The 59,709-nt window shown below is 37.9% G+C and overlaps 2 protein-coding genes across 12 annotated transcripts; one reads left to right on the forward strand and one right to left on the reverse strand.

The window, feature by feature from the left end:
* Positions 1–2,412: 2,412 nt before the first annotated feature.
* ARFIP1 (ADP ribosylation factor interacting protein 1) lies at positions 2,413–48,117 on the reverse strand. 11 transcript variants are annotated; one of them, XM_054824306.1, is made up of 10 exons: positions 47,888–48,018; positions 43,100–43,179; positions 38,478–38,579; positions 28,844–28,958; positions 26,075–26,170; positions 24,501–24,610; positions 19,451–19,672; positions 15,935–16,092; positions 12,779–12,953; positions 2,419–4,039 (listed from the first exon to the last, which is right to left on the reverse strand). In XM_054824306.1, the coding sequence occupies exons 2-10, from the start codon at positions 43,175–43,177 to the stop codon at positions 3,884–3,886; spliced, it is 1,212 nt and encodes a 403-aa protein (XP_054680281.1). In that variant the 5' UTR covers positions 43,178–43,179; positions 47,888–48,018; the 3' UTR covers positions 2,419–3,883. The 11 variants fall into 11 exon arrangements, with proteins under 11 accessions (XP_054680273.1, XP_054680281.1, XP_054680283.1 ...); XM_054824308.1 differs by lacking the exon at positions 47,888–48,018 and adding an exon at positions 47,580–47,699 and having other exon boundaries at positions 28,850–28,958; XM_054824307.1 differs by lacking the exon at positions 47,888–48,018 and adding an exon at positions 47,580–47,624.
* A 21-nt stretch (positions 48,118–48,138) lies between these two features.
* On the forward strand, positions 48,139–51,298 carry TIGD4 (tigger transposable element derived 4). Its single transcript, XM_054824297.1, has one exon. It carries the CDS (start codon positions 48,665–48,667, stop codon positions 50,201–50,203), a length of 1,539 nt encoding a protein of 512 aa, XP_054680272.1. The 5' UTR covers positions 48,139–48,664; the 3' UTR covers positions 50,204–51,298.
* The last annotated feature ends 8,411 nt before the right edge of the window (positions 51,299–59,709 follow it).

Here is a 59,709-nt window from a genome sequence, read left to right on the forward strand (position 1 = left end):
TATTGCTCTGCAAGGTTTGTGTGCTGCTTCTCTGCATTTCAGCATAGGGACTCTTGATGAAACAGCAAGATATCACTTTTCCTTTCCACTGCTTCTCTATCAATTTATGCCTCTCTCCAAGGCAGGCACAAGCCATCCTACTTGCTACTCTTACACTACAGGGTAAGGTACTTCCTTAATTCACTTCAAACTATTGCCATGATGACAAAATGTGTAAACACACCCCATCTACCCGGCCACTTGGTTCCCATATAAGACTGACAGAAATGAAGAGACCTCAGTGAAAATAGGTGCAGCGAGGTGAACAAGACGACTGTCACAGATACAGAACTGCGCTTTCTATGTATCACTAGCTTTAACACCACGACACCCAGAAGAACACAAAGATATCTAAGAGCTACTAACAACAACAAGTAACAAGGAGAACAAAGAAATATAAACTAAGGAACAGTCAACTCCTCTGTGGATCTTCTCATCAAAAAAAAAAAAAAAACTTTCGATTTGACACAACTTGGCTGCCAGCAGTTCGATAAGCTTGGGGTGGGGGCAATTGCAAAATATGAAAAGATTAATGACTAATTAAAAAAATCTGTGACTAGTGCAACCTCCACATCAAGCATGCAGCATGGAAAAGACAACCAGACTAAAAAAAACCCCAAACCTAAAGATAATTGCAGATGAGGAATGCTAAATAATTATAATACCTTATTATTCTTGTAACACCACAGTAAGGAACAAGAGCAGATAAGCAGAGAATACAAACTGAACATGCCCCCAGTTCAGTTCAAAACAGAGCTGAGGGGAAGGTTTAGCTTTCCTTTTAGATTACTTTGATCATTTTTTGAAGCAGAGACAGAACAGAGATAAAGTTGCTGGGAAAACCAGTTGACAGAAGATTGAAATCAAGCTGTTACTTTAATGATACTGGTGTTACTGTACTCTACTTGCATAGACCTCTCTTGAAATAGAACTACAGATACATTTTATAAGCAGAAAGGTTCTTTGTAAGGGCTTGACAAAGCATGAAGTATGCCAAAGAGCATTTTTAGAGCAGAAGAGCTGTTTGTAGAATTCATACAAACAAAATAACAGGCACTACAAGTTTCAAGCAAGCCAGGAGTGCAGATAACTTTCATTTCTCAGTGGCCATACTGTAACAGCTCCCTGGGTCTCTGTTTGGTAGAGCAGCCACCACTGCATATCTGAAACGCTATTAACTACTTTAAATTCTTCTTCCTGAGAAACCTCACACAACACTAGACACACTAATATGATAACTTGTAACTGAGATTAAATCTTTCACAGACAAGACTCTACTAGATGGGTATGGCCCCCTCTTCAAACAAAAAAATCCATCTTGACAACTGTCTACCAGATAAATGCCAGCATTACAACCTTAAAATATTTATACAGCTGCTTTGTCAGTCTCAGAAAACCTGACAACCTAATTACTTCCCATTAGAAACTTCAGAAGTGTCTTCCTCATATGATCTCCATAAGCAAAAGTTTTAAATTTGGTTAGATCTAAAGAGCAAACTTTGAATATAAGACTTGAGCTTGAATTATTTCATCAGCACATATATTTGAATGGGGGCAAATAAAGTTAAAGTGCTACAAAAGGCAATCAGTTTAATATCTTGTCGATCAGCTGACCACAGGACCCCCCCTCACTGAGGCTATCAATCAGAACAATTGCTTCAGTGAGCAAAATGAAAGTCCTTCTTCCTCCCCTGGTATTAAATACACAGATTTTAGTGAGTAATCTCTTTTGTCCAACCTTTTCTTCCAGGTGAAGAGACTCTAGCAGTTTTAAGCCATTGCAAAGTTTGAGCCGTTCCTGCATCACGCAATTTCAGATTCAAGTTCTCTCTTACCGTTTCTGACGGCTCAGTTCCTTCTGGGCAGGGACTATCCTCAGGAGATGTGGGAATCTTGAGATAGAAACCAACAGTGCATGTTCCATATGTATCCTTTTCCTATAGTGTTCCGAAGGCTGATATGTCAATTGTAGTCAGTAGGTTTGCATTCTTCATCCCTGCTGTAATGCTGCTATCTGCATTTCCTAGCTCAACTGTACAGTTACACAGTTCATTTTTCTTGCATCATCATACCATACGCATGCCAAGATTCAGAGACAGTGGAAGTCAACAGCTTCATAAGTGTTGTAAATGTAATGAAATTTGCTTTAAAAGCTTAAGACTTACATATACTGAAAGATTTGTTTCACTATGAGTTTACATTCAAGTTGAACTTGCATGCTATTAAATGATCCTGAAATAAAAAAGCATCAGTGTTCCCACCTAGTACTGCTTTACCAGAAATTCTTGGGCAGGGGTGGCAACTCAGAAAAACAGGACCAAGCTTTCACTGTAGAAGCCGGGTTCTACTCTCAACCATCACAAGTCAAAGAAGTTTGACTGCAAACACCTTTAATATGAATACAAAATTCACATAGGATATACATTCTGGGGAACGTAAATGAACTATTACAAGAGATTCTTGACAGAACAAAAACATAAAGAAGGCTCTGTCAGGCCAAGAATTTAATGAGGAATGATTAAAAAGTTCGATTTACAGTTACATTACAATTGTGTTAAGCACTGAAAACTTTAAGTATGTCAGCTGAAAGGCATTTGAACATACAGTACATAAATCATACAATCCACACCGTTGTAAATAACATTTGAAGTATTTCATTTTACTTAATAGAACACAAAGCAACGTAACGTGTGCAAATGAGGACTCCAAGATATTGAATTTAAAATGTCTATGATAAAATTGACACAGAATTTTACATTTAAGGACTACAAGATCAATGGAGAAATTAAAAAGTACCCTCCATGTTACTCCCATTACCACAGTATGCTTTTCAGTTAAATACAAAAACCATACTGGCCCGATTTCCTCTCTCAAAATCATACCTGTCCATGAAGGTTAACTAAAGCTTTAACTTGCTCTAAGTGTACAATGAAACAGCATTTACACAGTCTCCTTCCCCTTGTTGGGAATTGACAAACCATTATGTGAAAGGGTTCTTGGATTATGTACACTGGTGGAAAATATTATTTTATAAAAAGGCACATACCTGTGATTTAAGGCTAGTACGGTATTTCATAGAGAAAGTAAAATTTTAAATGAAATTAGTACATTGCGTGGTTGGCCTCACTCAGCAAACCACTTGGTGCAAAGCAAAAATGTGTGCTTAGAAGCCTCAGACTGACAGTGATTCTTGCTTTAGTGTTTTTCTTTTTTGTTTTTTAAACCTATGATGGAAAGGTACATCTTTATATCTTTTAAAAAGGCATTTGCTGCAACTCCACTAGTTAATGAGCCATCTGCTACTATTGCCTTATATGCAGATATCACATATAAACCTTATATTATTAATCTGCAAAATATTCTTTTAATTCTCCTTTTTAAAAGTCATATGAAAATTACTAAAGATGTTTTCTATATTCATCTATAAAATACCAGATGTTGGTACAAATCATGTAAATCTCCATTTGGAAATATTTTGACCAGTCACCAAAATGACCAGAAATCACAAACATCATTTGTCAGTGCAAATCTATAATAGTTTTCTTTCCTCTCCTGCCCTCCCTCCCTTCCTCCCTCCCTCCCCCATCCCAGTTACAGAAATAACGAACCAACCTTCACATACAAAAGGAGTGCTCTATATTTGAAATGACAGAAATTATGTTTGGTTACCTTAAAGTCACCCACTTTACCAGCAAATTCAGTTTTACAGTATTAGAAAAGGGGGAAAAAAAAAATTAAAGCTGTCTGTGCAAGAATCACTACAACAGTCCTTCAACCCCAACCCTTAATTATTATCAGATTTAAAGATTTTTAGGTTAACATTGGGTCCTCTTCTCTGATCCAGTTACTGTTCTTCAAGCCAGGATGGGGCATCTGCTCCAGGAGTTTTCAATTTGATGTGGAACTGTTTAAGTGTCTGTTCAAGCTGCTTTTGATTCCCAGCAAAGTATGCCGCAATGGCATTGTGGAACAGAACAAGTTGATTGTGCAATACCTTAACCTGCAGGCAAGGGTAGAGAGAGGTTAAGAGGAGGAGGCCGATGCTAACAACATCACAGGTCAGTTATAAAATGACACATAGGTGTATTTGAGAAGCTCAGACTTCATACAGGTTTATTTAGAAAAGTTTAAAAATAGAAATACAAAATGCAAATACAAAATTCTTTAACATTAAAGCAATTTAGAGTTTTCATAAAGTATGCTTAACAGTCAATACCAACTGCATGGATCAAAAACAGTTCACTGAACAGCATAATGTTATCAAATATCAAACACTTGATTACAAGTACTCAATTCCTTGGAATTAGATGCCAAACCTCAGTTTAAGATACCTACCTGCAGGCCTAATGGACTTCCCTGAGACAGTACATGACAAATACAGCATCTAAATATACAGTTCATTTACTTGCCCCGCCTTGCACAGAGCTGTTGTTTTCCAGCTCACGTATACCTAAGTCAAATAAATCAGATGTTCTTTTCCCAGCAATATTTCTTGCCCATCTCCCATAAGAGAGGACTAAAGCATTTGCGCAAAGTAGTCATGAAACACACAGGTCATAGCAATAATCAAAACCTGGGGAGAAGAGCACAAGAGCAGCTAGAGGGTTATCACTGTTTTTCTCTTCCAGTCTAGTCTACGATGACAACCTATAAGCACTGATGAAGTCAAAGTTAAAGAAGTGTTACGTTTTCATCCTAGCGCACCAGTAAAACTGAACTTGTGAATGATGAATGCTGGAAAAGGCATCTGTCTAGCTTCTCCTGCAGCCAAAACATGTCCTTTTTGTTCCTGAAGGTACTCTCAGCCCAGTACAACTTTTGTGTCAGAGGCTGAATCCTTAAGGTGGCCCTGTGCTTGTTTTCAGCCTGCAAGACCTTAAGCCCAATGGCATTTAGCCAACATAGAAGAGAACAGCAAAACAGGGTGGCTGACTGAGCCCAAAGGGAGGATGTGGTAGGCAGCAGGTTGAGCTTTCTCTACTCAATTTTTGGATCACTGCCCCATCTGTCAGCACTATCCACAAGGGAAAGTCTACTGAGATGCTAGGAAGCAAAACTGTCCTTGGGCCAGGTTTGGCCTATGCCTGCCAGTTGTCCATGCCTGTTTTAACAGGTTATTTGGCTAACATGCTTTTCTGAAATGCGTGTGACTCCATACAGAGATACTTTATTGCCTTAATTCAAGAAAGGATCTCAAATTTAAAAAACAACATGTATTAGACATGGTATTAAACTAGAAGTGTGTAACATTTACACTATTACACAGAAATGTTATAATATATTTTAAAAATAAAATACTTTGAGAAAATAGGGCTGACCACGTGCATGCATGCACATACGTGCATATAAAAGTTTCAGCACTAAAAGCTGAAATTTCTTTCATGAGTATACAACAATTTATTTTTTTACTGAATAGTCTCATTTCACAAATTAAGTTTTGGCCATAAACTGATGACTGTACAGACCTTAGTGTCCTAATTAATAATAATCTCTCTTTGGCAACTCAAATTTTGGTTTAAGTTGCTCTGACAATTTGAAAACTGGTATTCCTGTGTTTTCTCCCCTAATATTTCAGGCTAATTTAAACTTAATACATGTGGAATAATAGGCTTTTTGCCTCATTAACAGTGCAAAATGGTAGGTTCTTCCTTCAAAAGGCTCTCCAAAAAGAAGCACTGAAGAGGCACGTATGGTTAGAAAGCAATCTGCAGTGCACATCATATCTTGGGACAATTTTTTTTCACTTACAATCGAAGACTTCAAATACATGAGGTACAGACATTTTAATATTTAGGAGATGTAGAATATAGCTAACTATACTTGTTCAACAAACTTACAGTTCAGCCTTTCAAAGTCACGAAAGATGGCCTCTTTCAGTTTGTGTGGGACTAGAAGTATATAAATACACATATTTTTTTGTATCTATAAAAATCTGCATTTTCATAAAAAAAATATTAAGTCATACAAGTGGAAAATGTCACAACAACATCAAGAGTTTGCTTTTAAAGAGAGCAAAGAATTCAACAAGTACAGTTGTTTTTTTCCTCAAGCAGATTCTTTAATCATTGACATGCAAGGTTTCACACAGTCCAAGCTACTTCTAGCACAATATTAAGATGCTACAACAGTTTTATTCATACTGTTTATAGGAACTCAAATAAAACAATGGTAATTAATCCATTTTCCCAGCCCAAGTTCATCAATTTGTGGCCAAACTTGGTACTTTGTTAGGGTAGCTTTTAACCCAAAGCTTTTGTGAACTGCCCGGAAGTCTTCTGTCAATTTTATAAATTCAGTCAGACCTAGGCTCAGTACCCACACACACACACAGAGACAGGAATCAACAATGTGGAAGCAAAAAAAAGTTTTGGTTTGGTGGGGATTTTTGAACTACCAGAGCTACCTCACTGTACGAGGTTCCATTCCCAAGCCAGAGCTACCTCATTGTGGTGTAAATTTTGTGATCATTATCAAACTGGTTGCAGAGGTTCAAGATATTACAACTTCTGGTCTCCTTCACAAGGAGATTGCTAAGTGAATCCCCACAGTGATAGTGAGATCATCTTATCCATAGCTTCATTCAGATAACTAAGATTAAATTTCTAGGAAAAGACCACTTACTGTCTGACACTGTACAAAGAAGCTCTACTATGAGCTCTACTATGAAGCAGGAGCCAGCTAAGAGAAAAGAGTAAAAGCTGTAACATCTCAAATCACCTGATGTCCACTGCAAAAACACCTGCAATCACAGCTAAGAACTGGATGAGAAGTATTCACTTAAAGCCAGGTTCAACCCTAACCAGTCTTCCCAGGAAAGAATGTCAGCCTTGCCCATTCCCGTATCCAGCCACTGATTCCTACTTCCACAGTACGTTTCACCTTAGCCCTCCGTTGGCAAAACATTCATGCAGTTATGCAGTCAGTTGGATCAGGGAACAGATCTAGATTAAAACTAACCAGACAACAACATATTTGCTTTAACCTGGATCAGCTCCTCAATCTGATTCTCTACACAGCTGCAAAAACACTTCTGCAAACACAACGGAGAGGGCAATGTGGGGGAAGGGGGATAGAGGATGAAGGGACCACTTTTTCTTTTTTTTTTGCAAAGCCTTGAAGTGACTATCAGACTACAGCACTAAAGGCCAACTCTTGAGCACTAAGCTGTAGCACCTATTCCATGAATGAGCATTTGAAGATTTGCCTTTCCATAAAAGAACGCTAATGGTATGCTGCTAAAAATACAGATGCCAGCATATGACTAGCATGCCTGTCAAAAAGCCATCATGTTTTGCAGTTGAACATAATTTAAAATCATTGTTCCTAGTTAATTAGCTACATACACCTGTTTGATCCTAATTACAAGCAGAGTAAGCACTCCATAAGAGACTTGGCAAATTTAAGTCTCAAAACAAAACTGAACTTTGTGGATAAGCATAAAGTGAGCATGCCCTAAACAGAAGACTTAAGTTTCATGTACAGAAGATACTATAAGTTGGATTTGAGTTTTCACATTTCCTCTGGATGCCTGAAACATTTAATTTCTTTTTAAATACGGTCATTTTCCCCCCACCTCCCTCTGAACACCATATTTTCCGTAGCACAGTAAGTACAGATTTCTTTACATCTTCCTCATTCAGACTGTTTCAGCCACCTCAAGAAGCAAAAAGCCTACTCCCATTCTAATCTTTCTGTCAGTTTGTACCTCCTCCTAACTATCATAATCCTTTCCCCAGCTATCTCTATTTGAAGTTATTTGGTCTAAATAGTTATGTCATCTGGGTTTCCATTAGATTGTACATTGCTTTCATTCGTAGAAGCAAGCATTTAAACATCAAACTCCTGAAGTACAACTCACAGAAGTGCATTCAATTCCTTTCTTTACACAGAAAGATTTGACATTTCTCAAGTGCATACATGAATAACAATTTTTCCTTTCTCAAACAGACAATGCCTTTTCAAAGATTTTTTCAGTGGCAGAAATATTTAAGCTAAGAACAGGCCACCATCCTTATTAAAAAAAAAAAAAGAGTAACTACTTGTAAGCTACAGATTTTATTGCAGCAATTCTTATATTCATCACCCAATGCCACAAACTTCTAGAGAACTCTGCCAGCTGGGGATAGCACCAATAAAACTGTGCAGCAATATAAAAAAACCAAAAAACAAAAACCACCACAAAACAAAAACCCCACAAACAGTTTAACTTCAGATCAAATGCTATAATGATAGTGAATCTTGTGTAACTTGGTTTTACTGACAGAAACTTGTAATCCCAGCTTTACCATAATTCAGTTCTCTGAACCTCTGGGGGCCTTTAATTGAAATATTAACACATGAATTGAGGAGAACAGGCACAAAGAGATGCCTTCCCCTAAACGTAGGGCCAGCTAAATTATGGCTGTTCAGTGCCATTTGCAGCACTGCAGACCAACCGGAGCCCACCAGCCAGTTAAACTGTCTTTACAGCTTGAATCACCTCCTCATTTTCCCTGCTCTCCTCATGTGTCATGCTTAACCGAATATGGGACAAAACTTTTGAGTGGGAACATAACTGAGTGCATCTAGTGGAGGTACATTTACAAAAGAACATCTAGGATTCTGTTTTGATATTAATTTGTCAGGCAAAAAGTACCATTTTTTTAAAATGTTTAATATTAGTCAGACTGTAAAAACATATTTATTGGGAGATAATAATGAACTGATTTATCTAATCTAAAAATTAACCCCTAAATTGCTTAATTGTTTTGCTATGGCAAGGTTTCATTACACAACTCTGTTTTCAACACAGAAGTGATAACAACTAAGCTTGAGACTACACTGTACTACATCCTTTATCAAGATATAGAAGACTTGAAGCCCAAAGGTTTACAATCAACAATAGAAAAATTACATGGCTACCATACCACTTTCTTACCTAAAAAGGCTTCTCTAATTAGACAAAGAACAAATATTAATTCACATCTGGATTGAGTACCATGACAATATGTATTAGTAAAGTTGATGATTAGAGATTTGCATGTTCTAGTATATCGTAACGAGTCTGGCAAGGCCATGCCTTGATATAGCTGCTCAAATACTAACCCTCATTTGCCTTATATGCAATAAGTCTGCAACAACACAGGCTTTGTAAAACAGGCGACAAAAGGGCCCTTTGGGAGAGACTGAGTAAAATTGGTGTTTTGTCTGTCTGATCTTCCTTTATTCTGATCTCCCATTCTATTAAATGGGCACCAACTTGGTCCTGGGGATAGACACAGGGAATTGCAAGTTCCTATTACTAGGTATGTAGTATCAATATAACCAGTATAATCCCCTCCCTGGGACTACTGTAACAGCTTAACAATATCAAAATCGCCCTTCCACTTGGGAATTCAACATCATACATGGTCTTCAATTTAAGCCATCTCCTAAACAGTGCACTACTACTGAAGCAGCTGTGTTACATACACTTATACAGCTGTACCTATTGTGCTCTTCCTCCTTCCTTTCTTCTCCTTCATGTTAGGCACAGCTGTATTTATAGATGTTTAAGGTGTGATGGATCATAGCAATTGTCATCACATACCTTTGCAAAAAGTAGAACATCTGAGATTATTAAATCTAACTGAAATCAAAATCTAGTTCCTATACTTACTGATCCTATCCTTATTGAGTTAATAATCCTTTAAAATATAAAAAGTAATTGAGGTAAGAGCAGTTGCACACACTTTGTCTGCGGCTAAATTAAAAGCCATGTTTATAATGGTTATATAGTTGTCCGGCAAATCAATTGTGCATTCCAATTTCTTAATACTAGCTGCAGGACAAGTATGAGGTCTAACAGGAGCTCCCCTAACATTAACCAAAAAATGGTTGGCAGGAAAAAAGGGAATAAAGATGTCAGATTGATAAGAACATAATCTCTCAGATAATCACTGCCTCCCGCTCCACCCCAGGAAGCATTCGGGTCAACAGAAGAACAAAAACTATCAGACAGATGCAAGTTGGAAAAGAGTGCTCCTGAAATGAAAGTTTAGGATTAAGATTACATATAGTTTACTATGGAGAATCCTATGCAATAAATAAAAAACATCAAAGTAAAGCTTACCTGAGTAAAGCTCTCAGTAGATAATTATATTGAAGCCAATATTTGACTGTAAAGGAAGTCCTTTCTATGGCTTATTTGGGAACAAAATTACATACACCCTTTAATAAATATTTTGACATCTCTACTGTCAAAACTGAGAAATGTCAACCAGTGATAAAAAAAGCTTAAGCATGTGAAAGTCCCCTTGTATTAATCTAAAAGAAAAGGCAGGAAGGAAAAACCAATTTCTTTCAGAAACAAAATTTGTAGGCTGTGACTGGTAACAGGATACTTGATCTAATTCAAGACTGTTACTAGGAAGACAATTTCATTAGTGTTCCCTAAATTATCTAATTTAGTTTTTTTAAAAAATATGGAAACTTTTTTGTACAAGATGGAAATAAAATGCTTTCACTCTGAAGCTTTCCTATCTGCATAAACATAAATTGATCAGTTTGCTATATAGTTAGCGCAAGTCAAGAAGAAGTAGGCTAAGTGCTATTTTCAACCAATTTGAATTTAAGCATCAGAATTCCTGTACAGATATGTGCTGGAAGGATCAAACTATTTCAACAGAAGTACATCATATGAGTAACAAACAACTTACTAGAAGATGGAAATAAATAAGAAAGACACCTTCAGTATACCCATTTTCAACCTAGCATAGTTTTAAAGCAACTCAGTTCTTATGAGCATTTTCTAATTTAAATGTAAGTATCAGCATTCGGATTAGACTTCAGCTTGTTCAGGAAAATTAATTTCAATATGGATTTTTTTTCATTTGAAAGTTAATGGGCTACAAGTTCAGCAAGAACAACAAATGAAAGTCAGGGCAACACCAGTTTTTAATCATCAGATGATCTGCTTCATCAACTCTTAGCATGCTAAATGACTAAGTGATTCCAGAACCCTGTTCCTAATGCAAATGCCTGTATGAAGTAACAGTGCTCAGGAGCTACATTTTTAGCATATATTGTTTTGGAAACCAAAAGGTTTGTTGATTTTCTCCACTTTTTTCCTTCTCATCTGTTGATGGTTCATGTTTCTTGGCTGTCTTCCATCTCTATTCTAAGTAGCTGATGCAATTGTGTATATGGTAATATATTCAAGAATTCAGAATAATAATCAGTTTTAATTGGTTTAGCTTGTCCCCAGGATCTTCCCTTAAAGTTTCCTCCTGTTTTGCTGTTGTCATTTGGGGCCACTCCTGTGTTCTCTGACAGGCAGTTATTACCTACATTCAGATCTTTCAAATATATGAATTAAGCCATAATGAAAATGTTGGTCCACTGCTAGACAGGGACAAACTGATGAACTACTATCTTTTACATAAGTTTTGATCATATTTTCCTCCCTCTGAAGACATAGGAAATATAGTCACAGATTATTATAACTATTTACTGTGAGTATGAACAAAAATCAGATCTTGGAAGACCATTATTTTTCCATCCAATTAGAAACAATTTAGAAGGACTTGTTTTTCAAAGAACACACAGTTTTATAAGTGTGTTCTGTAGGGCAATTCTGGTTTTGCCTGGTAGACAGAATAAGACGGGTTAAGAATCCCATCATTAAGAGGGTATAGATTAAATGGTATGGTTGGAATCAACACATATGGGAAAAAACCTTCAAACCAACAGTTCAAGAGCCCTGTTTAGAATTAAGAAACTATAAGGGCATTAATTATAGGACGGTTTATTTCGCAGTTCAAGTTACTAATTTAAAGAAAGCTTAATTTTGAAGAAGCGTCTTCACAGTTCTCTCACTTTCTTTGTGCGTATCCTCCATGACAGTGTTGTCAAACAGAAATATTACTTTGAATCTTAAATAAGTATTTATATGACTCATTTAACCATTAAATGTGATAAACTGGTGTCCTGGTTTTGGCTGGGATAGAGTCAATCTTCTTCCTAGGAGCTGGTATATTGCCGTGTTTTAGACTTAAGATGAGAATAACGTTGATAACACACTGATGATTTTAGTTGTTGCCAAGCAGTCAAGGACTTTTCAACTTCTCACACTGGCCTGCCAACGAGAAGGTGGGGGGTGCCCAAGAAGCTGGGAGGGGACGCAGCTAGGATTAGCCTTGACCACAAGTGGCCAAAGGGATATTCCATACCATATGATGTCATGCTCAGTATAACTGGAGGGGTAGCCAGGAGGCAGTGTGGCTCAGGAACTAGCTGAGCATTGGCTTTGAGTGGTGAGCAATTGTGCTGTACATCACTTGTTTTATATATTTTTATCATTATCATTATTCTCCTCATTTTCTGCCCTATTAAACTGTCTTTATCTTAACCCATGAGGTTTACCTTTTTCAAGTGAGTGAATGGCTGTGTGGTTGTTTTAGCTGCCTACCGGGTTAAACCATGACAACTGGAAAAGTAATGCTTTTCCAAACTTGAACCCTCCCACATCAACAAGAAATTTCCTGCCATAATGTTTGTCATTTGTAGCTGCAGCAGCTTGATTAGGGAATTTTAGGTTGCCTGGTCTAAAAATCTATCCTCCAGTGATACAGCAAGGACTCGGAAAATTCAGCTTATTTTCTTTGCTCGCTCTACTTTTAAATTAAGATACATTTTAAGAGCTAACAACTGAAGTATTTCTAGCAAAGCAGAAACTTACAGGACAAAACTCCTAAACATAAGATCAGAAGTTATAGCTTACCTTATTTTCTTCCAAAAATTTCAATTTGATAGATACATCATTACGCATTTTGTCATATTTCTCTTTATGCACTTGAAACAGTTGTTGTGACTGCTCAATCTTTGGCAGAGTATTTGCATCACGAGGGCCAAGATTCAGCTCTTCTAGGTCTGTTCGATAGGCATCATATTCAATCCTGAGAAGAAAGAGGAGGAGGAAAAAAAAAAAATCTAAAGGCAAAGTGTCTTAAAACAGACATCACATATGGGCCAAGTACAATAGAAGATAACAAAACAGTCAAGTATGGAAAAAATAAAAAACCTGGGCAAGTTTTTTTTTACCCCCTCCTCCTATTCATCGAGAGAAAACACCCTTAAGTTCACTGTATAAAGCTGCCGCCTCAACAAGTACCCTCCCTCTTCTGTTCCTGTCTCAGCCACATACTCCCAACCTTCTGTCTTGTGCTGGCTTCAGTGGTCAGAAACTTTCCTGGGACATCTCAGCTTATTAACCTAAATAAAGCTAGTCTTTTCTTTTCCCCCCCCTCCCCAGATAATTTTTTCTGCTGTTGAATCAGTTGAGCGAAGAGTTTGCATTGAGAACAGCAGAAGCACCAAGAGCAGGACATCCCCTTTAAGCAGAAGTTTGAGCAACAGCTTACTTCTACCAAACTCTGTCCCCAGGCTTTTTCAGCATGCTCTAGGCTTCTCTGTATGCATTAATTGGAACAGTTTTATAGCTCTTCCACAAATAGCTTTGCAAGAACTTGTCTGCCTTATGGATAAGCAGGCTGCAAAAAGATGATGCATTATTTATACTATACTGAGGGCCTATCTTATTTTCCTAGGGAAGTCAGACTCTCTGAATCAATACCACCACTGAAGAAGATAAGGGCAGAGAAACACAGAAGGTTAAGACTCACAGCCAGGTAAGTATTTAAGCTAACTATGCACCAAAGGTATATAGTCCACTTCTAGATAAATCAGATGAAAAGTATTTTCTAATTTACTCTTGTTCTCTCCAAATTAGCTATCCTGGATACTGCTAGCAAAACCAGAATTGATGTTATGGTACAAGCTCTTGGCTGCAGATACCTGATGACATTTTAATTGAACCAACTAGTCTTCATATACCACTATTTATTAAAAAACGTTATAAGACTCCTTGATATCCTTCCATATTAGACTGTATCATTTTATTATATGAATAGAGATTGAACCAGTCAGACCTTCTTTCCCATTTTAATGGGAAAAAAAAATCAAGATGTCTTAAAAGCATTTTTTAAAACAGAAGTTTAAATATTCAGTTTTGTCTTCAAAAACATTAAGTATTTTTTTTTCCAAGAAAGTTTAAGTTAAGCTTTCTATTCATCAGCATATAACATTAATAAGTGGCAAAAGCACCTATGGAATGTTAGTAGTTTAAAGATTGTACCACTAAATTAATCTTCTGCTTTCCAGTGTTACATACAAGCCTACCAAAGAACTGAATGCTTGCCAGATAAACTATTTTTATATTTTAAAACATTATTGTAAATGGATGAGACAAGTGTACTAACAGCCTCTAACTTTTTTCTTCCTCCTCTTATGTAACATTTGCTCCTTTGTTCACATCCATCTAGCATTTGATGAGGTAAAGCAACAGACAATAGCCAGAAATCACTCCAGGCTCATGGGCAGCCCAGTCCAAAGCCTCACTCTTCCCTCCATGTTTCTTTGTAGCTTTCAAATAATGGAACCTAGCATATCAGCATGCAATAGATGCCAATTTTAATGGAACAAACCAACCTATTTCTGGCTTTTCAAATATGCTTTCTCACAGACATTCCTAAAACTAGAAACAAATCAGGATTAAGAACTGGTTATACAAAATAACTTTTCATTTGGTATAACTGCTCCAAAATAAAATACAGCATTTTCAGAGGTAAAAGGAGGAATATTCACAGGGCTTTTCCCGATTCTCATTGCCACTATGATTCAGGCTTTATTTAAAGAGTTTATGATTTAATTCCAACCAAGGAAACAAACCAATAGAGAGTTGTTAGAAGAGGGAAACAGACGAATGCTAAAGTGCAAGGGGGACAGGGAAGAAGAGGCACAGAAATGTGACCTATTTTCACATTGCAAAATGATGGACAGGCTATGGAAGTGAAGAACCTTTGTAATTTGCTTTATTGAAATGGCAACATACTTGATTTCCTTAATGAACAGAAAGGTAAAGTAATGAAAGTATTTCAGGAGGAAAGAACTATATATTGAAAATGACTGGCAAGAACAATTGTAGCAGATGTATTTTTAATAAATTTTGAAGGGAACATTGGAAAATGTGTGAACTGATTTTTTTTTTAAATAATGTCAAAAATAAAGCAATATATTATATTCATATTAATTCTGTTTTTCATGCCTTTCGAAAGTTTACCCAAATATCAAAACAATAACTTACTATTTTGCTTAAAAGTAACAGAACAATTAAAAAAGGGAGGGGAAGAACTTCAAAACTCAAGCAGTTTGCAATTTTTGGCCTAAAAAAATACAGTCACAAAAAATTATATGCCTAAACTACATCCTTTGGCAAATTAAAAGAAATGCACTTTATCCTATTAAATGAAAGAAAATCAGAATGGAACCAAGCATCAGAAAGGACCACAAGTCTAAACCCTGGCAGAAGAAGAGAACCTGGCTTTAGAGTACTATGCCACATGCAAAAGTAACCTCCAGGGCAGGAAACCCATTATCTACTGCTAGATATTATTCACTCACTAAAATTTCTTCTCTATTTCCCCCTTTCCGACCAAGCCTGCAACTTCTGCATAAAAACCGAAGTGCAAATTGCATCAACAGAAGCACAAGATCAAATTTTTTCAGTCAAAGAGACTATTTTACCTATTACAATGTAGCTGGATAAAAGAGTTAATCTTGCACTGCACACTGCTTAGAAAGTCACCTTAATCTAGCACGCAGGAAAAAATAGCTATAATTACTCCTACAGCTAACAAGTAAAATTAAGACTACAACAGAACATTTACAAAACTTTTGAAGTAATCCTAACAATATGAGAGTTGTGTTATAAAGTTTTTACTTGACAGGTTAGTCACTCCAATACAAGGACTAAGCTGATATAAAGTCTGGTTCCTAAAGATTAGTTTATAATGAAAGCATCTAGACATAGAATAGCTACCTGGCACTTTCATACTGTTTCACAGTCAATAATGTATCCTCAATTGTTTTATTCACCAATGTATTCACACTGGCAATAAAAAAGTTAATAGCCCCAAGAAGAGTTTCTCCATTTTTAGCTAGAAGTTTCTGCGTATCTGCATTGTAGCCAAACTCCTCCTATAAATAAAAAGCAGAGAAAACAAAACTGTAGATCATTTAAAATCATAACATTCATCAGCAACTATATAAAAAATACAAACATACAGATGTGGAAGTTCTGTCACTTCTGTTTGGGTATGGTTATAATTAAACAGACATCATTTCAATACAACATTCAGTTCACAGTTTTTATGAAGTCTCTCTAACATCAGTAAACCATGATTTACAATCCTGTTACCACGTGTGACATTAAATCCTATTTTATAATGTGATTTTTCTGCACTCAGAAGTCTTGAATGTTACTTAAAAGTAAGTGCTAATGTAATCTTTACATTGTCATTCAGCAGGGTTTTAATCCAGCATCTCTCGTGTGGTTGTCTGGGTAATGCTTTAATACCAACAGAGACACCACTACATTAAATACAGTAATATAACTAAATTCACAAGGGCACAAAGCATTAATTAGCTATTAAGTTTTATTCTTACATTCTGCAAAAGAGCACTGCAAAAAACTCAACATCTATCACAGTTTAATAGGCTGTAAATAATTGAAGAGCAGAGCATTATAATGGATAGCAAATAAAAATGGTAATGTAGCTAAGCCATAAATTTTAAAGGAACAAGGGTGAAAATATTTCCAAGGCATTTCAGTCACATTTGGGTATATGTTTGTTCATGTCTTTGTTAACAGCAGTGTAAGCCCTGACCAAGGCTGCAAAGATTTTCCTAATGCATGGATGCCAAACGAGTCCAATTATTATGTTTATGTCATCCATATGGCATCTTCATATTCTGCAGATGGGAGTTCTCACAAGAGTGTACAATCTCTGTAAGGGCTGTAAAACACACTAGGTTCATATTTGGAACTTTGTCTTGTTAGGCTTGCACACTGCCAACAACTGACTCAGAAGTGCTGTATTCTCCCAGTTTCCTTTCAACTGTCTAGAACATGAACACCAAAGCCAAATGATATTTCATGTTAACATTAATGACTTCATGAGTGTAAGGGAGGAATCCTCTAGAAAAGGAGGTGCAGAGGAACTGAGCAATTTGAAGGAGAAGAAAAAAAGGAAGAGAACTTGAGGAAAGTTTTCATGAGCTAAGCTCTCTGAACACGCTAAAGGTCCATCGCCTTTGCTTTGCGCAGCTGCTTGTGTGGCAAAAGCAGTCAGCCAAATCACTACAGATCTTGCTGAAATCAAAAAATAAAGTCTTTCAGCTGGTTTTGCTCTAACATCGCCAGCTACATGGCAACACAAGCACTAGCACTGGGAAGCAACAGGAGCACGCAGGCAGAGACAACAGCAGTGTTCAGTCCCATCTCTTTTCCCTCCTACAGGCAAGACTGCACTTAGTCTTCCAGCTGGTCCTCTGATCCAGATCACTGCAGATCCAAAGGAGGAACACTACCAACTCAAAGGAGGGAGGTAAGAAGGATGGGACCACAGTGGCCTGCAGTACTGAGAAACATGCTAGCCACCAAAACTGTCCTTGTACTGGTTCATACAGTTTCATTTAAAAGCTTTGAGTTTCATCCATGACCTCTGAGCACACCTCTCATGAAAGAGACAGGAAATCCTTTCTGTATCAAGAGTTCACAGTTCATACTCTATGCATAGGTCAATTAAAATTGGAATTCATCTATCTATATAATTAGAGGCACATGAGCCTGGAACCAGGAGTTATCTTCGTATCCAAAAGAGAAACAGCAAAACAGTCACATTAAGTAGTATCTCTGCAGATACCACATTAAGATCTAATTTTGTTAGCATGTTTAAAATATAACCTTAAGAAGTGGTATTGGTTTGGGTTTGTTTTTTTTTTTTAAACTTATATACTGTTATCATTTTCAACATTAAAGATTAACTGTTCAGAAATGTTACTTTTAGCCTTGCACAAGTTTTAGAGGCAACAATGCTATCCAAACATCCAAGAACAGGCCAGGCTACAGATAGTAATACAGTATAAATTAAACAAAGGGGAAACACAAAGAGGAAAGAGACAAACATCAGGCAAGTCTCCAAGAGGCAAAGGTTAGATAACTTTTATTACAGCAGCAGAAACCTTTATTTGATTTTCATCAACAGCCCCATTCAATAATCTACACAAGAGATGAATGACTGAAGCAAATTCCAAGACCAGTACAAGATGCTGAAAGAACCTGGAGGAACAGTATTCCCATTGGAAGTTACAAGCTATTCATGGAAAAAAACCCACACCATTCATTAAACAAGAGCACGATGCCAGATTTAATCCAAGTTTCAGAAGAAATACCCACTAAGTTCCGCCACAAACTAGATGCCCATATTTATGTAAAGAGTAAACTGATTATGGAAAACTTCTTTTAGCAGATTATTTAATTTCTTAGCTGCTAGAAGTGCTCTACTTTCACAGATTTTCATCTGTCAGACTAATGTACTCTAGTGCGGGAGTCTCAAATTTTTTCAGCTAGCCATCAGTTAAGGTTCCTCTGTGCAAGCATGAACTCCACCTCCTCCCCTAAGACTTGATGGGAATAGACAATCACGAAAAAGGAAGACTAAAAAGACAGTTTAAGTTTAATTATCACAAAGGTAACTGGGGCTGTTTCAGCAGCTATGTTTTAGAGAATCATGAAGTTCCTTAGTGCTAGTTTTCCAAAGGATCAGTAGCAGTATCAAATTGCTTTAACTTTGGAAATACAGAACAATCAATGTAGAAGCAAGCCAGCTACTATGTTTTGTACACAACATCTACCCACTCTCTCTTTACAGCAGACAGTTTTACTTTTAGTAACAAAAAGTGCCAGTGTTACAGAAACTTCTAAACCAAGGAAACTTAACAGCCCAAATGCAGTTATCTAAAGATTGCCTCTCTTGCTCAGAAACTCCGAACAATGTAAGAATACAGATTAGTCCTATTAGGAAAACTCTGATAAAAAAGGACTTTGAGATGAAAGCTCAATGCTTGAATATACCACAAAAAATAATTTACTCAAATTCAACGTGCACAAGAGTAGTCACATGCCCTATTCCACTTACTCCCAGGCATATTCCCCAAAGACATCCTGTAATTGACATGAGGTAACACTCTAGAGTAGTTTGATGACATTTCATTAGAAGCAAAAGGAATAGTAAAATGCATTTTCTATATAAAGGAAAGTTGTCAGTTCCTGGGTCGAATCATCAACTAAAGGTAAACATTTAAGAAACAATAAAGAACCATAAGAAATTATCAAAATTACTGTAGTTTTAAGTGAGTTACACAAAGAGCATGTAATATATTGTTAACTACAATGTTTAGAAAAATATCTGCTAACTATTATATACCCTGCATGAGTCAATTAGGCTTATCTTCATCTCTGCCATTTTATTTTTTAACACTATAAAAGTCTTACATGAAGTTCCAATGATTTCAAACTCAGGTCAGCAAATGCATCTCCAAGTTGCCTTTGGGTATGTACCATCTGGAAGAGTTGTGTGGACAGCGTCTGTGCCAGTTTCAAGATATTTTCATATTTTTTTTTGTTATCTCTCAATATATCTATTTGAGCTTCTAGTTCCAGATCTACTGTTCTTGAGCCACGACCCAATTTTTCAGAGATGATCTGACGTGTACACTGGGGAAAAAAAAATTTAAATTATAAAGAATCAAGTATATTCAAGACATCACAGCATACACCCATTTTCAGCTTCAAGGGACATATAATTACACACAATTCTTTCACAATCACCCCTCCCAATATAAGTTTGCACAACAAACTGAAAAAACAACACACTCTTTAGAAGTTTATCAGGACTCAGCAAGAACAGTTGGACAAGTCTCAACTCCTACTAAGATGAATATTCAAGTTAGCAAATCAAGAGCATAACTAATTGTTTCTCAAGTAAAAGAACACTTATCTCTTTTTAGGTTTGGTGAATCTCATTAAAATAAGCAATTTAGCCCACTGCATTAAAGTCAGTTAATGGGAGTATTACTAGTTCTGCATAAAAATATCTAGTTAGTGATCTTTTGGACTTTGTCTACCAACCATCCAATGTTATGTTTTCAAAAAGTGTTATTTTGGGTTGCTTTGAGATTTTTGTTTGTTTGTTTGTTGGTTGTGGGGGGTTTTTTTTGAGGGGGGAGGTAAGGAGGTGGTAGTTTTCGGCATGTTTTTTAAAGTCGACTGGGAACTCCTACTGAGAAATATATAAAACTATTAAAGTGGATTTCTCATTATTTACACATCTATAAAATGGAGCTGACTGTCTCAGAAAGACATACCATTTCTTTTCTGTCACAAGTCAAATTCGTAACAGATTTGCAGTTCATTAACACAGTGAGCAGAAAACGTGCTCTCACAAGGCTGTAGACACTTTCACCCAGCCAACGGCTGTGACAGCTGAAGCTGCTACCACATTCTGCTTATCTGTGACACCTCCTCTGCCAGAGATTCAAGCCCAACTTGGCAGTGAGCCTCTCAAGATGCACATTTGGGTTTCCCTTGACTGAGACACAGAAGAAGCCATTTGCAAAGCAGATGTGTAGCAAAGCCATACAATTTCTCTGTGGAAAGCAGGAATTATTTACTGTTACAGTAAGTTCCTTGAAGTTAATCTGTGGCCCCAAGAGGTGAAGAGATAACCAAGTTATATGTAAGAAGAATTACTGTGAGAAACAGAATTACAAGGAAACGAAGTTAGTAGTCAAGGCCACAACTACTCTGAAGGGACTTCACTCAAGTGCAAAGCTGCTATTTTGTTAGGTGAAATAATGCCCAAGCCTATCTCATATCACATTACATCACTGGATTACCCAGACTTTCGAGATTCAAGGACTTCAGTTTAATCCAGTCTTTAATTATGTCCAAAGGAGATACACATTTAACCTGCTAGAACTTTTACGTCCTTTCTAAATTTAATAGACAAACACAGGAAAGACTCAAGAATGATCAAGCAGAACAAGTTGGTCATAACTCATAAGCTTTATATCGGAAGGTACAGCCTATTTCGGCTACTTCATTAGATTCAACCAATTAACAAGAAAGAGCACAGCTAATCTAGGAGACATCTGTCAGCTAAGAATCAGAAATTTGAGAGAGCATAACAAATCATATCAACATAGAATACAACTTTACTACCGAAGTCTGCAACAGAAATTGCAAAATACAGCTTAGCAATAAGTGTGGTCAGAGCAAAAAATAAGCATTTCACTAGGAACTATGGAATCGATGGACAAATTTTGGTTATTTTCCAAAAAACCTGAGACACAAACACATACCTATGGAAATGCAAGAAAACAGTCTGAATCAAGGAAGGCAAATTTTTTGGAAGCAAGAATAAATTACAAAGGAAGAAATTATTTTCAGCCAAGGAGTATTTGCTTCAGAAGTTACAGCAAAACACCTACAAAACCCAACAGTGACAAGTGAAAAAAAACCTAGCAATTTGAAAGACTTACACCGCATACTTTGCTAAACTGAGATGTAGCTAAAGATAAAATTGAACACAGATGGAACAAGAATTGAGAAAGATACACCTATCTATTTTGATTCACTGTCGTTCTAAGCAGACTAGTACAGATATACAAGTTGCTGTATATTCTTATTAGCAAACAGAGAAAATTCCACACATTAATTCCACTTTGTTTTGCTCTAAAATAGTATCTATGAAGAACACTGTCCTGAATAAGACCACGCTCCTCAAAGTCATCACACAAGGCAAAGTTTAAGAAAAATAACTCTCAGAGAAAAAACCCACCAAAAATACATTTGAGAGAAATATATTTTAAATTGCATATGTTAAAAGATGAACAGAGACCTTACTGGACACGTCTTGGAAATAAAAGTTCCATTAGCAGCACAGTATTAAAGAGAGGCTTGTAAACCACGTATATTGAGCTTTTTCCTCAAAGATTAAAAAGTTGTATGAAAACCAGAAAGATAAGCTTTTTATCAGAATTGCTGAAAGTCAAGAAGAGTCACAACTTTCTTGTGCCTATGCCTTCTCGCTAAACTGAAAACACCTTTCTCATCCTAAAGGGGAAGCAGGGGAAGGGGAAAGTACAGAAAAAGCTCTTGCCACTACATTATGGAAAGGGCAATTTCTTTTGATGCTAACTCATGGTACTAGGGAGCATAAGATTGGAGAGAGTGAAGAGGAACGGTAGTTACAAAGGCAACAAAATCTCATGAAGTTAAGTTATGGGAAAAAGTTAAATATAGTCTATGAAAATTCATGGTTAGGCTAGACAACTTTAACCTCCTGTGATTTTCAATTGGAAACGGTTTCTTAAAACAGAAAAAAGTGGAAGATGACAAAAAGCAATTGTCTCTCATCCACAGAAATGCATAAAGGACAAAGAGCAAGGTACTCGGAATATATGAAAGTATAATCATCTCTTCACAGATGGGTATGACTTCTGAACCTATCCAATAATTTGGATTTCACAGCTCCCGAAACAGACACAGTGACAGAGGAACTACTCATGTCAGATCCCTAAAGAACTTCCTAACAGCAAGTTCTATCACTAACTCCACTTCCAGATTAATGTCTGGTACACTGAATAGCACGGCTTTCAGCTCAGAGGGGTTCAACTGCTGATTTCCCTCCACTAACCATTCACTCCTGCCCTTTATTTCTGCATCTTAAAACCTATGATCAGTTAGCTATTAAGAGATAAGAAACAGGCTTCTTCCCACGACTTTCCTAAAGGGAACCAAAGCAAGCCAGTATGTCCGCAAGCTGAAATACTGTCCTTAATCAAATTAAATAGGCTTTTTTTAATGTAGCCTACATATAAATTGTTCTCAAATGTATGGCATCTCCAGGGACATTTGCATAATGCTCCCTCAACTCAGAATTAATTCTAAGCTCTCTGAATGATCCTATTCCTCTTACAAAAGCCCTACAAGAATTCAGTATGGGACTCTAGAAAGATCATAACTGACCTATCTCCTTAGGCATACTTGGGAAACAACTTCAAGCTTACAGATTTCAAGAAAACAGATTTAATTCATTTTCTGAAAGTGCTAGTCCTTGTTTGCTATGCCATAAACTGATGAGATTCTGGGTTTCATGGAGGGGGAGGTTTCAGCCAAGAAAGAAATCTAAAAATGCAGACTTTGCAAAGACTACTGCCAAAGAAATAATGTTCTAAACAAGAATCTGAGACCACTTTTCCATGCATTTTTCACTAGTCCTCTGGCTCATGTAAGTGGGTTTGCAATCGTTCTCCGATTGAGACGTGGGGATTTTTTTGGTTTTATTTTCTAAATCAAGGCACCAAATACAGAATAAGGTCAAGTCCTCTCCTATTTAGTTGTAGTAAAGCAGATTCAATCTGAAGAGTCAATGTTTCTTAGGCAGAGAATTTTAAAGAATAGCTTCAGTTGAATAGCATGTATTCTGATCAGACCACAGCACCCTCCAAGAGTAGCTGACAGACTTCTGCAGCTGCTGCAAAATTTAGATTACAAGAAAAATAGAAATTCTAAAAGCCATTTAATTAGACAAAGATGCAAACTTATGATTTTAACACAAAGAACAGCATAAGCATTTACTAGTGGGTAGAATGTCTCCACCCCTGCTTCCCACTCTCACTGGGGTCGAAGTCCCTATGTGGACTTAAGAACACCAGAGGGATTCAGACCTGTGTTTTACAAGGGAAGGTTTTTCCACAGATTTTTCATTTCTTCATGGTTTGATGTAGATCCCACTGATGCACAGCCCACCTGTCCAAACCTCTGTCGCTTAAGTTGCGGGCATAACAAAAAGCTATTTTTCAAAACTGGTCTATGTTTAAAACTCCTGATAGTAATGTACTCCCTGACAACTGTTCCTTACCTTATAGCTTTTCATGAGAGTCACTTCTGGCAAACTGGTGTGCTTTAAGCACCTTTTCTTTATTCTTTTGTTATTATTTTAATTTCATCAAATCCCAACTGATCACAAAGCAGCACCATACAAGAGTAAAATATACATGAATAGAAGAAACAATTCCAACACTAAGAAAAAGCAATTACCCAAGACAGAACAAAGCCATCAGAATAGCGATTAACAAGTCCAGAACTTGTAGATGGGCCTGACTTTTCCCCCCCGTCAGCTAAATTTGATTGTATCAACAATCGAAAGATAGCAAGAAGATTTAATCACAGGCATTAGTGCTGAAATCTGTACATTCTATATGTTGAAGGGGACACTAGAAACAGAACATTCTTTGCCTTGTTAAATCAATAATACCTATGAAAGATTTCCCACTTAAAACCAGGGATTTAGAAAGGCTTGCAAAGAATGCTACACCTGGAACAAAACTAAGCCCTCCCTATGCATTCTTGCTTACGCTCACCACAAAAACAGATTACTTTCATACAGTAGTACAATACTTTGCAAACTTTAGTCCGATCTAGTAGCAAACTAATTTCTAGAATACATAGACATACACAAATATCTATGTCTGTATACCTTGTAAGTGTTTAGGCTCCACTTTCTCACCAATTCCAATTTCTCCATTGCTGGATTCTTTACTTCATCTGCTAATAGAACAGGTCCACTCTTCTGCTGAGCTCTGCCCCCTGTGTCAGACACAAAGCAAATCTTTAAGGCCTTGAGTTTTGGTTTGGGTTTTTCTTGTTTTGTTTTAAGGGATTAACAGCAGGCATGGAAGATTTGTGCAATTGCACACGCAAAAGCAGAGCAAGGTGACAGTAAGAACTTAAGACGAATATGGCAGATTTTCAAAATCAATTCCAGAAATAATTATTTTTACACTGTTATAAAGCTCATATGTATCTCAGTATTTCATGTAGCAATGGGCTGAATAAAGCTTACCTGAATGCACAGTTTTACTAACCAACCTTAAAACAGCTTTTGAGACATGTTTATTACTTAATTTATATTTTAAAATTCCAACAGTTAAACATCCTCTTGGAATTAGCCAATCTAAAAGCCTGTTTACAACCTGCAGACCATTAAATGAAAATTATCGGCATATAAAAACTGTTGTCACAAACTAATAAATTTCAAAAGAGATTTTTTTATCTTTTCCAATGAACGTCACCCTTTCCAGAAAAATGTGTTTGGCCAATATTTAACTTATTTATTTCAGCTTTATCAGCTCATTGTATTAAGAATTATTAATTCTACAAACCATCAGTATAAAAACAGCAAAGAAAAGATTTAAAGCAACAGATTAAAATATCTAGGGCCAATCACCACACATTAATTGCCAATACTTGGCATTTTCAAGCTAGTATAGGATATCACGTGGATTCTAAGTTTTAATTTTGCAAAAACATTTCCTAGTGTCATAAATAGTAAGAATTACAAAGCACTACCACTTTTTAAGCAACATTTTTATTTTTTCCATGTACACTTTTAACTACTCCTGCCTCTAATCCCTACTACTACATTCAGTCACCTTAGCCTTGCCAGGTTATTTATGTAAATAAGAGTTTGGAAAAAAGTCTATACAGATGCCTCAAGATACTCCTTTAGCATCAAACTCTACTATGTTCTTTACGTCTTCAAAATGCTGTGCAAACATTAAGTAATTAATCCTCTCAACACCCTTATGAGGTAACTGAATAGGTTTTCTCCTTCTATATAGGAGGAAACAGACAAAGATGTTAAGTAATTTGCCCATAGGCACAAAATGAGTCAAGTGGCAAAGCCTAGTTTGGGTGTTGTGAATTCCTGATGGCCACCTCATACTCTATTCTACTGGAATATGTGATCATTTGGGCAAAAAATGCCAAAAGTTTCAGCTTTAACCTAAATAAAAGATTTAGGTTACTCCCATTTTAGCTACTGTTTGTTATTATTTAGTAATGATTTTTTTAGATTTTATAGAGCAAAGAACAGCATACAGAAAGGAAAGCAGAGGTTACTTTGTGAGCTGTTAAATGCCAGAAATGAGAGCCATAAAAAACCCCAGAAGTTGTATTTCCAACTAACAGTAAATCAAATTATTATAGACACGGAGAAGTTAGTACAGTGTCAGCAGAGACAAGGGCGTTATCCATTCAGTGCTATGATACCTGTGGGAATAATTAAATCACAACCTTGTCCAGCCAGTCTGCTAGCTGCTGCACTGCTAGGAGATATAACAGATGATTTGGGTGATGCTGAGGAACCTGAAAAGGGGACATATTTAACCATGAAAATCCATCATCTCCCCTTAGAAGGCAATGTGCACTTTTACACAGATAGCTGGTTTTCGGGGTTTTTTTTCAAAACAAAGAAACATTTGCTTCAGCAGCACACTAAATAGAAGCATTCACAGAAAAGTTGCTGGAATTTCTGATGGAAATGCTTTTTAAGAAGCGCAGCTGTTCATGTGAACAACTCCAAGTTTTCATGATTTAATCTTTTCCTCTAGGTCATGATGCCAAACTTTTTTGCGATTTTTTTGTAAGAGTAATCAAAATACAACTGATAGCTTCATTGGTCAAGTATATACTACCAACAGAAAATTCCACGAAAGATTATTATATACAGCTTCCATAGCTGAAATTTCCTTTTCAATGTCTAGGTAGTTTGCACTGTCACTGAATGGTATTCATGGCATCAAGGGGTGAAGTAAGCTCTGAAATCTGTGCCAATTTCAGATATACTTGATTAACATTGCTCTTAAGTCTGTGTAAATGCACAGCAATAAACTATCCTGAAGATCATACAAGCCATTAGCTGTTAAGGTATGTAATCTCCTTCCCAGAAGAAGGATTTTACAGCACTTGCTTGTTCTTTTTTAAAAAAAAAAAGAAACCCGACTTTAAATGACCTGCACTCTGTGTGTTCTCTAAGCTGTTTCAGGATTATACTTTTCAGAGTTTTGCAACTTTTCTCTGTAGTGATGAGTAATCATCACTCTGGGGGGAGCTTTTACTACTTTCACTGAGAAATTCTGAGATACTTCAGGGCTGACAGTGTGCTGGAGGAAAAGGAAATCAAACCTAAACTTCAGCAGTTTCAACAAAATTTAGTTATCGGTAACATCAAAAATATCACTCAAAGCAACCAAATCAACAGTTGGCTTTTGCCTTTTAAACGTACCATTAGAGCACTACTGACATGGGGCACAATTAACCCAATGATTTAGATCCAATTGCACAGAAAAGATGAGATTGAAAGATAGCTCACTTGCTGTGTTCTCCTGTAGCGATACATTGCATAAGAGCTGCAACTGGATTCATCCAGGCATAGAAGTTTGACTACAAGATCCTGCTAAAGGCCTAAAGACTTAATCACTTCAGCAAGCAAGCTAAGACAAGCAGTTTAAAAAATCCTTATCATTTGACAGAGTACTAATGCAGCCTTATGCATGTTTCATCACTCAACATCCCTCAACTCCTAAAAACCCTTCCCCTCCAGTATTGTCTACTTTGCATTCAAAAAATGAAGCCCTAATAAGGACACTCAAAGAGAAAACAGAATATTTAGAAATAGGGCAATCACTCTACTTTGGTCTATAGATTCACAAGAAGCCTCTCTCTCACTTCTCTCCCTCTGATTTGGTTAGAGCATTAGGAAAAATCTGAAGAAAATATTCTTGGAAGAAAGCTGTGATATCTAAACTGTTATGAATTACGTGTCCAAAGCTCATAATTTGTGTGCATCACTTACTACAGAACATTTGGATTTCAAATACGCTAGTGTAGCTTGAAACATAACTTAAGACACTTTTTCCCTTAGCAGCTGCAACAGTTATCCTGCTAATAGAATATAAAAAGGCAAGAATGGTGAGCAGCTTGCCATCTACCCAGTTTTTAGCTAGATTTTTTCCTAATTTCAAAGACTTCAAGAAACCACAGCATTCACTTTGCAATATATGTAAAGCACAGCATGTAAATTGCTGTTTTCATAAGCACGTTATTTTACCAAACAGGAAATGAAGCAAAATGTAAATTAAATTTATGACTACAAAGAGACTTATTTTCACAGCTGCTCATTTGAGATCATTTCAAACCTTTCAAATTCAGAAATTGTTGAAGCTACATAATTCATTAAAATATCACTTTCACATACCATATCGTGGCACACTCTTGTTTTTAGAGAAATGGGAAACACTGACATTGCTGGCTTGTTTATCACTTTGTATTTCTCATTGTTTAATACTAGCTTAGATTCTCTAAAACATGCATTAATACTTGCATAGTGAATTAAATACTAGTTAACTAAAATCCTTCTGCTATAAAAAACCGCAACGCTGTACTGAGAAAATATAAGGACAGACACTTTTTCCATTAGGTAGTACATGGAAAAAGAGACCTAAAGCATTATCACTCCTAAAAACAATACATTCAAGTAATATATGCACGATTAAAAAAAGAAAGAAAAAAAGACAAAAAAGAGACACAAAAGTCTCAGGGGCAACAAAGAAGAATTCCACTCATTAATCTGCTCCAGATAGGTGAACTGTGTATCAAGAAATAACTAACTCTCCAGTTATGTTTCAAATGAGAAAATATCTGCAACATTTAAAGAAAACTTCAGTGCAATGCCATAGTAAAATTTTTCAGCCTGACACCATTTCAAGGTCCTCAAGGAATTCCCTTCCTGTAAATGCAGATCAATTTAGCATTAAGTAGTTTCCACTAGTCCCTTGACAGATACAGCAAGTGTAGCATATATTCTCTATTTCAACAACCCAGCTACCAGGGAAGATAAACAGGCTGTCACTAATGCACATCTCAACGTGTATGTTTACATCAAAATGCTCGAAGTGGCTACAGAACATTGTATTCCTGACCATATGAAAATATGCCTAAAGATTTTAAATTTAGAAGTAACAACAAAAAAGCAGTTACCTTTACCTGGAAATGGTCCTGCCTCAACGACTCCCTCTTTGGTGCTGTCAAAGCCATGAGAAGTTATTTTGGTTTCAGAAAGTCCAAGTCCAACTGGTAATGAACATTTCAAGTCCTTGGAAATATTTGAATAAAAATGGAAAGTTAATGTTTAAAAAAAGATAAAAGTGACTCAAAAGTATTATAATGCAATTTTCTCAGACAGGCAATTCTGCCTTTAGCCTAGAATGTCTTCGCTGGTGTCACAGCATTCTACTGCAGTGCACAAAAAACATAAATGAATGAGAAACACTAAGTACTGTGTATTTATTCTAGATTTTTCTTTTATATATTGATGAACAACTAGAATGTCATCTGTTAAAGCAGCGGTTACCAAACAGGTGGCCTGCAACATCACATTATGTGGTCTGAAGCTGGTGCAAACCACTGTATCAGTTTAATAATGTTTCCAGTAAAAACTGACAGAGGTACAAAATGATCTAAGACTAATATCAGACAACATTTTACAAACCAAAAATGCAGAAGCAACTATCATAATGTTAAAGATAAAAAAAAATTTCACTCTAAGCAAGAAATAGCTTTAAAATTCACAGCATCCTTAAGTCCCACAAATAGCACATGAAATCTCTAATATTTGACATGGGAGAAACATCCTGAAAGGCATCACTTAAACAGCTTCCTTCTGATCACCTACTCTACATCACAAGTGCTCACAGCACAAAGTTTCCATTTACTTCTGTTTGCTTTTGAAATGCATTGATTTAAAATTGCCTGAGATCACTTCGTTTAACTTTTGAGAGCTAGATTAACTACTACAACCAATTTTCAAGCAACTGAAGTCTTCACAGAAACCCAATGCAGGCCTGTTACTGAACTACGAACTCATACACCATAATTCACGTATCATCCTACTGCTCAGTTTTGCTATCTTACCCACTTCCACAAAGAGCTCCCAAAGGTTTCCTGGACTGTATTTCCAACTATCTGACTGAAGTTTAATCCTTTGGTGTTATGGAATATACTTAGTGCTTTAAAAAAAGTTCAGGTATTCAAAGCAATTTAAAACCACTAATTTGTAAAAGTAAAAAGTGAGTGAAAAGCTACTCTGGAAGTGAAAGCAAAAAGGTAAAATACACTTACAAAAAATTAAGCATCAAAAAATTGGAAAACTGGCAGTTTCTGGAGTCAAGTACTCTTCTGCATTCCCCTCTGCTTCCATACAGAGGCAAAAAAAGATGAAAAAGTATAGAGGAGCAATAGTGAAATTTGCAGAGGAAAAGCTACACATAACTTTAAGATGTCAGTGCCTGGATATGTGCAATAACTATTTATGATATATGCAATGCTTCTAATTACAAAGAAAACACAACCTTTAAAATCCAATCCATGTTTGACATATTTCTGTAGTGGCTCAGTCCACAAACCAGCAGCAAGCTAGTGCATAAGAACAATACTGCCTAGAGGCTCAGACTGTCAAGAAGTGGCTTTGGATCACATCCCCACAGATGTAGTTAGTTGTCCTTAGTTTAACACAAACTTCTGGGAGGAGGAAAAAAGGAAGAGCTACAAACATATGAATTCCAGCAGAACAGAGAGCTTGTTGACATCGAAAAACCCAGGATGTTATTGCAATCAGAGTAACCAATTCCTTGAGCCATACTTGCACTCACATGAGCTGGCTAGTTAATAATAGATTATGCTATATTTCTGTATCTGAAGCATTATTCCAAAACAAAAAAAGGAAAAATAAACAGTATGAACAACAAATAGTATTCACATACAGAATGTGATCTCACAAGTTTGGCATATCACAACACTGGATATATACCATTTTCAGTCTTCACAACTGACTTAACACTGGTACTTCCATTTAAGTACTTGCAGTTGGAGGCATGTTGGGAAGCCTTTGCTTCAACTTAGTTTAGCCAACAGAGTCCATTTAACTCAAAATGTAGCAAGGCAGGAGCTGAAAAAGCAGAGACTTGAAAAGGGATAACCAGATTGCAGAGGAGAAGATGCACTGATTTAACAAAAAGGACATGGCATCATTTTTTATTTCTTTTCCTGAAGGCACCTTGGCATGTTGGATAGTCTTCAGAAACATCTAAATCTGTTGTCAAAGAAATCTAGACAGCTAACCTGCTTAAGCATGTTTGCAATAGGAATCTAAGCAATGATCTGTATTTAAGGTTAAAATGCAGAACATGTGCTTTGTAAAGGCAAAAGTTTATATCTAAACTTCAGCAATCATGCTACTTCTGTACATTCAACTTAATTCTAATTTGAAGCTAAATATAGGCTGAACAAACTACAGAGTGAAATAAATCAGAATATCACAACACATCTTTCTCTTAAATAAAACCCTGATATTTGGATCATGAAAATGTATTCAGATCTGCAATTGTATATATACATACATCAGGGTTTTTTTTTTACATAAATATATATGCATATGTATGCATCTGTACACAAACACATATTTGTTTAAAGAAATCTACACTTCTTCATTGGTAAAAAGGCAAAGTTCACTGTAAAGAACTGCATTCAAACCTGTTTTAAACCCCTATATTACCCAGTTGAAATATACCCTGCTGAAGGAAGATATCCTTACATATGAATTGAAAATAAAGATTTGCCATTTGTTGATTTAGACATGACCAGAATTGTCATCAAAAAGTCAGTGATCATCAATACACTACCTTTTTCTTGTATATAAACATGCAAGTTACTGTTCCGTGGAGACATGCTTCTGCATGTAAGCTTCCATTCTTAACATATCATTCTTGCAATTGATTGTGCTTGCTTTCTGCCCCGCCCCCAAGAGTGTAAACAAAAAAGCTACCCAAAAATCTGTAATAATTCTGACAAAGCAATTTATCTCTTCAGTAATTTACAAAGAAGCATAATTTAGAAAGAGCCTTAAAGTAAGAAAAGACATGCACAGAACTTCACATTTAAGAGAAGGTATGGCAGTAGTTAAGGAGATTTTAGAGTGGTAAGAAGGTAATGTGAAGAGTTTCCTTTTTTGGTCCCACCAAATGTAGGTTTGCTGTTAAAACACTGGAAGTGAGGACAGATTCCCCGTCTACAATAAGGTGATTATATTTTGACTACATATTGCTCTTCTAGCTAACAGGACAATTTTGATGATCAGAAGATCTGCTTTCAAACTCCTAAGTGATTTCCCCCCCTTCTTTGTAAAAGGGAAATCAAGTCTTTGGAATTCATCAAAATTTGAGTTTGAAATGTATCAACAAAAATCTGTTAAGCAATCATCATCACAAAAAAACCCACCACCCCACACCCAAAAAACCAGAAAAACCCCAACAATGCTTCATTCATCATTTTCAATTGTATGAGACTGAGAACCATTGCATGTTTATTATGCAACTATCATCTACCAGAAGTATTTTAATATAGGACAAGGGGTAATGGCCTTAAGCTGAAGGAGGGCAGATTTACATTAGATATTAGGAAAAAATTGTTCTCTATGAGGGTGGTGAGGCACTGGACCAGGTTGCCCAGAGAAGCTGTGGCTGCCCCATCCCTGGAAGAGTTCACAGCCAGGTTGGATGGGGCTCTGGGCAACCTGGCCTAGTGGAGGGTGTCCCTGCCCACAGTCCCTTCTGACTGAGGCCAGTCTATGAGTATTGATGAATATCATAATGTCATCAAAACCCAGAGCTAGAGGTATAAAACCCTTACAACTCAGAAGATTCCCAAGAAGTCAAAAGGCTGGATTACCTATCCCATTCTCAGCCACTTAGCATACTAAAGGTGTAAAGAAGGCAAAGCGTGAAATACAGTTACGCAGAACAGCTGCACTAGCTTACATCAAGACAGTGCAAACCTATATCGTATAGGCCATTTAAACCACTTTAATCCTTTGTTAAAATCCCATCTTAATTAGTTCAAATCACCATATTAAACATATTTTAGTAAGGTAAACCTTATTTATGCAACTCTAACAGGGATATTCATCAGTTTATTATACAGATCATCTAGATGAACCAGTATGAATTTTTGGCATAACGATCCTGTTGAGACAGTAGACACAGCAAAGAAGTCACTCAGAATGCATGTTCGTGAAGGAATGTTGGCTGAATTACAAGACTATTTCCAAAAAACATACTTCCCATCCATGGTCTCCATAATAATCTAAAATGAAGAGGGGAAAAATACCAGAACTGTATGGTTTCTCCACCAGCCGAAGCCTGCTCAGCCGAAGAGTAGCAGAAGCTAGCTTGCTTAGTCAAAGCTTAGCAGAAACTAAGCAGCAAGTCAGCGAACAACTTTAAGTTCTTAGTTATGTCAGTCCATTATTAATGCATGACTAAGCATTATCTTTTGCTTAGTACCAGCAGTGAGTTTAAAAGATATGGTTTTACTTGCCTTTACTACCTTGAATAAAGGTATGTTAAAAACCACACATCACTAGCTAGTTCAAGGAACCCATTAAAAGGAACTAAATTAGGAACAATCATATGCTCATTTATTTTTTTTAATGACGGATGACATTTTTAAATAAAACTACTCAAGTTACCTTTAGGAAAAATTTGCAACACATCTTATTGCAAAGTTCACAGTTTAAAGTTTTAAAGATTACGAGTACCATAAAACAAAATGTTATGAAGACAGATGTAACATCTATCCAGTAAGATAACTGGCTCAATTTTAACTTCTTACCCTAACTTGTGTACAAATGGAGCTCCTTGTACACTTTCACAGCATTTTCTTCTCTTTGCCCTATTATATCACTCAGCTCTTTTCTTCTATGAATTAAGCCACAATTAATCCTCATATCACTATGAATTCAGGCATAAAAATAAATGGGAGGAGCGCTGAAGGCTTTAATCTATACTGAAGTAGCAAACAACATGGACTGATATACTGCTTCTGTTCTTCAATACGTTGCTTTTAACTCAGAAGATCCTTTGTTCCACTACATCCCTTTTGACTTGCCTAATGTCATACTACAACCCAGTTTTAAATTAGTTTCTCTTCTACTCTCATCATTAACATTCATATTTTTGGTTTTTAAGACTATATGAAGCAGACCACTTGGCAACAGAAAGAAAGACTGGTCTTTTTTGTTTCACCTCCTAAAAACAGTGTTCTAGAACTGACACAGAGAAATATATTTTAAATCAGTCGTTATTAATTAAAGTATAATTGCCCAAAGTAAAACCTAACTATGCCAGCCAACATAGCAATAACTGAGATGAACTCAGATGTTTCAGGTAGAATGTGAGCGACAAGTCTGGCATTTTTTTAGAAGGTAAAAGACCAAAAAAGAATTGACCTTATTTATTTGTGCAGTCTGGTAATAAAATACAGAACAAAATACTGAACACACACTCTCAGATTCATCAGATCCCAGAATTTTTCTTAATTCTAATAAGATAAATTGAAAACTCACAACAAAGTTAATTTATCTTTTGCAACCTAAAGTTTATTACTGGTATTATATACAGGCTTAGTAATGGCTTTGTCCCCACAAGAGTACAAAAAGAGCCAGGAGAAGAGAGTCTATACTGAAAACAAAAGGAAACAATTGGAACAACAATTTCAGAGACTCAGACTGGTAAGAACTTCATATAGATTTTGTACAACAGTTTAAACATAACAAATAGCTTCTAGCTGCCTGAATACCTTTACAGGCAGACCAAACAAGTTTTTTTGATTAATTTAATTTATTCCTATGCAGCTTTCACACTATATGGCATGTTACTGAATTAGGAATAATATACTTCCTCACTCCTTCCCACAGTCCTCAGCTCCCATTCCCCTCAGTGACATTAAAACACCACTATTCTAATCACATAATTATAATAGCATCAGAGAAAAATTGTGTTCTAGAAGTCAGGGATAAGTGAAATAAACCAGTGAAGAATATAAACCAGTAAGACTTTCTTCTTTTTTTTTAAGTTTGCTTGTACAAAGTAGTAAGAAAAACATGTTTGATTAGGAAATGCTGAAGTCCTCTGTTACTAAGACAGACTAACAAACATCGGCAAATGGCTCTATACACCAAGTTTTTAAAGCTTAAGTGAGTTCCAACAGAGTTTGGAAAGCTGAAAAGCATTGGGTCAAGCTTTTTCGTAATTAAAGGACATTAGACATTTCATCCAATGACAACTGAAGCTACAGTCTTTTTTAGTTAAAAGAGTTTCCATCCATCATACGGGCAGGATAAAACTTGCCAGAATTCCTCAGGCATCTCTTATTATTACAAACAAGACAGAATTAGAATATAGCAGCATATTTCTGAATGAGACCTTACAGTTAGGCAACCATTTAAGTTACCTTATAAATATGCTTTTGATTCTTTTTCTTAAGCATAAGGAAAAAGAAGATGCATCAAGTAGTGCTATAGCACATTCCCACAAGACTGGAACTAATATGCTTCCTTCTGAAATGACATTATGTCAATCTATGCTGTCTGATGTTCTGCACAACTAATGGCGTTTTTCTTCAAAGAAAGAGCAACCCTACTTGTCACTTCCAGGTAAATACATTTGCACTGCATTGCCTTGCAAAATTAAATACTTCTTATGCTTGAGCACATCCAAATACTGCATTTGGTGGAAAATAAATGTGCATTTTCACACCTGAGCAGCTTATAGATCAGGTCTGATGGAAGTGCTAAATAGAATGTGAGTCTAGAGGAAAGTTTAGTTTTGTAATTAAAGAACCCTGAAGAAAAGGTTGTACAACTGCCTTTTTACTCAGTCTATCAAAATCATACAAAACTGCTCAAGCGTTTGTCACAAAATAGCTGTAGAAGACCAAATAAAAAATACAGGATAAATGATGGTTTTTTGTTTATATCTGAATTGTACAACATCTAGATGAACAGCTCCCTGATCATAACAATAAGAAAACAAGAAACTAAAATAATCTTGCTCCCCAGCTTCCCAAGAATGTGTAATTGAAATCAGGACATTGCAGTTTGAGTGCTCTAAGCTCTACTGTGGTTGCATACTCTTACCGAGCACTGTGGTAACAGTACAACTTAAAGTGGTAATGGTTTCATGCCCCTTTCTGAAGCGACCTCCTAAAAAGCAGTACTTGGCTTGTCATTTCCATAAGTAGATAGGAAAAAAGACCCCTGAAAACTTGGCACAGAGATTTTGTGGTACAATGCATATTGCTTTAGGTTAAAACAAAAAATTACCTGGCAAGCAAAAAAAGAGAAAGCATAGCATTAAGCATCAGAAATAAACACAAAACAAGATGAATAGAAGCTAAATATTAGAATTTGAGACTAACAGATTAGTAAACAGACCTAGATGTTAATTCCAAGAAGTTTGTTTTCTTTGTTTTGTTTATAAGAAGCCCTGATTATCCCATTCTGAGTGTAGGTCACACATGCAGGCGTTAACTTGTACAAGACAGTTCAAAAAATTATTTGAAGTGCACTTCATCTTCATTGATCTCAGAATAAACATTGTGAAAATAATTGCAGCAGCAAAGGCAACAATGCTTGCATAGTATACATTTTCTGCAACTCGACCAAATACTTGACCCATTTTTGTGGCAGTTTCAAAAGACAGTTAAGTCCAAGCCAGCAAAATAATTAGCATGCCAGCAAAAACCTACTTCAACTTTCATATGTGCCCATAGATAAAAACCTTAACATTTCAACTTTTCATAGAAAATGGTGATTATACTTTGAACAAGGGCTCTGACCTAGTCAACAAGAGTCCAAGTTCCATTTACTGTAACTAATAAATAAGTATTGGATGCACTATGCTGAAGAAGCAATTATTACCTAAGGAAAAGATAACTTAGCAGTCAAGTCACAGCAGCATCAGGCTTAAAAATAGTAAATCTGTTTCTCTACTTCCAGGTGAACCCAAATTCATTACTACTTCAATATGTATTTTTGTTATCCCCCCTAAACATCAGTACAACTTTATCAAAATTTAGTTTTAACTTTATTTCATTAAGCATTGTCCTAATTTTTACATTATGTTACTGGTAGATCTTAGTTGAACGACAAATCTTAAGAAATGCAGGGCTATTCATAAAAGAAATCATGGCCCATTCAGCAGAAGTAGAAAAAGTGCAGTATTTTTTAGTAAGAGCTTTAATATGGATGCATTTCCATCTCATGAAGTTTTGAACTTTTTTTTACAGCCATGCTCACTACACAGCTACCCTGCAATCATAGTCAAATGGTCTCAAATGTTGTTTTCAGGATGTATTTTATTTTTTAATATTTTTAAAATACATGTTTTTACATATTTAAATATAATTATTTAATAATGATAATATAATAAATACATGTTTAAAACTATACTTTTAATATATATTTAAATGCTGTTTTATGAATAAAATTGCTGGATTAAAAATCAGTATCCTCAAGGCTTAGAGTCAATAATGAGAAACGTACACACTTGATTGTGCACTACAGAGCACCTAACACTTTAAACTATTTAACATTCAGAAAAAAATTGCCACTACTAACATACCTTTCAAATAAAGTTATTGCAATGTGCGGTATCTGCTTCGGGGGTTTTAGCTAACTTTAACAGTAATTTATCAGTTTTGCGGGAGTTTTTCCATTAAAGCTAAAACCAGAAGACAAAATTAGGCAGATGCTTATTCTACCAATATTCAGAATGCATATTCTTTTTAAACTTATGAAGCTTCCCCTCCCTCTAATCAGCAATTTAATAGGACAGAACAAAATGTTGAAGTTCTGCTCAGTGTTTCTTTTAGAAATAATCCTGCACTGCAAGTCAGTATTGGGACTGTTAAAGCTTAGAGATTTCTTTAAAATCCAAGTCTCAACAGATATCCAATAAAGGTGGATAATTAACTACTCTTCATACTTCCAACTGAAAATGAAAATCAAAGCAACAAAAACCAACCCCAAATTCCATAAACTATACCACAGCACCCTCTGCTGGACAGCCAAACACAAAAGGAACTGACAGTAAAATGTATCAAGGTTAAGGGAAAGAACTCAAAATTGCATACAGATGATTATGAAGTTAAAACTTTTTTTCAACATACAACAAACAAGACGGATTCTGATGCATCTCATCTACATAGCATACAGCAATACAGTAGTAATTTTTCAGTTTCAACACAAGAAAGTTACTTCTCTCCTGTTTACAACTTCAAATCAGAACACAAGACTCTACTTTCAGGCACACTGCCTCTAAACTTAAGCCCTGGAAGTAGCTTGCCTTGACCAATTTGATACTTCTTCATAAAAAATTTAGGATTTGGTAGACTGAATTCATAGGATCTGTTAAGTCTCATGTTTTAAAAATACTTCTCCTGCTTTATGAATAAAATTGTCAGATTAAAAATTACTATCCTCAAGGATCAGAGACAAGAATGTAGAAGCATACACATTTGACTGTGCATTACAGAGCACCCAATTCTTTACACTACTCCATGTTCAGAAATGTTTGCAACTACTAACATTCCTTTTATACAAAAAACGTTACTGCGATGTGCATTATGTTGTCAACTTTAACAATGACTTATGAGCTTCAACAGAGTTTTTCCATTAAAGCTCTAGAAAATTATGTCAAGTGAAGTCTGCTATGCATTGCATTGTAACTTTAGCATTTCTGATAGTGGTACCTTGTTAGATAGCAAAGAAAATTCTCACCCTGTTAAAGCTGTGCTCATGAGAATCTTCCAGCTGTCCATTGCTAGTCACAGGAATTTCTGCCGCTGAATTTTTGGGAGATTCTTGAGCCATTGCACTTTCCTATAGTATAAGGAGAAACAGGTTAGCATTTGTCTTAAATTTCCAATGAGTGACCTATATGAAAATATTTGATGTATAGGTTTTGTAACAGTTGATTTTATTTCAAACTCCTAATGGTAATATTCTGCTATACTATACATTCATTTAATCACATACCCAAATCACATTAATATGCTAGAACAGCTCAGACAGAAGTAATTTAAAGCTTCAAGATCTAAGAGAAAAGAAACACTAAAATTTAACCCATTGATAAGGTGAGTGGGAGGGTGTCAGACATAAATTGGACATGTGGGGCCAGACAAATATTTTTCTATGCAAATTTGACACAGTAGTTTGTGTATCTCAAACTATAAAAAAAAAGGTGAGCTTGGCTAAAAAAGATGTACTAGCTGATAAGCAAGAAGTATTACAGAAATGCAATGAGTTTAATCATATATTACAAAAAAGGTCATGATTCCAAACTTCAAAATAGTTTAACTTGCTTCTTATTTTCTCATAATATAGTGCCACCTTCTGACTAAACTGTTGGTATGCAACTCTCATTCAGTCAATACCAGTAAATCTAAAGTGAAATGCAAAAACAAGAATTTAAAAGCACAAATCCAATTCAAGAATCAGTTAGTTTCAAAATGCAGCTGTGTTATGAACAGTAGCAGCAGCTGTGAAACCACAGCTTTCAAGAATGACCTACAGTATAACCTAGAAGAGACATTCCCATAAGAAATGCACACCATTTACAACCACCCTAGCACTCTCCAAGACTAAGGGAAACTGAAAATTTTGGCCCTCTCAAAAAAGCTAGCCCTAACTCTGTGAGACAGCTTCGTTAGTCAACTAAAGCGTAAACAGTAGAAAAATCAACACCCAACCAAAGCAGTGTTTGTTCACTTACTTACATAAAAGCAGTCTGAAGTCTTCAAACCAGGCCATGCACCTGTGCAAGACTGGCAAGACATGGTACACCATTAACATGTACTTGAGAATAGGTGCTTTCTTCCCTTAAAGTTCCTAAATCATCAAACTGAACCAGCTCTTTTCAGTCGAAGTGTTAGGAAAAGGCCCAGTCTGAGATCAGGCTGAAGTACCAGCAGCTTCTCCAACCACACGTTGGAGAGCCTTTTACAGGATATCTGTATAACACCAAGATTTTACTGGTACTTACTCAGGATCACCTGCATCATTCTTAATTGGCAAAATCTTCTGTCATACCCCATTGCTAATATTTCGCCCACTTTCACCTATGAGTTCATTTACATTAGTAAGCTTGATTTCCTCAGTAAGTTTTGAGGCAGAGCTCGCTACTCAAACTTTATATGGTATCTACAAAATCCGATTTACATTTCTGAAAGTGTAATAAGCTTCTTCAATTAGCAGCATAAAATACCACCATCACAAAAACACCAACACAAAAGCAGGGAGACTGAAGTCCACTGAGTTCTGAGTAAATGCTGCCTTTTACGGAGGCAGGGAAAGAAAAGATAAAGGAAAAGGCCAAGCCACTCACTCTAAGAGCCATACATACAAACTACAATCTGTGGATACAGACCCATAAAATACCATCTGAGGTGATCCATTTCCCCCTTTTGAGGATCAAGACTTTCTCTGCAACTAACTTAAGAATACTGAATTGAAAGCTACTCTTTCAAAAATAGTGCTTTATGAAACACTCCCCTAAAATGAGAAGCTAAACATTGCTTGGCATTGCTTTTGAAAAAAATCTAAATACACAGATAATAGATTTGTACACATATATGTATTTTATACACACTAACCCCATCAGTCCCTCTCATTCAGGATCCAGTAAGTGCCTTCTTTCAGCACTGGGAAGGAACAGCTTGCATGCCATATATTCACATTGACCTAGCATACAAAATTCTCCATATAGCCCAGTCTTCATCCATAACTAGACCACAGAACAGTTGGTTTTGGGTCATTCTTCATACAACAGAACAAACTCAAAACTCAGAGCCTTCAAGTAAATACTGAAGGACACCAAAAGGTCTATCTTTATTTTATAAGTACTTTTAAAACAGAAATTTGTTTCATTTCATAGAATATCTTGAGTTGGAAGGGAACCATAAGGATCAAGTCCAACTCCCTGCTCCTTGCATTAGAACAAATGTTCTAGTTACCGGCCATAGTAGATTTTAATTTAGAAAATCTGTTCAACAGCTCAAGCTTCTTAAGCTTGCTCTAAATCTCACCTCTGCTTAAACTCCAAGACTGCCAGGAACTATACTTCTACTTGACATGGTAAAGTGAGGTATTTTTTCAAATTCTTGGCCTGTGACAGCTACCTGTACAATACTGAAACACTAGCATAGGCTAACAGCTATTTCCATTCTCCTTTCTGCAAACTGTCAGAAAACACAGTGTCAAGGGGAAATCCTGTACCGTCAGGGGGATATGCTTCATTTGGCAGGGATCACAAACAAAAGTGCATCTCCAAATTTAATGAAAGGCAAACCAAATATTTGGCTTGGGTGCTTTTCATCAAGAATCTCAAATAATTTTGCTAATATTGTACATTGATACATGTTTACGCATTTATTCAGAGATATACATGCTCACACATATGCGTACATGTCTCATACATACATTAGAAAACAAAAAGTCATCAGCTTCTCTGGACAACTTAGAAGCAATTCACAGGGATTTTTAGGTGTTTCTACTTCAGGCAAACCTACATATCAACTTCAGAGAAAGCAAAAAATTACCTGCTAACTTCAGTTTCACATTATGTCTGAACTAGAACACCACCTTGTATTGCTGAAAGGAGGATGTTTCACTACTCCCCTTTTCCAGTTCCTGCTATGAACCACAGAGTGTCCCACCTCCCAACCACAACACATGCCTGCCACTCACCTGACTGCACAGTAAACAGACTCCACTCACTAGCCTGACAATAGACCTTTTCATTGGGTTAATTCTCCAGTTTCAGTGAGTTAAATCAGTTTGCAATGAGGTCAGACAAGCACTAAAGACATGAAGTGAGCAGCTGAAAAAGGGAAGTGGGATAAACTGCTAATTTGGCTCAGCCAGAACAAGAAATCACTACCCACATTTTAGTCAACAGTCTAAGCTAGCACTGCTGCCAAGAAAAAGTCCTTGCCTTTTTTTTTTTTCCCTTTATCTCCTCCCCTCCCAACAGCTTCCCCCATTCCCCCATGTCTTTCCTGGTCCAGAGCAACGTATTTGTACAGCAAACAAGACTGCAGAAACACCGCAGGTTAAAAGAAGGTGACCTATGCCCAAAAAGGGGATGGGTAATTTTTCCACTCAAATAGGTTCTCCAAAGCAGTTCATCACACAACTCTAACACTTGTACCTACAAAACAGAGGAGGTAATAATGCAATAAAACACTACTAAAAATTAAGAACTGCTCTCAGCCACAGCACCAGCTTAATTCAGCAGTGCAGTATCTCAAAATACTTTAATGTAGACTACTGCCAAAACCAATGGCCATTTCTCTTTACCTCTGGATGCACGTTCCTGCAACCTCACACAATCTGGATAAGCTTACTGATCTGAGAGAAAACTGAACCACCAAATCACAACAGTATTTCTGTTAAAACAGTGAGTATGATTGCTGAATGAAGTGTCCCTTTGGCAAGCGCAGCCCACAGCTGATTTAAACTAAGTATATAAAGAAACTGCATCCTCAGAAGAAAATTTATCATGCATAGGAAGACTCTAAAGTAAATATAAAGAAGTTTCTAAATTTGCATTGATGTATTCATATGAATGAAATAAGTACTGTGGAAAATCATGAAGTTTGAGCTGGATATTTTGTTTAGAAAAATGTATTAATCTTTTAGTTACTTTTTTCTTTGCACATGTCTGTAAATATCATATTTGGAGATATACTAAATATCTACAGAATCACTGGTCTGTTTTTATAACTAGTTTAAAACCAATTCACTGGTACTGAAACTCTAACAGTAATAAAGTCAGCATCATCTTTTTTTCATTCTCACTGTAGAACAGCTAGGGAAATGTTTACTCTATACCTTTCTGAAACAGCCTCCCAAACACATCTGATTACCTAAATATCACTGAGAACCTTAGGAATTTGTTCGTTATTTTAAAAAGTCAGATTCCTCCACAATGAAGGTGGAAGCCATATCTGCTCCCAAGAAAAAAAGATTTACCACTCCAGCAGCAGACAGAATGCCTCTGTTACAGCAAGGTTACACAAAGAGTGCTGCCTTTTCAGTACCAACCCTTCCTTTCTGCAGCACCTACACACTTCAGACTCTACCCCACCTAAATCTATTCAGCTTACAAAACAAATACCACAGCACAGCAAAAGACTACTGGTTGAAGCAATCCTTTGTTATGAATTAATTGGATTGTTCTTAATAGTGTCTCAAAACCAAACCCACCCATTCAAGATAATATGCATGAGCTCATATCCCCATATTAACTTCACTGTGCTATGTATATCAGAATTTTTAGCAGTCTGAAACTGTAGCAGGGATTGGTTGATTTTACACTACTATAACTATCACCCAATCACCTCAGAGTCAGACTGGACCTCTTCTGCGGCTGGGTGAGATTCATCAACTGTTGTGAATTCATTGCTGTGTTCTGACATACCTGAAAATAAAACAGGTTTGGTATGCATTAATTCATGTGAAAGGAGCTGAATGTTCCACCTTAGAGAAACCGAAGTAGGCTTTTGGAAAACATTTCTTTTACAAGTTCTGCTAAAGCAAAGAGAAACCTCCCTCTTTTGATGATGACGAGATCTTTAGCTCTCCAAAATTTAACCAAGACTAGGAATATAGTCCAGCATGAGCTCCCATTGCCAAAGCAACCTTCCCTGCACAGACAGCTAAGCTTGCAACATAAAACCCAGGAAGTCAAACAAGGTTCTTCAGCTGATATTTACTGTCACCTGTGACAATACAGTGATTGTAACCTACCATTGCAAAGATCACAGTTTTCTTAAGATGCAAGATTTATCCAAATGTTGCAAGTTTATATTGATGCTAAGCCACTGGAACTTAGTAAACTGTTCAGTTGGTTATGCCTAACTAGAAACAGAATCCCTTTAATTTTATTCTAAAAAAAAAAATCTCACCTACAGAGGCAAAGAAAGTCACTAACACTGAGAGCACACACAAGAAATCAACTCTGTGAGTAGAGTGATCATGAAAGACAACTCACGTACCTAATCTAGCTTAAATAAGTATCTAAATTTGATTTCAAATAGCTGGTAACTACAGGTGACACTGCAATTCACTCAGCTGTTTGAAAGGAGGAGACAACCAATCATTAAAAATTAAAGTCTGTCAGTATTGAGTATAATCACACATGACTTCAGTTCATTAAATCTTGCTCCATTTTATACCCGTTCAACCACATACAAGATTAAGAAAAATTATAAAGAGATCACTATTTACATTTATACTGTATTTCAATTTCCCAAGCTACAAAACATTTTAATTAAAGCAAATAATTCATAAGGTAAGCAGCTCACATGACAAGGGAAATAAAATAAGGACACAAAGGCTGAGAAACTGAACCATCTAGATCATATTACACTGGATAATCTATTACTTTAATTTGGAAAACTAAACATGTAAAATAAGAGATTTTCTCCAGAAAAACAATTCATTCAGGGCTATCACTGAATGAAGTTGGATTTTTCTCTAATACAAAAGTCCTTTCAAAGTAGTTAAGGATAACTTCTTTATACGTCTGTGAATTTTCTGTAATTCGTTTGAATATGAAAGACTGCACAGCAGAGGAGCTGCTTTCCCACACAGTCCTGTCCAAACTCTGCTGGTGGTTGAAAACAACCTCTATGGTCAACAGCTTTTATCTGGCTAGATAAAAAATTTCCATGATGGACTATAAGAGTAAGTACAATTTCTTTGCTCTGCTGGTTAAACAAGAAGCTAAATTCATCTCGTAGTGCGGTCTTGGTTAAAACAATCTCTACCTAAGTTTTACCACATCAGTGATCCTGGAGTTGTGCTTGTACCTCATGTAGAACCATAGAATGGTTTGGGTTGGAAGCAACCTCAAAGACCATCTAGTTCCAACCCCCCTGCCATGGGCAGGGACACCCTCCGCTAGACCAGGTTGCCCAAAGCCCCATCCAACCTGGCCTTGAACACTTCCAGGGATGGGGCAGCCACAGCTTCTCTGGGCAGCCTGGTCCAGTGCCTCACCACCCTCACAGTGAAGCATTGCTTCCTTATATCTAATCTAAATGTACCCTCTTTCAGTACATAGAAACTTACATATCATGGTAACACTGTTTAAAACTATTAAATGCTATAAGCAGCAAAAATATTTTCTTGATAGCCTTAAGAACTCTTAATAACCTAGTCTAGAGGCATGAACCATCTCACAAATCCATGTAGAAGACACTGCGTAAAGACAAATAATTCATTTTTTTAAAATCGAAAGTAATTCACTATTTGTGTTACAACACCCACACGCCCGCACACCCTCCCCCCCACACACACACTTTTTTGTATCCTATTCTTTTCCTGCAAGTAGATAATATCAACACTTTCAACCCACCTCTGCAGGATCACACTGACCAGTTTTAAAACATGAGAAAGGGGAAAACTGTAGATTTAATCATAGAATCATAGAATGGTTTGGGTTGGAAGGGACCTCAAAGATCATCTAGTTCCTCCCCACCCCCCCACCATGGTGGCTTTTGTAAAAAGTTTAACTGTACGTTCTAGTTTAAGTGCAGAATTCCCTGATGACTGCTTCTATAGCAAAAAATGGGGATGTAAACATCAAGCGCTGGATGTAAGGACAAAAAAATCTTCTACATGTTTACAAAGATTCAGAAGTTAAGACATTCATGTAAAATTGTGGCATAGTATCTACAGACATATATTACTTATATTTAAGGTTCCATTACAGAAATGCTTATAGACTTCTATATCTCAGTAGTTCCTGATTTTCTCTTGCAGGCGTCAGAGAAAAGGGCCATTCTTTATAAGAGCTTGCTAATCTTCAGTGCAGTATGAATTCTGCATTATCAATTATTTTTTCACTAAAGCAGCCATGACTTCAGAACATACTAAGTGACTGTTCAGTGTACCAGAACATTTGTTACCATCAGCTGCAATTACAACTCAGAGATGTTCTACTTGGAAAAAACATGTCTGATCCATATTCTGACACAAATTTAAGCCCAAAACCCTGACCTCATCACTCCTGCCCCTCTGGATTTACATTTTTCCCCCGCTAGACCAATTCTGCAAATCCACACAAATATGTACCAGAATAGAACAGAGAAGACAGAATAGACTGAGAATCTCCCACCTCATGGCAAAGCCACCTTAAATACGTATCAGATTACAAACTTAGTCATTTTAAGTTCTGCTCACCAGAAATAAAACTTGCACAATTTTTAAGTCCTGGGGATTTAGATATCATTTCTTCAACTGGCAAAGTAAAAAGCAAAGCAAAAATGTATAAAGAACAAACTAAGCTCCCTCTAGGATGAAGACTCCAGAGACATTTAACCAATTATAATTAGCGGTTATAAGGGCACACTTACGGATTTTTTCATAAAAAGGCAAATTTCATATTTGCTTATTCATGCAAATATGAATTAAACATCATCAACAATAAATTTGTTTTGACTAAAGGGTTTATTCTTAACAGTTACATAAGTAAATGACTTGTGGTCTCAGAAATGAGAACCATGGGATTCTCAACAACTACATCTGCTTTTCTAAGCAGGATGCACTGGCTCCTTCACTTAAGTTTTTATCTTAAATTAATTACGAATAAAAGGTAAAAGCAAGATATCTTCTGTTCAAATAAAGTTTATGACACACTTACATTGTTGTCTTACTACTCCACTGCATAGATAAGCAATAAATGTTTTTGTTACACTGCAGAAAATACAAGCGCTGGCGGAAAATTATGATTTAATGCATATTTTCTTAATTTCAATTTCTAAGAACACTGTCATTAATTCTCATCAAGATCAGATCTGTATTAAACACTTTCTGCTGCAATCACACTAGTTTCCTCTTTATGCTCTTGAATTCCCTGGCTGCTCCACTTGCAAGATCTAATTATGCTTGAAAGTTACAAGACACAATCGAGATAAGGACTGGAGAACAGAGCTGCCACTAACTTCCATACTCCCTACTCTAGGTCAATCTGCCCCTAAGCACTTTAACACTCTGCTCATCTCCAGATTATAGCCAAGGCATGGGCTCCCATTACGGTTTCAACTTCTACCAAAACAGAAAGCAGCAGCTGATCAAGATATTACCTCAGCTTCCAGTTTTTCCAATCTAATGTACTTCTGTATTACTTATTCCTTACATTCTAATTGTGTGTGTGTGTACATACATATATACATGAACATGCCCATAATTCAGACAGCCATTTGGTTTTGGAGTTGCACTGAGCAAATTACATCCTTCTCCAGCCCTTCAAAAGAACCCTTCTGTTATCTTTTCTAGAGAATCAACACTTAGACAACAAAGCCACTGACTGCAACTGCTAACTCCTTGTTACCAGTTCCACCAACAATAAAACTACATCTAGTTCAGGGAATGCAAGATGAAAGGAGTTTCAGTTAAAAATTATAGATCAGAGATACACTATAAGCAGCACTAGAAGAATTGCTTATAATTTCTAAACAATACCAGATGTGACACCTGCTTGTCACACAACACCACAGCGTTTCCATGTTTTAAGAACAGTTAGCCAGCTGCAAAAGACAAATTGGCACACTTAAAACAACAATTGTCAGGGTGTAGACTAAGTCCTAGGGACATGAAATTTATGCAGCATCTAGAGTTTTCTTCCTCGACAAACAATTAGGTTCCCCTTCTCTCTCATGAACCCCACCTTCTACCAAGCTCAGGCTTTGCCCACACTCTCCGGGTGCCCACCGCCCCCCAGGAGGGGGGACCCTGCCGTGAACCCCACGGACGGGCAAGGAGATGGGCAGACCCCAACCAGCACCGTACTCCCGACCCCTACAGCAAGAGCACCTGGGGCGCCGGGCAGGACGAAGCGGGTGCTGGCTGGCGGGGGCAGCCGCCGGGCGGGCCCCGCTGGGGGCTGCGGGCTCCCCCCCCGCCACCGACAGGCCCAGCCGCCCGCTGCCCGCACCCACGGGCTGCCGGGGAGACCGGGGAAGCGGAAGCCGCTCCCGCGGTGCGACACGTAGGACGGTACGGAGCGGGAGGTGAGGTGTGGCCCTGCCCTCCCCGCCCCGTCGTAGCGACTGCCGGGCCGGGCCTGACCCGACCCCGGAGCCCAACGACCCGCCCCGGCCTCACCCCGGCTCGTCCCTCACCTGCCGGCGGCGCTGCTGCCGCCCCGGAGGCGTCGTGCTGAGGGGGGGAGGGAGGGAAGGGGGGAAGGAGGAAGCCAGGCAGGGCGGCGCCGGTGTCCCCTCTCCAGCTTTATTTTCTTCCTTCTCCGGTGCCAGCAGGAGCCGGAAGCGCTTGGCCGGAAAGGCGGCGGGCAGCGGCCTCTCTAGGCTACGGCACGCGTGTCTATGGTCGCTGCCCGGTCGAGCTGTAGCCATAGCAACCAGAGCCAGGGCCGCCGCTCCTCGCCCGCCCCGCCCTGCCCTGCCCGCTCTGCCCGCTCTGCCCGCTCTGCCCTGCCCGCTCCTCCTCGCCTGCCGGCGCTTGTATTTTACCACCGCTCGGCGGAGGCCTCTGGAAGGGTGGCTCCTCTCGGGAGAGGCCACGGTGGGGGGGACGTGTGGGCGCACTGGTCACTGCGGGGGTGGCGGCCGTGTCCGGCCCTCGGGGTGTGTGCGGGCAGGCCTCGGCAGGCCCGAGGTGCGCTGCTGGGCCTGCTGCTCGGCCCTGGCAGCCGACCTAGGCTGGGCAGCCTGCTCGCCAGCCAAGGAGTTCGCAGAATTAAGCTTTGCGGCTCTGGCATGTGTGTGCCAGCTGTAATGGGGAGGCTGCTCCTGTCCCTGCCAAGTGCCATGCCCGTGAGATCAGAGATCAGAGCGCGGTCTTGAAAACCGGCCTCATTGAAGGCGCCCACAGCCGAAAGCGGCAGAGCAGGAGTGTGCCTGCACCGGTGTGGATGTGCGCGCCTGGAAGACGGTACCATGGCAGAGGCTTCGGGGAGTCCTCTGCCCGAACCCATAGTGAGGAAGAAAAAAAGCATATCTATTGAGGAAAAAATTGACATCATAAGTGCTGTGGAGAGTGGCAAGAAAAAAGCAGACATCGCAGCCAAATATGGCATAAAGAAGAATTCCTTGTCTTCAATTATGAAGAATAAAGAAAAAGTTTTGGAAGCCTTTGAGTCTTTACGATTTGATCCTAAAAGAAAAAGACTAAGGACTGCTTTTCATACCGACCTGGAGGAGGCATTGATGAAGTGGTACAGAATTGCTCAGTGCTTGAATGTGCCGGTAAACGGTCCTATGTTGCGCCTCAAGGCTAATGATTTTGCCCAGAAGCTTGGACATAGTGATTTTAAATGCAGTAATGGCTGGCTTGATCGTTTCAAGTCAAGGTATGGTTTAGTTTTCAGAGCTCAGCCTGTAGAAACAGCTGCTACTACTACAGTGGATGCTCCAACTCTTTGGTACCAAAATGTTCTTCCTTATTATTTAAATGATTATCAGCCAAAAAATGTGTTTTATATACAGGAGACTGGATTGCTGTATCAGATGTTACCGCATAACACATTTGCATTTAAAGGGGAAACTTGTTCTGTAGGCGAACTAAGCAAAGAGAGAATAACTGTAGTGGTGGGTACAAATATGGATGGTTCCGAGAAACTTCCTTTGCTTGTTATAGGTAAAAACAAAAGTCCACGCTCTTTCAAAGATGTGAAGTCTCTACCTGTGGATTATGAAGCAAATGTTATGGCATGGATGACTTCAGAAGTGTTTGAACAGTGGATGCATAAACTTGATGACAGATTTCAAGCACAGCAGCGACAAGTAGTTATTCTTGTTGATTCTCTCCCAGCTCACACAGAAGTAAAGAACCTGAAGTCTGTCAAATTAGTGTTCTATCCTCCAGACTCTTCTTTGTGTATAGCTATGAAACAAGGAGTTATCAGAAGTCTGAAGGTTAAATACAGGAGCTGCCTTATCAAGAGATTTGTTGACTGCGTAGAAAGTAATAAAGAGTATGTGCTGACTCTTCTTGATGCAGTTGAGATGCTGCATCTGTGCTGGAGGAAAGTAACACCAGAGACTATTGTAAAAAGTTATAATGAAGCAGGATTCAAATTAGAAACGAAGGCAAATGGTAATGACACAGAGGTTGAAAGTGATTTTGATTTGATTGCACATGCACAGGCAGCTGGAGTGGAGTTTCCAGAAGGTTTATCTTTAGAGGAATATGCAGCTTTAGATGATGGCTTGGAAACTTGCAAAATACCCACAAATAATGAAAAGATGCGTGCCAAAGAAAGCACATCAGATAAAGTCGGCACATTTGTTGGTGATGAAGATGAGGATGAAGGTGATCAATTTCTGGGAGCTGAACAGCCTTTACCATCAAAAAATGAGGCTTTGAGTGCTTTAGATACCCTTCGAAAGTTTCTCAGAAGTCAAGACATGAATGATTCTCTTCACGATTCCCTAGCTGACTTGGAGAATTTTATTCAACATGTAGCATGTAAATAAATATTTTAGCAAAGTGTGAAAGCATGTAATTGGAAAAAAGCAATTATATAAGTAAACAAAAATTGGCAGTTTAATTGCGGCAGTGTTCTCTTGTGTCTTGCCTAGGTGCCTAGATGTACATAATGAAAGGAATTTGAAATCAGGAAAAAGGGCTGTGAATTGAAGGAGGAAGAAAACAGGAGGAAAGAACACAAAATTTGGGGTGGGGAGTTGAACCTTTTAAATGATAACTCTAGTAAGTACAGTGGAGGCAAAAGCAATTCTTTGAGCAGTTCGGTACATTCAGTATGAACTGGTGCCCACTTGGAATTCTTTCTTTGGGCAGAGATTAGCACTTCTTCACATCGATAATTTCATCCGTGCCTCTGCTACTGTTGACAGCGCAACAGTAAATATTTATCAGCTTGGTGCTTTTGATGCTTAAACAAAAAATGACTAACACAGCAAATACATGCTTGAGTTCTGAGAACTAAAGGGATTTTTAAAATAATTTTTTTTGTCCTTGTTCAAAAATTCTGGCCACAGTTTATTCTTGCAGCAGATGATGAACAGCAGATATTTAGCAGCTTTGGATATGTTTTGTTTTCTTAAAGCTACTCATGTGTGGATACACATGAACAGCATAATCATTTATCCAAGAATCAAAAGACAAACAGACCTTTACTTGGTCTTTGAAGAGGTCAAAAAGGAAGGTCATTCTCTCCCTTTCAGCCTTTTTGGTATTTGGATGTGATGTAGGTCCTTCTGTGCAACTCCATGTCCAGTAAATACAGAAAAAAATCAGCTTATGCAGTATCTGCACTCAAAACCTTACTGAGGTCGTGTTTTATTTACTATACTTGAAGGCTTTACTGTAGGAGTCAGTGCACCAATGCAGTTCAGTATTGTAGGTGCCATTAACAGGGGTGGTGTTTGCACGACTGCAGTGTGAAGTTGTGTAAATCACAGTACATTTATACATCTTCGAGTATGGGGTTCAAGCAAGGTAATCATACCAGAGCCAAAAATCTCAATTTGTTTGAGACATACTGCTTGTGACTTTTTTTCAAAACCTCTTTTGAATATTTTCCATATCTACCGACGCTAATTTTTTCAAAAGTTAGAGATAATAATTTTTCCATTTTAGAGGAAGAATAAAATATTTTATGGAAGCCCTTGAGGAAACGTGTAATAAAGAATCTATTAAGGTGCCTGTAATTAAACCATGAAAAACAATCTCTTGCTTGCTTGAATCTTCAGTTTTCAATAAATAGTTTGGCTAAAGCTTTGTTTACTGTTCTTTCTGGTGAAGGACACTTTCTCTATTTCTAAAAGCATTTCAGAAAATGTATCGGATTGTTGCAAGACAGTGAAGGGGGGGCGGGGAGAAAATGCCTATGGCTAAACTGAATGAAGAACAAAAAAACCCCACAAACTTCTGTTTTCTTATTATGCAATATCTGATGTGAATTCCATCCAAAGGATATTCTGATGAAATAAGACATTTCTGTTGAAATTCCAATACATAAAGTCCCACACAGAGATTTATTGATTCTGTGAAAGAGGTATCCCTCTTTATTATCTCTGTTAGCTATTTATTTTGTTAAAATACAGATGAAAAGTCTTTGATATTCGGAAGGTGTGTCAAATCAACACATTTTGCTTGCTTAAATACTTTAGAACAAGCTTATGAAAAGTACTTTTTATCTTGGCTAAGCTTATTTGAAGTTCATACAAATCCCACAGAGCCCTGTGGATAATTTTCCTATAGTAATCTTTTGATTTAAAATCCATGGTTTTCTTTACTAATTTGGCCTGGATTTTTGAAGGTGAATTGTGAAACTTGCTTTAAAAGACATACAACACATCAAAATCCTGTATCTTTAGACTTTTTCCTAGCTTCCTAGTGCATTCTGAGAAGCCAAGCTAAAATGCACTCACTGAAACTATATTTTTTAGGTCAGACACTTTATATTCTAACACTGTAGCTTTCAAAATTATTTAGGAGCCCAAATATTTCTTTTCACTTGAATTTTGGTCACAGTTATAGTCAAACAGAGAATGTGAAATCCGTTTTGAAGCTTGTTGCTATGTCAGGTGTTTGTTCATGGGGAAATGCACATGGCTCCTTGGATCCAAAATGTTAGCAGTGAAAAAGGAAGTGGTATGCTATGTAAATAAATGATCGTCATTTCAGCCTGGGTACACAGTTTGAGCTAGAGATTTTGTTGCATCGTCTAGGTAAACCTTCAGCACACTGGCTTTTTATGCTGATTGATGAGAAGCTCAACGTGAGCCGGCAGTGTGCACTTGCAGCCCAGAAAGCCAACCGTGTCCTGGGCTGCATCAAGAGAGGCGTGACCAGCAGGTCGAGGGAGGTGATTCCACCCCTCTACTCAGCTCTTGTGAGACCCCACCTGGAGTACTGCGTCCAGCTCTGGGGGCCACAGTACAAGACAGACATGGAGCTGTTGGAGCGAGTCCAGAGGAGGGCCACGAAGATGCTCAGAGGGCTGGAGCACCTCTCCTATGAGGACAGGCTGAGAGAGTTGGGGCTGTTCAGCCTGGAGAAGAGAAGGCTCCAGGGAGACCTTATAGCAGCCTTCCAGTACCTACAGGAAAGCTGGAGAGGGACTGTTTACAAGGGCATGGAGTGACAGGACAAGGGGTAATGGGTTTAAGCTGAAGGAGGGTCAAATTAGATTAGATGTTAGAAAGAAATTCTTCACTCTGAGGGTGGTGAGGCACTGGACCAGGTTGCCCAGAGAAGCTGTGGCTGCCCCATCCCTGGAAGTGTTCAAGGCCAGGTTGGATGGGGCTTTGGGCAACCTGGTCTAGTGGAGGGTGTCCCTGCCCATGGCAGGGGGGTTGGAACTAGATGGTCTTTGAGGTCCCTTCCAACCCAAACCGTTCTATGAGTCTCTGATTCTATGATTCTGTGTCTGGGGTGGTATCTGTTGGAGGGAGAGGAAGACTTTAGACTTTATGGTGCTTTACCCCATATTTAAAAATAAGAACCTTTTCTACAAAAGGCAGATTACTAAGGCTGTCGTTTGCTTTGATACTTCAGATATTCGGACAACTATGTGCTTTTTCCTGTACGTTTTTCTACTTTATGCTATAGTTAGATAATAATTATGTGCTTTGGCATCAGGTCAGTGAGGTCACTTTAAGTAACCCAAAGTTACTTCTAGAAGTGTGAACTGAAAATATGAAGTTTTAAGAATATAAGTAATTTCCAAACAAGGCCAAAATAGAAAAAAAAATGTAATTGGAACATATATTTGATATAATCAAAAGCATCCTCAGAGTCATTCTTGAGACAAGTAATATGTAAAGTTAAGTACGCTTTTCAAACTATATCTGCATTTGAAAATTTTAATAAATACTACACTATTTCTGATTTTTCTGTGTGTTACTGTTGTAAGTGGTTCCGAATACCTTTTGGATCTATCAAACTACATCTCCTTTTGAAATTGTTACTCCAAGGAACGTTACTGACCTCTAAAGGTAAAAGGAGATTACTTTAACAAATTTTTGCACCTTTAGGCAAAAACAGACGAGAGGGGGCAGTCAGGGATGTGTAGGAGAGCAATCCATATGTGCCTCTCTACCTGAGATCCCTGACATTTTGACAGCTAAGTAATCTGGAGGGAGTAAATAAGTAGATGGTTTCTCATTATTTATTATGTAAAGCTTGAGAATGATAGTCTGAAACACGCAGAATCTTTAGTGATTTTAAATATTAGAAATGCCATACTACTTTCTTAGCTAGTACTCTTACAGTAGAAAACAGCAATTTTATGCAAGTATTAATTTCAGATAATTTTTCTTTGTTCTCTCTACCACCCTGGAAAGTATGTTGGCTCAGGTAGGCTGCCAATTTTTCAATGAACAGTAGGAACTGATTTAATCAAATTTAACTGCAACAATTTCATAAATGCCATTTAAATTATAACAGTTAAATATTAGTAAAATACAGTCAAGATTTTTTGGTGGTAGCGTTCACTGAAATGGCCTGCACAACGGTTAACTAAAATGTGTGGTGACCATGGCATGCAATGACAGTGTTTCGCATTATTTTCTTCCTTTAGTATAAATAAAAGTTGATGCTTCTTATTTTTGGGAGGCAATTGTTAAAGGAGGACTTTGCAAAGTTCTTATTTGGACTATCACCAGAGAAGAGATTTTATATTTAAGCAAGGAAGCCAGTATTTGTATCTAAATGTTTTAATATGACTATTTTGGGGCTTCCTTTCTTGCAAATCAGAACCAAAATCAGTCAATTCATAAGCAAACACCTCTCTTCTAATTGAAATTTTTGCGATGTGATGAGTGACAGTGTTCTTCTTATCAATACATTCATTAACGATAGACAACTCTTTGCAACAGATGAAAAGATAACAATTTTATGTCTGACAGCCTGTTTTTACAGACAGCTTTTGTGTTGCTAAAGCGGTGATGTATCGAGATGTGATTCCCTTTCCCAGCTAGTTGTGTAATATAACTAGCTGTAGTACAACCACATAATTGTTGTATGAGATTACTAATTCAAGCATAGCTCATTGCCCTGCTTGCTAGTAAAGTTACTCCATTTGAGGTGTATATTCTCTCTTACAACTGTAGCTGCTTAACTGGGTCAGTCCAGGTAAACCATACAATTTCTGGCTTAAGGCGTAGAGGGAAAACCAGTAGCATCTTGCTAACTTTTGCATAGCTGTGTCACCTCTGCTCCTTCAGCAGAATGGAAAAGTGTAAATTACAAATTACTGTGATCAGTGAAGTGAACAAATACCACACTGAATTACCAGATCTGCTGAGTGAGAAGATGCCATATTTACAACAATTTTTAAAATGCCGTACTGCGTTTTACAATACTTCAGCTGAAAGCCATGTTCCTCCTCAGCTTTCATGCCATCCTACCTCTGGCACAGCTTTCCAGCCTTGTGTGTGAGTAGCACCAGGGGGAACAGGTCAGTCCCCTCACCGCACACGTAGCTACAAGCCATGTGAACTGTCAGCCTGCACGCAGGTCGTCGGCCACGTCACTGGGGAGGTGAGCTCCGGAGCTGGTTTGCATCCTCCGCTTCTCCTGCGTTTGTGTGGTTTTGTGTGCCTGCGCGAGCGCTTGCTTATAATCACCAGGATAGTGACTCATCTGAGAAAGTTGTGGTCTGATGGGACGGTGCAACCTCACCCCAAATGCCAAATGAAACGCCATTCATAATATATTGGCCGTTGGAAAACTCTGCGGGACCCGGGATTGCCGATAGAGACATCCCAGGAAGGCGGTAAGAGGTCTCAGCTCTCCTGGCCCCCGGCTCAGTAGCAAGCTGAAGGACTCTACTCTCTGGAGAAGTTCTTGCAAAACACCCGCTCTTCAAGAAGGATCACTTCGACATGTGATAACTAGTTGCTGGATTTCTCATCTGAAGTCATCCGTTTCTCTTGAGAGGTGCTGTGGGGCTGCCCCCATGTCACGCATACAAGGGGACAACTTACTAAAACAACTGCTTTTCTTCTAGCTGTGTTGGTGCCTCCTACTTCTAAGCTGTATAAATGATGCAATATGACATTTTGCTATTCAAAATTGTATTTCTTTCCTCTTCCACTTTTTGTCATCCATTGTCTTCTATCATTTATATTCACTGATGCCCTGCTAATTCTAGTGTTAATGTTAGTATCGTTGGCACAACCTTCTGGCAAGCTGCTTTTCTCCTTAATCTCCCTATTTCTAATATTGTCTTTTGCAGGTAGTATTTTTGAATCATCTCATGTATCAGCTAGCATCACCCTCTTGGTACACATGCTCGTGATCCCAGGCCCCAGTTTCTCCATTGCTGTATTTAGTGGCCTTCCCAAATCCTTGCTTCATTTAGCCGAGAACATTTAGTATGTCCATATTTCTGTCCTTTTTGTAGAGGCAAGGAGAGCTGTGCTTTTTCCAGCAGTCGCCCGGGATGTCTGAGAGAATTGGTAATACAGCACGTAATCTTTCTCTCCTTTCAGGTGTCTCCATTTTTTCCTTCTGTCAAAATCTGTACTTTTGAGATTCTCAATTTGACATTTAGTATCTTCACCTAAACCATTCCCTTTTCTCTTTCATCTCTTACCCTTATCTGCCTGTACAGCATTCTTGCCACAGTTCACTTTTACATTTCCAGGTCTAAATCTCATACCCCTCAACTCAGCTCTTCGGGTCTTTCTTCCCTCCTCTTTTACTGGCCCCATATAATGTTTAAACTACATGTCAGACTCCCTTTTCCTCCTTTCCATTATTCGATGTGTATTTCTCTTCTCCAAAACCAAATATTTAACTCTTTCTGGAGACAACCAGGTTTTTACTTTCTGTTTTACTTGGTGTGTCTTCATGATACCCTTAGATCAAAGATTATGTATTAATTAAAAGTATGTTATTTTCCCTAAATGTTACCTTTTTCTATTTTTTATTCCTACCACTTTCAAGTCTCCTTTGCTTGAGCCTTTCTTTTGCACTCCTGATCACCGGCATGAATTTGATTCATTTGTTAAGCTTGTAAAAAAAATAAACTCACACACAAACAAAACCTGCACAAAGAAAGTATTTGGGGCTATTTGTTTACATAGCTAACCATGTTACAGTGCTGCATAAAATAAATCAGAGTGAAAGGTAGCTCAAACATTAGCTAGTTTCTATCGAGGTTTTTATTTGAATTTACATTTTTATTGTTTATTTTCACTCTGATTTTTACTATTTCAAGAGTTGTTTGTGAGTTTTCAGATATTTATGCCCTGTTTGGCTTTGTAGCCAGCCCATGTGGCCTGAGATTATGGAGAAAAGCAGGTAGATCATAAAAAGGAGAAGTGAAAATGGAAGATCCTGGTCCATTGAGATTCCCCTGCAGGAACTTGAGGAGAACTTGTAACTCAGGTTAAGCAGAGCTTTTAATTCAATATCAATATTCAGAGTCCTCTGAAAGTCCATATCCATACACAAATTAGCCACAAAAATTGATATGAGGGATAACACCACAGGTTGTCTGAATTTGGGATGGCAGGAAATGGCTACCCGTAATTCAGCTCCACTTCGAAACTGATTGACACAGGGCCTTTTTTCCCAGAGCTAAGGGGACGTGATCTATGTAAACCATATGTCACTGCACTGCCCAGGGCTCATTGAATAGAAATTTGCCTGGAGACAAAGCAAGGCTGAAACAGCATTTCTGTGTAAGAGCTGTATTTCTGTATAGTCTAGAAGTTGCAGGAAGAGTCAGGTGAGCTTGCAAATTGGCGTGGCATTTCAGAAGTTACCGAGAGACGCTTTGTAGTATGGGCTGGGGATCCCTCAGTTAAAGAGATACCTATTACGTGCATTTCCCAGCAACTACTGAACAGTTTTTGAAAAGCTGGCTTGATGGATATCAGTTTTACAGCTCCGAGAAAACGTGGCAAAGAGCGTTACACGTACATTCAACGCGTGGCACAGACAAACATTACAATTCAAATTCTAGCAGAGACAGACCCTCAGTCCCCTGTGAGAGCTGTGGGGGACCCAAGACGCAGCGAATCTATGGTGAGCGTCTGAAGAGAAGCAGGAGCAGACGTGGCATACGCTGTAGATGTGCAACAGCGAGACAGAAAAGACAAGTACAGGCAGACAGAGCTACAGGCTCTCAGCTCCGCTTGTTGAACGACTGTGAAGGACCATCCTGTGCCCCATCAGAAGTACTTTCCCTACACGCCCCATTACCAACCCAATTTTTTCGAAAAGCAAAGGAAATCCTCTTACGAAATGAAAGCGATTTAAGATTTGATACTTTCTTGCCAATTTGGCAATGTCACGCTTCATACCCTTGTAGCATGTAGAAGTTAGCAGCAGCAACCAGAACTACAAAAGGTAAAGCTGAAGTAAATGCACAATCAAGGTTGTAGGATTTTATGTCACGTTCTTCCCTGGCCTTTACTCAGCCCACGTGGAGTTAGCGGCATTACTACAAGGGGCCACCTGTACAGTCCCCTAAATCAGACAGGACTTTCAAAGATTTGTCAAAATCTAATTTAATGCCAGCAACTTGCCCACTACTGCTTACAGGAGAGCATTTGGCAAACTTAATTCTTGGATGGTTAGAAACCCTCTTGTGATTGCATCTTAAATATTCACGATTAAAAGCAACCAAGAGGCTTTAGGAAAATAACAGGACTTGATAATTCCCTGACAATACCTACACCATTATCTACAGCCAGCCTTAATGCACATGTGCAACTCCAAACCTGTATTCCCATTTAAATGCCAGCGCTGATCTGTCGAGGACTAATACTGGGATGGCAGATATCATCTTGGACAATGAGATTATGTGAAATTTACATTAACGTAAGCTTCCTAAGGGATTATTGAGAATGGGGATTAGGGAGCTTTATAAATTTAAAACTTCCTTCGGATTTCTTCATCTTCTGAACTCATCTCAAAGAGAGGAGAGCCCAGTGGCTCGCACTGGTGCAGTCTCACAGCGGGTAGCATGATGACTTTGACCGGCCTTCTTTGTGGGGAGCTCTGCTAGTGTTTGCCAGCATATCAGTCTGCCAGAATTAGGAGGAAATGCTGCAATGTATGGAAAACAGCCCTTATGCTCCAGCCAGCGGGAGGTGTAACTGCTGCTCTGCCTCCCAAGTGGGTTGAGCCAGCCTCTTAACTGGGATGCCGACTCCTCAGGCAAGGCGCGTATTTGTGAGATTACATCTTCAGAAAGCAAAAATGCAGGTACGGGTTTGCTTTTCATCATTCATCCTCCACTCTCCCTCCTGTCTGCCATTCCAGCTCCTCAGAGATTAAATAGTCCCGTCAGCCGCCTGCCCGATCCAATCAGTCCACCAGTTCGGAAACCTGAGATAGTTCCGTGCCATCCACCCTCCTGATTTACTGGCTTTAAATATAGCTCCTCTATTTGGCAGGCATCTTTTTATGAGTACTAGATATTTGCATTCTCTAAAAGCATTTCCAGCTCTAATGGGAAAAGAATGAGTTGTGGACCTCAGATGAACTCCACGTTCCTGTCTCTCTGTGGAGATACAATTATAAGAATTTATACCAGGCGGAGGTCTGCCCTTACTGACTTTCGAGCGGGTTGTAGGCTCAGGCTATGTATGGATTGACCTTTGCAAACAGGGTAGGAGACGTAAAACTTCACAATTAAGTAGTCAGAATCTAAATGGATTAACAGAGGAATTATGCATTCGCTTCCAGGAATCCTCTATTTCCTATAGGATCATATCTACGATTCTTTCCATCGTGGGTTTCGTTACCAGCCATTAGCACTGACCTCTTTTACTCTTGATGCAGCTGCCTGTAACTAGATGAATGCCAATTCTCGCAGAATTTTAATATTGCTTACCTCATACACAGGGTACACTGAAGTATAAAAACGGTACCTTCTGACAGTAGATCAATCTTCAGAGAGCAGCATATAGGCAACGTAGCAGCCTGTCAGACCCAGGAACTTCTCGCTTCACGCCACGCTTGGTGCACCCACGCTTTGGCACGGAGGTGTGAC

This window comes from Grus americana, chromosome 4 (assembly GCF_028858705.1).
Source record: "Grus americana isolate bGruAme1 chromosome 4, bGruAme1.mat, whole genome shotgun sequence".
In the NCBI taxonomy this organism is placed as follows: domain Eukaryota; kingdom Metazoa; phylum Chordata; class Aves; order Gruiformes; family Gruidae; genus Grus; species Grus americana.

Bases quoted from the DNA above. Each gene is read 5' to 3' on its own strand.
- ARFIP1 (XM_054824305.1), bottom strand. From the start codon at position 43,207: ATGCATACCAAACCTGTTTTATTTTCAGGTATGTCAGAACACAGCAAT. The intron at 38,580-43,099 runs GTGATTGGGTGA...CTTATACTATAG, and splicing joins AGGTCCAGTCTGACTCTGAG to GAAAGTGCAATGGCTCAAGA. The intron at 26,171-28,843 runs GTAACTGCTTTT...TCCCCTTTTCAG, and splicing joins AGGACCATTTCCAGGTAAAG to GTTCCTCAGCATCACCCAAA.
- TIGD4 (XM_054824297.1), top strand. From the start codon at position 48,665: ATGGCAGAGGCTTCGGGGAGTCCTCTGCCCGAACCCATAGTGAGGAAG.